The sequence below is a fragment of the Zeus faber genome, assembly GCF_960531495.2.
Source record: "Zeus faber genome assembly, chromosome: 20".
Lineage (NCBI taxonomy): Eukaryota > Metazoa > Chordata > Actinopteri > Zeiformes > Zeidae > Zeus > Zeus faber.
This window is the reverse complement of record NC_137207.1, coordinates 20,008,227-20,061,086: the sequence shown is the minus strand read 5'-3', so window position 1 is coordinate 20,061,086 and position 52,860 is coordinate 20,008,227. Positions and strand designations below refer to the sequence as shown.

Genomic DNA, 52,860 nt, shown 5'->3' with positions numbered 1-52,860 from the left:
AAAATTTTATCATCGCATTAACAGGAATTTTATCATCGCTATATCCGCCGCTGCGACTTCTCACCCGGCTCTCAGTGCCTCACACACACACACACACGTGGGCGCACACACACACACACACACACACACACACACACACTTCTACTGATACGCCCCGGCGCGGCCCGCCCGCCCCAAACACTGGATACTGATAGGGCAAGAGAGCGGCCCTCCAGATCCTGAAAGACTGAAAACCACGGAGGAGCGTTGCATTGATTCGGGGGTAAAATGTTATCACGTTATAACAGACGTTTCGCCCGGGACTCCCCAGGGACAGCGGCCGACGTCACGTCATCAAGTGACAGCTGGAACATGGAATGGAGGAGGATTAGCAACGCCGACAGGAAAATCGCCGAGCATACTGCAAGGAATGGACGGAATGGAAGTTGACATTTATTTGGACTCACACAGTCGACCAAACGTTAGTCGGCGCCAAGAGTCTCCGTCGAAGGTTTTCATTGGTCGATTGGTCACAGGAAAAAAAAAAAAAAAAAAAAAAAAAAACTGCATTCAGGAACGATGCCTTGTCAAATTAACCTTAAAACCCATATGGCCGCTGGACCCGTGGATGAAACGCTGGAGGCAGTGGTGTAATTACGGCCGGTGTAACCGGTGCTGCTGCACCAGGGCCCCGAGGCCACTCGGGGCCCGTCCCATCGGCGCGCCGCTGTGTGTCCCCTTGTCCCGTTCCCCCAAATAAAACTAGAACAGTGTTTTTATTTTTAATTTATTTTGTTAGCTATTTTATTTGACTCCTTACTGAATAAAACAAAAGAATCACCGTGCGTCACGGACACACGGACACTATTGTGTATATTAAAAGAGGCATTTGTCACAGTAAACCACATTCTTCAATCGCAAAATCGTCTTTTAAATGTCCTGGCGGAGCGGGCGGGGCGGGCCGCTGGTGCGCCCGGGCCCCGGTGGGCGAACCAGGACAGGGGAGGCCCAGCAGGCGAGTCCGCAGCCCCGGGAATCGATGATGTCGGGGCGGAGGGTAAATTCAATTTATATTTGAAAGGCTGATTGGTTATGAGGTTTGGTATTTATCTGCAATGTAGCACAGTGTTAGCAGTGTGAGTTAACGCAGTGTTTCTCAGCCCTGGAACTCAAACCATTTTCTGACGCCCCAAAAACAATATTTAATAGAAATAATGAAATTAATATCATAAACCTGTGACGATTAGTCGACTAATTGCTTGAACTGACGATTAATAGTCGACTGGGACTATCTTTAGTCGGGGGCAGCCCCGCTTGACGGACATATAAAAATCAAGTCATCAGAGTAGCGGCTATCATGGATGACAAAACAAGGAAGGCAGTAAACGCAATGGGAGGACAACGGTGATAGAATTATGAGCGTAAAAATAAAACCGACACCAGAAAACATGGACATGCTCCAGCAGCAGCTGACGGAGAAGGGGATATAAAATAAAACCTTGCACAAACAGCTCCCAGAAACAAGTGAAAGCGGAAAGACCTTCGGTGGAAAATGTCACAGTAATGGGAGAAAGACGGAGAACAAAAAGAGGAAAAAAAGATGGCGGGACCTTTCGGTTGGGAAAGTGGCGAAATGCTAATCTCCTTTTTTTTAAAGAGCAAAAATCGATCTTCTCTAACACGCGGCTCGGACAAAAGGCGAAATGCACGGCGCACGGCGCACGGCGAGCACCAAGCGGAAGTGTAGAAAAAAAAAAAAAGTAATAATTATAATAATCGAATAGACTTTGTAGGAGTCGGTGAAAGACGCGGGAATTGAGCGAGGGATGCAGGAGCAAGGCCTGGAGCAGACCACAACCCAGTCTGAAGTGCACATTGAAAAGAGGTACAAAGAGGGACGTGTCTGAGGGGAACGGGGAGTGGGGAAGACAACCAGAGACGAGGCCGAGGACCGTGAGGCCAAACCCTCAGCCTTGGGATGGAAGGGGTGGCCGATTGACACCAGCGGCCCTTTAAAATGTATTTCTAATTAATTATTTTTAATGAATCCCAAAAAATAGTCTGCGTAACCCCGGCGGGGTCACCGTTTGGTCCGCTCTGGGAGGATGTCCCGAGACATGCAACAGCCGGCGCGGGCAGAGGGCGCGGCCCGTGGGCGCGGCCGAGGCGAACCTTATAATCAGCCGTGGCGCTTTTTTTTTTTTTTGGTTTGTTTGTTTGTTTGTTTGAGAGTGAATGGGCAGCGCGGTTTCGTCGGGAACAGCTGTGCTGCATAGCGGCCGAGACGACATATTTAAACACGTCCGGGGTGTTTTTTCCCGCCGGCCGGGGGAGGAGCGGGAGGCCCGACCCCGCCCGACCCCACCCGACGTGGCACGTGGGCTCACTGGAAGGTGTTTTTTATTTAATTAACCTCATTTTATTTTGGTATTTGGGTTTGGGATCGTTTGGGGGGCCGCGAAGACATTCCGTCGATACTGTATCTATTCAGACTGCCAATCACTTCGCTCGGCCGACGCCCGGAGACTTGGAAACTGAGCCAGCCCCACAGGCTGAATCCGTATTTACTATGACTTTGACTCTTTTCGCACGATGTTTCACTGAATCACTCCTTAAAAAAAGAAATTTCCATTTTCATTTAAGTATGGTATTGTACTGTATTTTTGGCCGTTGTTTTTCCGATGGTGAAACGCGAGGAAGACGCCACAGAAAACCGAGACAAATTGATGAAGCCGGGTCCTCCTGGACGTCCAACATCCCGTGGATTTGCCCGAGGGACGCTCGGCCCTTTCCGCACGGGCGCGGATCCCCCGCGGCCTCGTTTTGGAAGGACACCAAAACGAGGATGTGTTTCGTTTTGTGTTTTGGGCGGCGACGACGATGACAGAAAAAAAAAAAAAAGGAAAATGGAGATGCGCTGCGCTGCGTGACCTACGACCCCCAGGAAACAGCATCGGCACAACAGGATTGATGTCCAACGCGTGGCGCCCGCCCACCTTCCGGGTCCTGGAAATTAGGTAGGCGTCCATTTGACCTTTTTTTTTTTTAAATTTTATTATTATTATTATTTTTTTTTTTTTAAGAAACAAATCAAATCTTTAGCATATCTGTGTTTTCTCAGTTAGAAAAGATAAAAGTGTAAGAAATTATCCACGTTGGTGTTTTAACCCTTTCTGACTGTCGATCAAAACGTTGCCGTGGAGAAACCAAAAAAAAGAAAAAACCCAAAACACCCAGAAAGGTGGGGAGGTTTATTGTGAATTTCAGAATTTTTACGATATTGTTTAGGTTTGTTTTATTATCTTTTTTTTACATCTTATTTTATCTAGGTTCTAGGTTATTTATTGGTTATCGTTCGGTTTATTGCATATTTGCCATTTTATTCTTTTATTCTCATTATTCATTGTTCATTTTAAGGTTTATTTTTAGGCTATTGTAATAGCGTTTAAATTTATTTTTTATTGTTCATTCTGTCCGTCTGTCTATATGTCTGTCTGTCTCTCTCCATGTGTGACCTTTCACCACCATCACATAAATACAGGTGCGTAGGGGCATGCAACACACACACACACACACACGCGTCATGTCATAGTCGAGATTTCAACATTATTTGAACGGAATGAGTTTTCCTTCTCTCATCTTTCTTCCTCTCCACCGAGGTCTTTCTTTTTCTTTCTTTGTTCTTTTCCTTCCTCCTCCTCCTCTCCTTCTTGTTTCTTTCTCTCCGTCCTTCTTTTACTGACACACTAAGATACAGAAAACAAGCTGCACATCACTCCTGTCAGATCACATGGTTTCTACCCTCTCTCTCTCTCTCTCTCTCTCTCTCTCCCATTATACAGAAACATAGAGGATAAACAAGCAAACACATCACTACTGTCACTCAAAATCACATTACATGGTCTTTGGGTTGTCATACACACACACACAAACACACACACACACACACACTAGACGTATGACGACAGCTTCATTTTTCTTCATTGTCGTGTCACCTCAAAACCAAATGACATTTTTCATGTGTAATAACATGAGAAATGGCGCCGCCGTGCAAGGTGACCGTGAGGCGCCACCTTCCCAAAAAGTGTCGTCGTGATGCTCCTCCACCGTCGTGGAGAAATTCACATTTCGCTCTGGGCTTCTCCTCCAGATGCTGTTTCAGCCTCTCGCCCCGATGAACACCAATCAGTCGCTCGCTGCATCGGGTGATTGAGACTTTTTTTTTTTTTTTTTTGTATTTCTATTTTTTTTTTTTTTCTAACAAAATGGAATGAATTTTACGATCAACCGTTCACATTCAAGGTTTGGTTCGAACATTGTGTGAGCGTGAGCGTTCTGCAACCTTCTGTGTGTAGCGAGCCTTTTAATGAAGGAGATAGAGGTAGTGTGTGTGTGTGTGTGTGTGTTTGGAAGGTGTGTGTGTTTGCATGCAGTTGTGTGTCTGTGGTTATGTGTGTGTATTTGTGTTTCTGTCTAGATTGTGTGTGTCTTTCTGTGTGTGCACGTGTGTGTGCATGCTTGCATGTGTGAATTTGTGTGTGTGTGTGTGTGTGTGTGTGTGCGTGTTGCACGCACGCACGCACGCATTAACCAGATCCTCCGTGGTCGCCGTGGGAACCAGTGCATGTGTGGCCTCTGGTTGTTTGGGCGCCGGCAGCAGAACAGGAGGGTTAATGGTCCTGTCAGGATGGAGAGAAGGAAGGAAGATAAGAGGAGGAGGATGAGGAGGATGAGGAGGAGCAGAGAGGAGCAGAGAGGAGGGGAAGAAATGGATGAAAGAGATGGGGGGGGGGGGGGGGGGGGGGGTTGTTGAGAGGTGGGAGGAAGGGAGGGAGAGGAAAAACAAAATAGCAAAAAAGACTTTATGGATCGCCACTTTAATATATATCTTTTAAGGGTTTATTTATTCAGTAAGCAAGAGGATTCGGGTACAATAACTGATAAGGGCAACATTTGTTTTGCAATTTTCCCACCCACACAACACGACCAAAGCGTTGGAAAAAAATATAAAATAAAAATAATAATAATAATAAAATAAACCATAAATAAAACTAATTGTAATAAAAAAAATAAATTAATAAAATAATTTAAAAGATAATGGCTAAATGTGTCAATTAGAATGGAAAGGTGAACATCCGATATGAATAAATTAATGATGATTTAAATATGTCTTAACCCACATTTTGGCGTAAAAAAAAAGGTCAAACAGCGCAAAACAGCGCAAACATCCCGTGCTGTGAAAAGGTCTTTCTGTGCTAAACCTCGGCCCGTTGTCTCCGGGCAGTTTGTTAATATTCCCTGTGACATTTAAAAGATCACGCTGGAGGAAGAAGGGGCTCCCTTCCTCTTCCTCCACCTGATGGGTCCAAACCAGTCTTTGGTACGTGAAGTAAACCTCGCCACTGATTTGAGCTCATCGGGTGAAGCAAGTTATAAATAAAAACCTTTCTTGAACCGTCGCTGCCTGGCGGTTTTATTTGAAGGCTCAGTGACTTATTTTCAGGATTTAAAGGAAATATCACGACACGCCCTCGTCGCCAGCATAGGCAGAAATTCACTCGGTGCAGATTCATTTCTCTTCTATAAATGCAGTGTGCTTATGACGCCGAATATATCTTGACAACAGACTGATCTGAGAGATGTACACATCGTTATCAGTTGGTACCATTTTTGTTACGTTTTTGTTTAAAAATAAATTCAATATAAATCTTTAGTAGGTAAAGTGGTAATCCATAAGATTATTTTTGAAAAAAAATATATATATATATCCCAAATGTATTGAGCTGGCATTTATGTTATGCACATGCTCCTCTAAATGCTCTTTTCCCTTGATTGTTGGTGGCGGGGTCCGCCTTTCCTGACAAGAATGCAATGTGATCGGTTGTAGTTTAGAAGGTCCAGAAATACAAATGAAGGGAATTAATATTATATATATATATATACACATATATGAACCTTATGTACATCTATGTTTACATATCTTATCACAGTACACACACACACACACACACACACACACACACACACACACACACACACACACACACAGGAGTAGCTTTAGTTTAAAAAATGCTTTATTAAATTTCCATTTCTCTCCATCACATCTCAAAGTGCAGCAGTTAGAAGAAGCGATCCTATTAGGGGGCGACCGTGACAGTGTAAATAAACAAAAATGCCCACGAAAAAAATGCCCACAAAAACGCTGAGGTCAGCACGTTACGTAAAACCAGGCTGAAAGTCGAACCAAAAGAACTATATGAAACAAAAAATAGAAACTTGAGGGAGTGGAACGCTGCGCCGACGCAAATTATCATAACCGCACAAGAATAAGGACGGAGGTGATCATATTATAATTATTGTTACTACCACAATACGAGGCAAAATGGCTGCTGGAACCATCACATCAATATTTTCATACCAAAAGGACTTGAACGGGACCGATGATCAGCGCTTCATTTTGAATTATGTAGAAAAACTCAAATAAAACCGACACAGACTCTCCGACTCGGGCGCCGATTCCAAACAGGCACTTGGTGGATTCATTTAATATTCGGAGAACTAAACAACAAAACGGACCCCAATTTCACTTCCCTTTTCAAAGTCAAAATGACATTTATTTTCCACATTTTCCAGCGTCCAATCAGGGTTGTTTGATGAAAATCCTTTTTAATACCAACGTGATAAACCTGAATAAATAAACAAACGCTATCGCCTCAAAGAACAGAAACAAACATCGTAGATCAGTAAATATAAGTAGCATGTACTTCCAATCTCACGGCTACAACTTGAAGCTACCAGTTTTATATTTGGTGCCACATTTAAAAAATATATTAATAATAAAACAGTCAATAGGAGTTGTGTTTGCATAGTTTACATTTCATAAAATATGAGATTCAGGAACATTCTAAATTCTTAAAAATGAGCCCAAGTTGGCCTCCCCAGTTTCTTGTGTTTTAACTGCAAAGCTCCTCCCACAAACAAAACGCAGGGGCGACGATAAACATCACAGACCATAATACACATTGACCCGCGCCGTTGCCCTGTTATTGATCCTAAAAATATTGATCAGGGCTCGTTATTGAGAAGATGCGACGGTGACCCAGCAAACAAGGTATTACTTATATTGTTATTTATTAAGAATACTTTCCATTCATCATGGTTCGAGGTGATAACGCCGATGGGATCCTTCAATTCATTTGTCTCAAATTCGTGTAATTTCTGTCGTTGTTTTATTGAGAATCTTTGTCATGTCGTTGAAATCCCTTTTGGCTCCATTTTGATTTGGGGAAACGTTAAACAATAATATAAAAATCACACGACACGAGATCGGGTGAATGTGCCGAAAAGGGAAACAAGAAAAACGTCTGTTTACCCACAATGCACGGCGGTTTCTCCAAACTCCAAAGATGTCATTATGAAAACCCCACGTGTCTAATTAAAAAAATATATAAAAATCTTTTAGAGCTGACCTCATCGGCTAATTTTAAGGTTGTGGATTTTTGGACATGATCTCAATTGGTTGTATTGTGTTTTCCTTTCTAAATAAATATGTCAAATTCTCACAGTGGATGATTTATCCGTCTAAAGTTGTGTTCATTAAGGGACCAAAAATAAAAATATGAGAGAGCGAGAGAGAGAAAGAGAGAGAGAGCGAGAGAGAGAGAGAGAGAGAGACAGAGAGTTACAACACGTGGTCCATCGCCACGGTGACGTCCTCCCCGTCCCCGGCGCCGATGGTCATCGGCTGGGAGAAGGAGGCGGCTCTCATGGTGCAGGCGTGGTCCGCCGCCAGGCAGAAGTACACCCACACGCTGAGGGTGAGGGAGGGGGAGGGCGAGGGGGAGGGCGTGTCAGCGGGGAGTTGGGTGGAGACGGACAGCGGCTTGGAAAGGTCCAGGATGCTGCCGGTGATCACCTGGCCGCCCAGCAGCCACTCATTACCTGGGATGAAAAAAAGACATCCAATTTAAATAAATACTTTTAAAAATAATCATGATTTGGCTGCTACAATTTATATATATATATATATATATATATATATATTTAAAAATAGGTTTGGCGGCATTTTCTGTCTGTTTTTTTACTTGTCTCATACCATCTGGCTTCGACTGTGAAGGCATTAAAGGGAAATTCCACTCTGGCGTCGACTTCTACTTCAAAAATATAAATGAACAAAATATTTAACCAATGAATACATGCATTAATTGAAAACTATAAAAAATATATATATATATATATATATATATATATATATATATATATATATATATATATATATATATATATATATATATATATATATATAAAATCAGGGTTTGGTGGCATTAGAGGAAAATCCCACCGTGGGAAAAGTTACTGAGCCGAATGGGACCGATCCGTGCACGATGCAAACACCCGAACGCCGCCGCGGCCCGCTCCACCTTTCCGCTCCACCGCAGCCCAGTCAGCTGAGTTTAGTGGACCGGCCCATGGTATAGTTCTGTCCGGTGGAGATGAAGGGCGGTGGGAAATGCAACTCCACTGTTTTGAGGGACTGAACTAGTTCAATGACACGGATGTGATGCTGCTTTGCAGTGGAATGCCCCTTTACAACCAGCACCCTGGGAGGAAAGGCGGGTTCTACCGACCTACTTTGAAAAACCCAAAGCGAGCAAATAAAAAAAACAAAACACATCGGAACCTCAGAAAAGGCTTGTCGACTTTACAGCACGTATTACTGAGAGTCATTTTTTATTTTTTTTAATTTTTATTTATTTTTTTAATCGCAATATTGAGAATATTTCAAAAAAATATAGTGACCGTACACCATCTCTTTTTCTATTATTCTGATATATTTGAGATATATTCCTGTATTTGTATAGATTTCAGAGGACATATTCAGTCAAAACTAAATTAATTTTTTTGGTGTTTGATTGGATAGCGGAGGATAATGGTCGAAAAATTTCCAAAGAAAAAAGTACCCTTTTCAAATCGATTCAGAAGTTGGAACGATGGAATGAAATCGTTTTTGGAGAGTCTAATTAGGGAACTAAGTAGTGTAGTCATGAAATTGGCATTTATTATTTACATGTGATCTGTTGAGACACTTTGATCGTACAAAAGAAAAGATTCAGACGTTATGATCGGATCCGAGCGAACACATTTTTGGTGAATGAGGTGATGATGATGATGCTGATGATGATGATGATGCTGATGATGCATCCAACATCCAACTTGACGTTTGAGAGTTATTCACAATTTGGCCGAGAAAAAGAAAAAGTAAAAGAACACAGGATGAAGCCGAGCTGGAACCTTAGCGAGTGAATGCAGAGAGTATGTGACTGAATGGCCCCCGAGAAGCTTTTAAAGGTTCAGCGGCAAAACGCACTCATGAATGAGGACTTTTTCTACCGCCGGTGCTGGAAATAGAAGCTCTTCGTGGGAACCAACCAAATACAGTTAGTCACGCCGAGCTGCGATCCAGTGCATGGTATATGAGAGGACAGCATCACTACTTAAAGGACGGGTTCCCACGCCGCTTCCAAACAAACAAATGTATAAAAAAAAACAAAAACAAGAAATCTCCTTTTTGAAAATGGGAAACTCACATTAGTCACACGTGTATTTATTTAAATTTTTTTACATGTTTTCACTGACAGTAAATCACATTTCATCCAGAACTACTTTTGGCATTTTCTGAAGTGCATCCAGAGCAAAATGTTAGCTACAGACGGTTTCCGGTAGGAAGCGATGCAAATTCCTGTTTATAGTCTCTTATTTCCTGTCTCTAGTCTCTTACTTCCTGTCTCTAGCCTCTTACTTCCTGTCTCTAGTCTCTTACTTCTTGTTTCTAGTCTCTTACTTCCCGTTTCTAGTCTCTTACTTTCTGTCTCTAGCCTCTTACTTCCCGTTTCTAATCTCTTACTTTCTGTCTTTAGCCTCTAGCTTCTTGTTTCTAGTCTCTTACTTTCTGTCTCTAGCCTCTCACTTCCCGTTTCTAGTCTCTTACTTCCTGTCTCTAGCCTCTTACTTCTTGTTTCTAGTCTCTCATGTTAGCACGGATGTAGCCAAAAGAGCTGATTTGTGGAAGTGCAAAAGAATCAATGAAACCACTGAAAACTGACCATTTGTTTGTATAATATATAAAGACTGTCTGGCTATAATGTGATTTTCCTGTATTCAAAAAGGAGATTTAACGTTAAAATGTATGCCCCATTGAACTGCATTCAAACAGGGTGAGAAGCTGCAGCCAGTTCTCAATATTAAAGCTCACCTCCCCTTTCATCCAATCGAATTGGAATAACAACAGCACCCGCTGAAGGAACTCTGGTCTTACCTTCTGCCGACAGCGCCCAGAAGCTGGGGGCCTCCTCCGTCAACTTGGCTCCGTCGGGGAGCGTCAGCGTCAGTACCAGCGTGACGGTCCGGCCCGGAGACACCGTCAGTGGCGGCAGCTCCGTCCTCCGAGCCGATTTGGGAAGTTTGGGGACTTTAACGGGACCGGAAGACTGTGGAGGGGCCGAGTCCGTGGCGTCCGTGGAAATGGGAAACTGAGCCGCAGGTAAGAGAGGAAAGTTGTGGATGTTATTGATGAAAGAAAACATTCTGCAAATTCCTCACCCAAAATGATAAATATACACATCTGAAAAGGAGCAGGAAGAACTATATACAGGATATATGAAAGTATCCGCATTTTAATGCCATTTGGACTGAAATTTCACTGAAAACTGAATATTTAATATATTGGGCAAAATTACATTTTGTTTTTTATATAAATAAATTTTTTTTTTTTTTTAAATAAAAATAACGGCTACATTTTTTGTGCCACACTGCAATCTACAGTACTAATATTAGTCTTCTAGGCGACACGGCAACCGCAGTATGCACAGACAGAGTTGAGGCCTCGTTGGAACCGGGACGTTTCAGATGCCTTGTTGTTCGGGTATGATCAATATCGATGTACGTTTGGAGCAGAGATTTGTGAAAAACTCTGACTGCGCCACCTGATTATTTTGGGGAGTCGGGCGCTTTGTGACATCATCATGCGATGTGATATAGGTCCAAGCGTCGTCTTTGGAAGTCATTCGCATCCAGCGCCTTGTGGACTACATAGAGTTCGCTATGCGTAGACAAATAACCCGAGCCGATGCTGTGTTTAATGGAAACTTGGAAAACTGTGACTCGTGCTGCATTTCACAAAACCCCCGGAAACTATAATCTTATAGACAATTAATTTGGTTATATATCAAATATGTTCAACTGGTCTAACATTTGAGATTGAAGAATTAGGAAATTTGGAATTGGTATCGATGTAAATTTTTTTTTGCCATTTACTTTGAATGAAACAAAAAAATCCGCGTGCGGTGTCCCTATTGAGTGCCCTTGCCTTACGAAAGTCGGAGCAATCTTTCAAACTGCACCTTGTGGATCTCATACGAGCGAAGATTCAGCAAAAGTTTGCGAGGGTGAAATCGGACATGGACTAAACACAACACGGAACGCAGAACTGGTGCTGAAACACCGCTGGCTGACGTCACTTCAGAGTTCCAGTTCGGTGCGAATGCAACCAGAAAGAAAAGCCCTCGGCGGTATGTCGTTCTCGGGAGACCTCCCCAGTTCCCAGCTCCCCTCAGGGAGTCCCCAGAACTATTTGGTCAAAAAACGCCTAGTAGTATTAGTATTATTACTATTCCTAGTAGTAGTATCACTATATTAAACACACACAGGTCTGACCAGGGACACGGTGCAGGTCTCCAGGTCCAGGACTTTGACCTGGTGGTTGTTGGTGTCAGCCACGTAGAGCATGGTCCCCCCTGGGCCGACGCAGAGTCCTCCTGGCTCGTTGAAGCGGGACCCGGCGAGCCCAGGACCCAGAGCGTCCCCGGACTCCCCGCTCCCCGCGAGGGTCCTGCACTGCCGGGTCCGAGGGTCCACGACCTTGATCTGGGGAGGGCAACACACACGCACGCGCGCACACACACACAGGAAAACTTGCACGTAAATGAGAAAGGGTGAACCCGGTCCTGTTTGTAACACGGTTTCAGCGCAGGAGTCAGGCGCCGCAGATCAGTCTTTTGCAGCCTCACCTTGTGGTTGTAGGAGTCGGCCACGTACAGCAGGTTCCGCTGTGAGGCCCAGGCCACGCCCAGCGGGTGCTGCAGCTTGGCCTCCACCCCCTTCCCGTCCACATCCCCAAACGCAAACAGATTCTGGGTCAAAGTAAGACAAGAAAATAATAATAATAATAAAATCGATGAACGAAAGACTGCTTCCCTTATGCCGAGCGTACGCCAGAGGACTTTTGCTCGGATTGCCGTGTCCCCAACAATTTTTTTTCCGAGATCATAAGAGAACCATCGGGAAATCTCTGGTCTTCGCCTCCCGGTCCAGACTCGCGGTCTCATGAGAATATCAGTTTGGAGTCTTAACTCTCGGCTCCTACAGTGGCGGAAACCCTGATCCCCGTAAGACCACAGGCCCGCTGAGCCCAACAGTGTGTGCACTACTGGGATTGATTCACAAGTCTTCAAATGTGTGGCGCTGTCGTTTGAAAGCCCTCCGGTGTAAATCCGCGGTGCCTCGGGGGGCGTCTGGACCCGCATCGCCAGTGCTCCCGGCCGCGAGGCACACGTTGCCGGGCATTGCAAACGTCGGAATCCTCGCCCGGGATCCTTGCACCGGTTCTTGGGTTTTCCGACGGCTCCGTTCCCTCGTGTCTACAGAACCGTCCCTTGAGCCGCCACCATTTTTACCTCGTTGGACGATACCGTCGCTGACGGACGAACGGGGGAGGTGGAATTAGCCATCATCAATCACATGTCGGCGCAGAGTTTGCTTTGGAGGGGGCGAGAGGTTTCGGATGATCTCTGGGATCTAATCGGTAGGGGAGGCCCAGGCTCACGGGAGGAGCCGCGACGCTGGCGGGGTTTTGCCAAAACGTTCCCGGGGAAGACAGAAGATTCCCGAACCGCCACCAACCCGCTGGGAAGCCTGCGTCGCACAGTTCCTTGTACAGGGAAGGGCGGGGGTTTTCACACTGTTTTCGGCGAAGATCTTCGTGGCGGCAGCTTGAAGTTCACACGAATACAAAAGGTGCTCTTGGCTGGAGGGTGAGCCGGCCCCGCCGCCGAGCGAAATCCCCGATTAAATCTTTCCCATGCAAATTGCCGAACATTTTTTCACATGCCCATTAGTTACATAATGATGACTTAAGTAAAAGCATAACAACATTACAATTTCATTAATGTGTGGGATTTCTGAAAGCCTAATAGCATCCAGCATGATGACGCTGTAAGAGCAACAAGAAATAAATCTCGACATGGAACCGGTTCATTATTCTGCTGAAGCCCCAGAAGAGCGCTATCAAAAAAAACAAAAAACAAAACAAAAAAAAACCGCTAAATGTGAATCATTCTTGAGAATTAGGATGACCCAGCAAATAGGGGTCCGCTTTCATGGAAGATTAATAAGCCTCGGCATTATTAAATTGGTAATATTGGGGGAGCGGAATCTGGCCAAATAATGTTGATGCCACCCCTCTGAGGAGCTGTATCAATGTAATCAAGCCCATCCGACCAAAACAAACTCATTACGGGCACAACAACCGTCCAGCCGAGCGCAAACAAACAAAAAAACAAACAAAGAAAAAACAAAGGGTTTAACTTGCGTAACATGCCACCAATAAAATAAAAATAAGTTGTTTTTAGTCATTTAATTCCTCTACTCCAGTGGAGTGGAGCTGCACAATCCGAGTCTGGCGAATGCGAAGAGGTGATGCTCAACTTTTTTTTTTTTTTTAGGAGACTTGACTGTGTGAGAGCGTAGACTGGTCAGGGCACGACTCACCGAGTAACGAAGGACGTATTTTGCCGGATGTATCATGCAGAACCTTTATAATGACCCAATGATTTATCGCGACCACTTAAGACATTAAATTATAATGTGGCTATTAAGGCCGTTGCTTTTTGAAAGGATATTTAAATAGATTTTTAGATTTATTTATTTATTTTAAATAGCGCAAGCTTTCCAAATCTGAGCACAGACATTTGCATTGGACCGGGACGGGGGGACGTGTCTCGAAAACCAAACATAAAAACTGAACGTCACAACAAGCAACAAACCAGGGCGCCCGTGTTGTCGCGGCAGCGGCGGCGGAATGGCCCCACGCCTCGCCGGCGGTAAATTAGTCAGAAACTCACCCAGAACTAGACACGCCGCAGTGAAAGGCCTTTTAATAACAATGATTAGCCTCGGGCTGCACTTTCGGAAAACAAAATAACCGGAATGAAATGATCTGAAGGCCTCCGTTTCTCGAGGAATTTTGACTTCAATCTTTGTTTGAAATTGGTTTTCCTTGTTTTTTTTGGGGTTTTTTTCTTGTTGTTGTTGTAATTCTCTAAGTGGTTTGCACGCTTGTGCGGGTGTTTTGTGAAGTTATTATTTGCCGTTTCCTGTCAGTCCTGGCAGTGTTGGATTCAATTTTTTTTCCTCGCATTCATACTTTGACGTGTGCGTTTAGATGATGCCTAATATATATTTTTGAACGTTCCCTTGTGAAAACTCCTGCGGGGGACCAAAAGGGCCCTTGATTTTGTTGATTCCAAAACGGCCTCACGTCTCCTGAGAACAAGCGGGCAGGCGACCTGAATATTTCTAAATGCCCGTTGGGTCATTTTGGGTCATTGACCTCTAAATTCGGCTTTCAAAGTCAGTTTACCAATCGCACCCCTGTTCAAACAGTGTGAAATGAAGCAAAGTGAGTCTAGCTAACCCGCCCTGGCCTGCGGGCGGATATCCCTCAAAGAGAACCAAACGCAATGCGTGCAAACGGAGATTTCCAGCTGCCCTTTAACCTGCCTCCAGGCGAGGTGCAGGGAATTCGGTCTCAGTCAAGTGGCATCTCTTTCAACCGCCGAAACAAAGATATTTGGAAGTTAAACCACTGTCCAAAACAGCAGCCAAGATGATTGGATGATTGACGGGCGGTGTTGGAGACCCCCCACTAGGGGTCACCTCATTGAACTACATGGAAACGTGAGGCGGGGATATGGATGGCAAAACTCTTCACTTTGACAGGAAGCCTCAAATGTTCCTCACTCCCCACCGTGAGCGGGCCACGTCTCCTTTATGACGATCGGTTATTTCTACTGGAGTTCCCTGCGTCACTCCCTTCTCTCCAGAGTTTGCCTCCTCCTGATCCATTGATTTATTCTTTTGTTTGCTTCATCACTCGAGGTGGGGGGGAGGGGGGGGGTGTTTTTTGGTTCTTTTTTTTTTTTCGTGAATGTTCATCCATATCGACACTTTACTGACCGCAAACAGCTACGCTGCCTTAGCAAATTCATAGCAGCTGCTTTTCACTTCTTGCAATGTGCCCCCCCCCCACAACGGAAACAACAAAAAGGCTGAAAGGCTGTTTCTTGAAAAGTTCCAGTTCAATAAAATATCAAATACGGGATTTTTTCCCCCCCAATGAGATTACCACTTTAAAATGATATGACGGTATCTCAGTCTGGAGATAGGACAGAGTTTTTGAAAAGAGCGGTGGAACCCACCAGCGGGTCTCTCTCCCCGCCGACCAGCATCTTGACGGCTCCGTCCTTCAGCGCCACGGTTCGGACGGTGCTGCTCTCGCTGTCGGCCACGTACAGGCAGCTCCAGGGCTCCTGGGGGGCCACGGCAAGGCCCGACGGCTGGGCGAAACCCGCCTTGTGCGGGTAGGAGTTGTTCCGGTTCTCCTCGCTGCCGCTGCCGGCCCACCGCACGCACGTGCCCGCCTTGGACTCACTGTTAGAGGGAAGATGATTATGATGATGACAACGACGACCACGACGACAACAATGATGGAGAGCTGAGTTGGAGGTGGAATGTAGCTCTTGGTACAATAAGGAGTTTTTAAATGATTGTGATTCTTTTACACAAATTAGTGTAATCCATTACACAACGGAGGCTAGGCTCTATATTAATGCTAAAATAACATTTACCACTTTTTACAACATTTTTTTTTTTTAAATCAATATTTGTATTGATTTGATAGTCGTATTTTTTTATTATTGCTTGTTTTATTTTATGCCTGTAACTTTTTACATGTTTTATATTTTTAAATAGAGTTTCATATTCCCTTATATCAATCAACATGATATATTTTTATTCCCATTCAATCCTCTAATATTTAAGGCTGTGGCACACACACACAAAAAAAAGAAAAATCTAATTAACCATATCTGCATATGGTGACAAGTTTACTGACGGTATTTCGGGATCGAACAGCAATAAAAATATCCCTCATATTGAGTGATTCCACTACAAGCCAGAACTAAAACCTCCTTATGATCGCATTTCACAAAACATAGTGAGGACGAGTTTTTAATTTTTGTCATTAAAAAAAAAAAAAAACATGATCGCAAAAAGTTCTTTAAAGGGGAGGTCCGCCATCTTTAAACGCAGTCCAAAGGGGAAAACGTTTAAGTGTTCAGGCAGGTTGCTGCTATGACAGGAACCAACGTTGTAACAAGGCCTGGGTTGAAAAATATCGAAACAGCGAACCTGTCCTTTAATAATTATAAAGGGAATGCATTATTATTATTATTAGAATAATTGATTGTTCTTGTCCCTCACCTCCCTTTGGGCAGCGCTCCATCTGCCAGGAACAACGCCCAGATCTGGTGTGTCCCCGCCATGGCGACCCACAGCACGTTGCCCTCGGCACCGCCTGGACGCCAAAATAGGAAGTGCGCGCGCACACACACACACACACACACACACACACACACACACACACACACACACACACACACACACACACACACACACACACACACACACACACACACACACACACACACACACACACACACACACACACACACACTATCCCTCAGAAGTGATAAAGTGAAGCCTTTACTTTCTGGTTACTTTCCTTGTGTAAATAGAATCTTGAGGGAAAAAAAGACACTTACATGGGGAAAAAAATAACCCCCCCCCCCAAAAAAAAACGATCAATTATGTATTATATAAAAAATAAAAAATAAAATAAACTAGCACAATTAATTCTGCATTTTAATAAAATACATTTTAAGAAAACAAATAGGCAAGCGGTTATTCCGCTATTTCACCGACTGCGGATAACAATTCTGAAGCTTTAGCAGAAATCTATACACAGCACAGACCCAATCCATTACTTTTACCCAACCGTATAGACTTTGAGTTACTTCTGAGTCATTAGAACACAATAATTGACGGTATAATCCATCATTTTCCACCATTACAGGCATTGAGCATGCACCCGTGTTTCACAAAAGCAGGAAAAACAAGAAAATCAAGTTGCTTTTTTTGGAAGACCTGACGTGTTTTCTGTATCGGGGGATGTTGTGCTAATCGATTCAGTCTGCGTTTCCGACACAAATCCCATAGGGGAAGCGTAAATTAGGCTTTTTCATAGGGAATTACCAATAATTTCCCGGTGAAAAAGCCCCATTTGTTTCTGTCCTCCAACCTGTCCTGCACTCTCTGCCTTTGGCGCCTTTGGAGAAGGAAAAGGAACGTTCCTCACCCACGCTCCGGTGCGGCCGGTGGGCAAGCCAAGCCCGATGTCCCCACACTGCACCCCTAACTCTAAAAGACACGTCAAGGGTTTGAGTGGCATTTTTAAGAAGAAAAACAATAACATTTTAGAATATTAAGACCTGTCTCCGTAGAGACTGGACAATGTTTCTCGTCTCTGCAGCCAAGCTCTTAATAAATATTTGTAAAAATCCACTTTATTTTGATTCAGCTCCACCCCTACTTTACGGCAACTTCACTGCCTCCATTCCCACTCGCTTACATTCGCAGCCGTACCGGCATTTTCTGGGAAATGATACTAGGTCGAGAGTGGGAAAATTTACGCAACGACTTTTACCGAAAAACACAGAAAAACCCTTTCCCACGTGACGCCAATATGGAACATTGCCATTAGATTAAGGGGCTTTCAGTGCAAGTGGGAAAGGAACTTTACAGACCAGCACAAATCTTAAAAAAAGAATAATAATAGAATAAAAATGTATACCAACTGTCCGTGAAGAAACTGCAGATAATAGAAATGTAAGTATTTCAGAAATAATTCTGCCGTGTGTTTCCTTCTAAAAAAATAAAGTATGCTGTAGATAGACTGTAGGCTGCGGCGTGCGTTCCGCTGTGTTTCTCCAAAACAAAACATACCAATAGAGGGTATTTACTGTGGATGTTATTTTACTTTCCGACATTTACAGTGTCCATATCTCCCACAAGCTTGAAGCACTGCAACAAAAGTTGGAATACATTTTCAAATGAGGCCTTTCTAAGATCTAATATGAGTGAAGATTCAGGGCCTGGAATGCCGACTTCTCGCCTCAAATTTGCTCCGAAACACATTTTGCTGGACTGATGAAGTGAAATCAGTGTCGGTTTAAAAAGTATAAGGCCCGCGTGATTTGGCCGTATTAATTATTCACACGGCTTCATCAATATACAAGAGTTTGCATGTACTTTTAGTGGCAGGATTATACATCAAGCTAGTATGATGTGTGATCCATACCAAAGAGGTTCAGGCCAAGAAGCATTTATATAAAATAAAAATAAACCTCAAAATGTATGTGGGCGTGTGTGTCCGTGTGTGAGTTCATTCAGCCAGTGTTGCACGATACTATTCATATTGTGGAATAAGGGGTCATTTATCGGTGTTAAGTGTAAGAGTGATGCTTTGATTTTATTTGACTTTTTTGTTTTTAAATAGGATTAATTTTATTGTTTTGTTTATTCATTATTGGTTGTTTTTTTTCAATGCTATATTTTATTGTTTTATTCATTTATTATGTTTTTATTTGTATTGTTTTATTCATGAATTGAATCATGTTTGCCTTAACTGTATGATCGTGTGAGCTGTGGGATGTTGGTGTTGAGGTTATGATGGCCTCTCTCCACAGTGGGAATCAGTGCTTCAAAGCAAAAGCGCAGCATTGGAAATGTAGTAAAAATAAAAAGTAACAAGTGTTCCTCACCCTATTGTTAACATTTTTCAAAACCAGACAATAGAAACAATAATTTTAAAAAATCACGGTCGTCAGTAAAATGGCCAGTAATGTTAAATGTGTGTGCAGACTAGTAAAAATTCATCGATATCAGCCTCAAAAATAAAAATACTAAAAATGAATACTTTTACACATTTTTAACTCTGTATGAGCAGGCTCAGGCTGGCCGCCGAGTGAACCAGCAGAAAGCAGAACAACAGATCTCTGTTGTAAATAAAACTCTTGCATAACATCCTGTGATGAACGCTCCAAAATTTTTGGAGAGGACAGGGTTGTGAAAGTTCCACCAGTCTGATATACAAGATAAGGGACTATGATGGGTAAAAAAGGGAAAAGGCCCCGGGATGGAACGATAGAAGGGAAGTAGGAGGAGGGAGGCAGTGTGATGTTGGAGAGCAGGAAAGTTACTTCCTGATAAGAGTGGTCGTGTTTCCTGTCGCCCTTCAAACGTGTGAAGAACACTTTGCTGAAGTTGAGATAAGGCTGGAAAAAAAAGCCTCCGTCATTAAGCTCCTCCAGCTTTAAACTTCATTAGCCACTTTAAATTTATAAGATCCTCTTAAACGGGTAATCGCACAGCGGCGTGACAATTTGGCGACTAATATCGATCGCAATCCCAGTCACGCATGGACACGACGCGTGGGAAACGCTGAAGTCTGTACTAGATCCATCAGAGGAGGAGGGATGACATCTAACAGTATTAGTTGTATTTTCTATATTATAAGCATTAAGTTAAAGCAGCAATGTGTAACTTCTGGTATTTGGCGTCCCCAAACGCAGATATAATGTACATCTATGTTACAGAGCCCTGTGCATGGACCTCGCCGCTTCAGTGAGCACTCAGTGAGTCCACGGCTCCCCCGCCCAGTCTCTCTCCCCCGGAGCCTCTCTCCCCCGGAGCCTCTCTCCGCGGGGATCGGCCCCCTGCTGCCGGTGGAGGTACCAGATGTGCTCGGCCTGGCAGATCGGCGCAATGAAAGTGAGCGCCGGCTGATGTGCGGGTGCCGGACGCACCACTGGTCCGTCTCATTCGCCGGGGAGGTGGAGCGGCTACGTTTTGTATGGGCATTATTACCAAATATTTGGTAAGGAAATTACGTAGTGCCGTGAAGCGTAATGCACTTTTCCCTGCAGCCACGGAAGACCCCACCCCAACCCCCAGAGAAGCTGGAATCCCACGGAGAAAGACCCACGCCCAGAGGAGCATAAACCAGTCCCAGAAAGTGCAAGGAGACCCTGCAGCCCTGAGACGCACACAAACAACCCACCCCCACGTGCAGGCACAAGATGCAGGCTCAGAACCCGGTCGACGGACGCCAGGGTACGGACCACAGGCCCAGAGCCGACAGACCGACACCCCGCCCCGCAGGCAAGCAAACCCTAGGCCTATTGCGTGGTGTATGTACTGAATTTGAGTTCTGGCACTGGAGGTGAAGCACAACCAGATTAACGCAGGGGTGCAGACCCGACCAAATAGATTAATGGATAGATGGGTGGATGAATGAATGAATGGAATCAATGGATGAATAGAAGAATAGATTAACAGATGGATGGATGAATGGGAGGGTGAACAGAGGACGGGATGGATGGATAGATGGATGAATTGACACCGACCTGCACTACCGAGGCACACATCCCAGGGAGAGCTGATTGGCTGGCTCAGTCCAGAGGCTCCGCCTTCTTTGTCGGTGCCTTGAGTTCCTACTCCAGCCAGAGTGCTGACCGTTCCTTCCAGCAGGTCAATCTGAGACACACAGAAAAAAAAATCCTTTATCATCAAAAGAATCCAGAAAGGAATCCTTAATTATCACAATAAACATTTAAAATTGTATAAGATAGATGGATAGACATAGACAGATAGATAGATAGATAGATAGACAGATCGATAGATAGATAGACAGAGGGTCATATTTTCTGTAAAATGGAGCGTCACGTTGACTATGCGACTCCACTGCAGTAGGATTAAACTCTCACAAAAATTTTATTGACTTGTCATTTCTGATGTGTGTGTGTGTGTGTGTGTGTGTGTGTGTGTGTGTGTGTGTGTGTGTGTGTGTGTGTGTGTGTGTGTGTGTGCGCGCGATGGACGTCTACCTTTCGGATCAGGTGGTTCTCGGTGTCGGCCACGTAGACCGTGTCCCCGCTGATGGCCACGCCCTGCGGGGAGCAGAAGGACGCCTCGGCCAGGCGGCCGTCTTGTCTCCCGCTGCCGGGCCCTGTCACAGTTAGTGTGACACATAAGTTAAACTACAGTGTACTCCCATCTTAAACATTCTCCCATTATTCTGTAGAATAATTGGTTTTCAGTTCTTGTCAATATGATATAGAGTTCACCCCTACTGCACATACATTTGGGGTCATTTTAGATCAGAAAAGAGTAAAACGGTGAACAATTTAGGCACATTTTAGAAAGATGTGGAACTTAGAGAAAATCTGACAGTTGAACAAATTCATATATTTTAAAATGTACACAAAAAAATTTACTAGTCTTTTTTTTTTTTTTTACATTAAAAGGCATAATACCGAGGCAACACGCAGCCCGACGCAAGGCGTTGTTTAATTTATTTAAAGTATTTGAAGTAATTCTGCAATGTGAGTTGGTGTGTGTTTAACGTTGTATTGTTGAAAGCCGCAGATCAATTTCCTCAAAAACGCCAAAACTTAAGACTTGTTTAAAAATAAATCCAAATAAATCTTCCTCAACTGTTAACTTAAAAACTGATCTACACGGAACCAAACCTAAAATACACTCCCAGCACACAGCCCCTGTCTGATATCCATCCCGGCTAAAAGTGTTGATGATGGTGGGACGGGGGAGGCCCAATTTGTCTTCTTTATCGTGTTGATTGTCAATGGTAATGGTGCTTGGAACTCAATGCTAACTTTGTCTTGATCAACAAAGACCGAACAGATTTAAAGACAAGGGGTGCTTACCTCCCACGACGTGCAGCAGCTGCCCGGTTGCGGACAGCACCAGGATGCGGTGATGCCCCGTGTCCGCTACCACCAGCCTCTTGCTGCGGTCGTCCCACGCCACCTTCCCCGGGAAGGAGAGCACGGAGGGGGGCAGGGAGTCCCGGTACAGCCTGATTCCCACCGCATGGTCCCTCAGCAGGCCCCGCTCCCGGTAATAGCGCAGGGTGGTGTCCGCAAAGAGCTCCAGCTTGTGGCGCTGGCCCTCGCCCACCAGCGAGAACAGCAGGTTCCCGCGGGGCCCGAGGAGGACCAGCGTGGGCCAGCAGGCCACCTCCAGGTCGCTCCAGAGCCGCGCCTCGCCATCGTTTACCACCGGGTGGCCTATGTCGTAGCGGAGCACCGCGCTGCGCACGTTGTCCAGCACCTTGGAGCGGCAGAGGATGAACACAAAGCGACCGGAACAAAGTAGGTGAATATTTAGGATTGGTCTGACACTACGGCTACGTTTCCGCCACACACCTTAACACTCAATTCGTTGTTTTTTTTTGCTTGAATCTGAGCTTTTGGCCTCGATTGCAGACATTCATGTTTGTAATGGCAGGGATACACCATAAGACTTTTGACAGACAGCATCACAAGAGTTTCCAGAATTACACACACTACAGGATTTATCTGTACCTTTTTTTACTGGTAAGACATCAGATATTTTAAAACAAACCTCATATTTACTATATTATATTAAGTCCAAGACTAGCGTGGTACTGATCACATCTAACCTCAACAGGAGCATGATCTATCTTAATGACCCTAAAGATTATCTTGTGATATCTTATGATTATCTTGAGGTCTTAATTTCTCTGGGACTTGCGACAAACTAAAAACCCTCAAAACGCTGGAAACAACTAAAATTGCAAGCAAATCTATCAGCGGTGCAGGGGCATTAATGTCAAGGATTATTTGTCATGGAGGTCGGATCACAGTTCCCCAGCTGTGGAGGACGAGGGTCAGAAGACGAAAAGCGCCGGAGGTAGCGGCCGCAGCTGAATTAGCAGCTTTGACTGGCAGGAGGCGTGTGGGTGAAGGCAAAAAAACACAAACAAAAAAAACAAAAAAAAAACAGTAAAAAATAAAGAAAATAAACCCACACATTAACACAAATCTGGCAGTTGTCCACATGTTGAATTTCACATCTACGACGTGTGACAGAGTATCCCGAACCCCATTGAAAAAGATCAGACTTTTCTGATCACGCAGCCAAAGAAAGATAGAGGGATGCATTTGGGTTTCTTCCATCTGTGGTGTGAAGGAAGCCTTACTGTACGCTCTTCCATTACTTTAATATGCTGCCAGGGTCCTCTGTGAGCCATTTGGCTGAAACGTAAACATGTTGTGAGCATATGAAATTTTTACAAGTAGATTAGCAAGTTGTGCGAGTCTTCCAAAAGCTCAACTTATTTTCTCTTGCACCTAATAGGGGAAAGCAGTTCATGTCGTGGAGCTTGGACGAAAATGCTGCGCTCTGGAATTGCAATATTGATGGGCGTTAAATGAATAAATGCATATTAATATGACTATCAACGCTCAACCAGCTGGGTTTCCATTAAGCCACTCTGGAAGGTGGGGAGAGAATAAGAATAAGGTGGATTTAGGAAGCGAGACGGTTTTCTCTCCGTCTTGGGACGACGGTCTCTATTTGTTGACACGAGGCCAGTCAATTGACCCTTACAGCAAGACATCTTCCAGCTTTTTTTTTTTTTTTTTTTTCCCTCCTCTTTAACCAGATACATTCCATTCCAGAAGGAATACATTCCATATCTGGATAATTGTATTTATTTGTTGACTAATGCAAACTCCTTCGGCATTGTGATTGCAAATGTAATGTCTGAAATTCAGTGGTTTTACAGTTTTGGGCTAATGGGGGGGGGGGGGGGGGGGGGGGGGGGAAGAAAGAAAGATACTTACTTTTTCATTAGGGAACTTGGCAGAGTGCACACCCACAATAACAAGTCCATCTGACGGACAGATGAGTGGAACAAGGGAAGAGAAAAAACGAACCGATTAGAAGACTGCAAACGAGCAATTGATTTGATAAATCAAGTTATTTGTTGATACATTTTTTATTCATTTGAATAATCTATGCAGGTCATTCTGACCACAAAATTACATTAAAGGGGGTGATAAGTAGGGATGCTCTGATACATTTTTTGTTTCCAGGCTGAGTAGAAGTAGTTGCAGATGAAGAGAAGCAACACAAACACTGATAATACTGACCATAATGAAGATTTGCAAAGACCGCGTGCTTATTTTTTTTTCCCAGTCAAAAGATGCACTGTTTTGCTCAAACAAAATCAAATATAAAACAAAGCTGTGATAGAGCTTGAGAAATAGCACTCGAAACGGGAAGGCAATGCAACTACCTCACGTTACGTTACACTTGTATGATGTAATTCTCGAAAAAATGTGTTTGATGTTTAATGTCTGAAGCAGCTCTCAAAGGCAGCCTTTCATTTCATAACAAACAAGACAGGCATTTGTAAGCAGCACACGTTGGAGATCAATTCAGCCTATTCAATTACTAACAGTTAATTTGACTAATTTTCTGGAATGGCAATTAGTTCATTAGGCCTTTGATGAGGTAATCATTGGATTAGACTAATTGTTTGATACCAAGCTGGTTGACATGCTGACACAGAAAACGTTGCATGTATGCAGGGGCTAGGAATACACAGTAAACCCAGCCAAACCTACCAGCCCCGATACCCACTGAAATATATCTAGGACAGAGCACCCATCTGCTCCAAACTCAGCAGTTTTCCACACACGGACGCACCAACCTCATCGACTGGCGCTATACAGCCCTGTAAGAACGCCCCTAAACTTCCAGATCGCATCCAGTGACCACTGAAACCATGAATCTGTATTCCAGACTAAAGGACGTTTCCATTGATAAAGAAAGGGAAGTTGTCTAAAGAAAGCTCTACCCCCTTGTCTTTGGCATATTGCTTTACTAGTGGAGCAAGTGTGGAGGGAGGGAAGGTAAACAAAAATGAAACACTAAACACCAAGCTTAAATACAGACCGAATAATGCCAACGTAGTAGAAAAAAGGAATGGCCAACAAACGGCCTGGGTGAGAAGGATCCAATGGTCGTTGCTGGTTCAGCTTCAAACCGCCTGATACCAAGAATAAGTCATATTTCAAATGGGCCATATCATATGTAAGGCTTGGTCCTCTGTGAACCTCTTGCAGCTAATTCCCTCGTATCGACTCAAAATTAGGAGTGATGTGTGTGTGAGAGAGACTCAGAGCTCTAGGAATAACCTTTGCTCCTGCATGTTAATGCAACCTAATAAATGACCTTGAGGAAAGTTTAAAATGGTAGATGTACTCGCTTGTTGTGGAAACACAAGAGCCATAATGGGGATGACGAGGGATTCATCGCCAGGACGTGGGACAAAAGGAGGAGGAGATGAGATTTTGGGCTGGGAGCTTAGAGGACAATACCGCTGTGATTCTGGCCCCTCACCGTTGTTTCCTCTATTTGGCAAACTTTGTGTTCTTAGGTGTACACAGTGTATGCTTCAGCGCGTCTAAACTGACATGACTAATGCTGAACAGGTGTGGAAAAACACTCAGTGAGGCTTGACATTTGGTAGGTCAAAATAATTAACTTGTGTGAAAAACTGGTCGGCGGTTCCTTTTGCAAAAAGTGCTGCATTACTGTCGTACAAGTCATTCAAATGTGTACACTTATAGAAGAGGCTTATAGCACATCCAATCAGAGCCTGAAAGGTGACATTCTGGCCGATTGGAAGCTATCAAGGAGAGTTCCCTGGCACTGAAACGTAAAAATGACACATGGACACTGCTCACTTGTGTTTCCTTCCACACCAAAAAAAAAATATGCAGGCCTTGGAAAAAAAAAATAAAAAAAATAAAAAAATACTTCCAAATGCCCTTGACCTCAGATTCTGAGGCCCTTGACTGGCCTAAGAATCTGGAGTTGGTCCCCGAGTGTCGGGCCTTGGCTTCCCACCGTCCCTAGAATAGTCAATTTGACAATTGTCAAATTTGAGAAATTGTCAAAAAAGTGACAATTTGTCATTGTACAAGTAGGCTACAACTAAATGAATCCTCTGCATCTGAGCCCTCCTATCCCTAAGAGCAGTGGTCAGCCGCAGTACGGCACCCAGGGACCAATTCCAGTTCTTTCACCAGTGCGTTGGTCGGGGGCACCGACAGGAATATTAAACCTAACATACTTGTCTTTTGATGGTGGGAGGAAACCGGAGTAGCCGGAGGAAACCCGCACTTACGTGGGGAGAAAATGCGGACTCCACACAGAAAGGACCTGGGATGGCCTGGATTCGAACCCAGGACCTTCTCGCTGTGAGGTAACAGTGCTAACCACTGAGGGGTTAAATGCTGAAGAGAAGTTTTGTGTAACTGTACTCTGCAAATAAAGAGATTCTTCTTCTTCCTGAAATGCCTTCGGGTATTGTTCCTTCTTCAGCAGCACCCAAAGATGCACATCACAGATCTTAGTCAGCCCCTGAAGAGTACAGTTATTTGGAGACCCAAAAGTGATAATGCGTGACCCTCAATTAGGCCAATGTGCGTTTGAAAGCTTACGTAACAATATCCCAAACTGCCACATGCTTCTGATTCACATGCCTCCTTGAACAGACCGTTTCATGCAACTCATTTTTGGTGCACTTTTGCAATCGGAGTTGCATAACGGATAATGTCCCATCCTAATACTTCTTGGTACCAAATCAATGCTATGTATGTTACAGTTTTCCTCAATTAAATATCTGGCCAGGGGGCCAGATATTTAATGCTTCACGCTTTTTTCCCCCCTTTGTAGATCACAATTAAATTGCAGTTTGGCAAACACGGACATGTACTGGAGCTTCTTGAAGCACCCCAATTTAACACTCAGAACTGCCAGTAAATAGACAGTGACCCGCACGGATCTAATATTGGCAGGCATATCACAGCTGAGAAATCGACATGCCTGTTTGTGAAAATACTCAGGACAGAGCATAATTCAAACCCGCTCTCCCCAAAGTGTCTCAAGGATCCGATTCTACCAACGGTCCCGAAGCGGCGGCACGTCGTCGCGCATAGCAATTATCTGGCCTTTTATGCCCAATTCAGACCATCAGTCAAACTGCTTAAAACCTTTCATTTGTGGCTAATTACACTGCGAGGCCCATTGTCTCACCCAGACGTAAGGGACGAGGAAGATGTGATAGCCGCACTGCACACATGAAACTCTGCACTTTACTCTTTATTCCGGAATCATGAATGTGAAATAATATTAATGAAGGCTAAATTGTGATATTCATAAGACATTAATAACTGACTGCCCCTTCCACCCTGACAGAGGTGGAGACAAACGATTAGGCAGAAACAGATTGGGAAATTAAAGCGTTTCTGGGCTCGGCGCTGAAATCGCTTGACTTGCGTTTGTGCATATTTTTTTCGTGTGCCGTTCATCTGTTGCATCCCTCGCCGGTTTGCTCTCTCTTTTATAATTCCCAAGTTTTGACAGACAACTGCACGTCTGTGATCAATGGGCGCAAAGCCTCCGGGTGATTTAGTAAGATTCCCTGACAGTTTGACGAGCAGAACGAACGTCTTAAGGAATGCTAGGGAAGTATTACGTCCATCCATATCAATCTAAAGCCGTTTTATTCCTTAACCATCACAGCCATGTCTCCTTTTGCTTCCTAATCGGTCTGTGCATTGGTAAATTTTTCCATAGAGGAACAGACATTTCAGGCAATACGTTTTGTGTGGAATTTGGTGCCACCCTTCGTCTGTACGCATGACTTATAATTGGCAGCCCCGGGCCTACATGAGCTGTGGCAAAAAAAATTTACATGATTTTTGGGATGAACGAGTACGGAACACCCGAATTTGGAGAGGAAGAGTTGCTGAATATGAAATCCAAGGCAAATAAACAAATGGTGGAAAAATTATCAAGAATATCTTTGAAAAAGTTTGTGCATAACGATTAGAAAGAAGTGCAATGCAAATGTATAAGGATCTTTAAAGGCCTGATACTTTTCTAAATTCAGTTTTTTTACAGTGAGACAAGCATAGAACCTTCAGAGGTGCAAAAAGATTGCAGTCTCCCTGAGGCCTGACCCCCACACACACTGCTGTTTACATCATCCTCACCACTTCTTTTATTCCCAACGGGGTGGGTAATAGCCATACTGAATTGCTGGTTGGGTTTGGATCCTAATGACCCAAGTGGGTGTGGGGTCACGTTCTGCCGAGTTTCAGTGTGTGGGACTTTAAATTGCACTTAATAATGTCTTCATCTGTTTTGGGGTTTTTTTTTTGGTTTTTTTTTTTTTTAAATCTTCTTTGTCTTTCATGGCTCATGTGAAGCACTTTTGATTTCCCTTGTGTATGAAATGTGCTACATAAATAGTTGTCTTGCCCTACCAAAAAAAACCAAAAAAAAAAACGAAACAAATAACAAGATCCTGTCATAAATGGAACCCACGGACTTACGCCACATAATCTCAGATCAGTCAAGCAAAGTGAGAACAAAAACCAAATTGTCGTCCCGATCTGCAGCCGTTTCTGCCAGCCACGGCTCAGGCCAACCAGTGCGTTACCAGCACAGATTGTGAGAACAATGGGGGTTGAGATGTGTGTGTGGAGGGGTGGCTGAACATGGCTCCCACACCTCATTGGGCACCACAGCAAACAGAATGTACCGATGGCTGTGCCAAAGATAAGGGTGGCATGATAACGTGCAGGGAATGATACTGTGTGTATGTGTGTGTGTGTGTGTGTGTGTGTGTGTGTTCGACCTGCTGCCTGGCAACAGAAAACAGAGCCAGGTCGTTTCCACAGTTGATCCCTTTCAAAAGGTTCGTAACCTTGCGTGTCAGCACAATGTGCTTTATATGGAAGGGCTAAAATAAGCCGCCAAGAGTTGGGGTTTGGGACGGTTGCCGTTATGGAGCCTCCACTCAATGGGAATGTACATGTATTTTTAGGGACGGTCACTTTACGAGTTGAGATAATATGCAATATGGGCTCGAAAGGAGGACAAGTGGGCTCGTGGGCCTGTGTTCAAATGATGCTGCATCAGATGCACGCACGCACGCACGCACACACGCACGACAAAAGCAAGCCAATGATATCAGTGGGGCTACATTGGAGCTGTGCAATACCATTTTAATATATAAACCTCATTTCCCAATTGTATCAATCAGAAATTGACATTTATTCAATAATAACCAGTGGACAACTTCAGCAACTTGAAAATGTTACCTAACAAAATAAAAAGGTTTAGCCTTATTTCTACCCGTATAACAGCATGTCCTTCAACATGTCCTACAACAACTCTTTTATCAAGTATCACAGTGGCAGAATAGTGAGGGGAGGGGCCATGGTGTTTCCAAAATAAATCTGACAAATCAGGGAGGCAGGCCTAGAATCTTGGGAGGAGCTGTGACACTGTGAAACACGGTGGTGTCGCAATAAGATTGTCTGGCACTAATACATTGGGTCACATCGGATTTGGTTGCAGTTGTGAGCTACAGATTTGTTTTGATGTAGTTGCGCCCCCTCATATTCAAGCATCAATGTGGACGATCAATTTTCCTTCATGCGACCTGGCCATCTGTCACTCGTTCTAGCTGCCTGTGTACACTATAATGTATGTGTACAGCTATGTGGTTGCATGCAGTGATGGGTCATGTGGGTCGCACAGTTCAAAGGTCACGTAGTCAACAGTCAAGTTACAGTTAGCCTGCAGTGCATATGCAAGCTGCATACAATCAATTCCGTTTACAAGCTAAAATAAGGGATGTAGAAGAAGATAAAGAATTTGAAATTAATCCCGATTGAGTTCACTAGTTTGTTCAACGGAGTTTTGTTCTTTTACACTGTTTAATGGCGAGAAATTCAACAACATTCGAGAGGAAACTGGATGTTCAAGTTTTAACTTGGTTGGATTGATCTCTGCATTTCCATATAGCATAATCGTTGATAGGTTATGTGTGTGCAGTGCTGCTGGTCAGGGCCGCCGTGCCAATCTGTAGACCTAAAGCATTCATTATCAGTTTGTTAAGTTATTTGTTTTGTTCATCATCCAACAGACTCATTTCAAAATGAGAATTAAAAGCTACAGGAACAAATACTGGGCTACTCTCTGTAGGTGTTGCTCAGCTTGTTGTGCTTTGGATACACACCGAAGGACGTAAAACAAGTAATTTGCCGCCTTTGCAAATGCAGCCGCAGAGCGGAGGTTTGGTTAGAACAATTGCTTTATTAGGCGTCTTAAAAGGATAGCAAAATAAAAAAATAAAAGGATCAAATTGTGTAAATATCCCGGAGAAAGACTCTCCTGGTCTGCGTCTCTGCTCCTCCTAGGAGGAGGAGGAGCCGGCAGCTGCGGCTCCCATGTGACGGTACCCCCGACCCCCCCGGGTAATAGGTGCGTTTGAGTGCGCTCTGCACCGCCGCGTTGCTCCTCCAATATCTGAACCGAAATGAGCTGAACCAAAGGGAAAGAGATAAAGCCCTGTTTGAGAATGACGAGGTGGAACGGGGATGAAAGGGGATTTACGGTGATCTATTTCTGCTTTTTGAGGATTTCCCCAGACGGGGAGAAAAGCAGTGGCTGCGGTTAAAGCGCTGACGATGAATGCCAGTTCCTATGCGCTCACACTTTGAACTGTGGTTCACAGGTCATTCAATTAGCAAAATAAAAGGACAAAAACCGCCCCAAAAAAATTGCTAAAGCAACAACCGCCGATGGACTCAACTAATCGCCATATTCGTCCAATCGCCCGAGCCTGGCGCTGACTCCCTGAAAGCAAGATCAGAACGTTGGGAATTTCTTAGCTGTGAAATAAAGTGAACGCAGCATATTGTTGCATGTTGACCACATACCTGTGACGGAGTGCTTTTTCTCCAACCGGTGCAAGTCGGGCAAGATGTGCATGCAGTTGATGCAGCAGTAAGTAAAGAAGTCCAGCAGAACCACTTTCCCTGCCAGCTCCTTGTTGAAAGACAGAGGCCCCTCTGTGTTCAACCATTCCAGGCCTGGGGCAAATCACAAAGTAGGAGAAAGAAGAATGTTATTGCATCTTAATGAATTATGTTCAGCCACAGTAGAGACAGACGCTTCCGAATGACCCCGGCCTCAAACAGTGATAAACATAAAAGTAGATATGTAGACAGCCGTGACTCGGACTGTTCTCTGCCGAATAGGTGTGGCCCATTTTACACTTACGTTAAACGACAACTGAGCAGGTTTCCGCATGTCAACATTCTCTAGGGCAGTGATTCTCACCCATTTTCAGGGACCCTTAATTTCGTCCGCATCAGGCCAAGGACCCCATTTGATCAGATTTTTTGTCTCCGGGAGCCTCAGTTTGAAACACGTTGTGTTGTCAGATATGAAGATATGACTACTATTAACGCTATCCTGTGAATAGGTGAAATAGCTGTGAACAAATAAAAGATCTCCAGACCGGTTCTCCGGGGCTAGGATATCGCCTTGAAAAGGTGAAACGCTATTTGAGGGAATAGGCGAAGTAATGAACAAAGAGCAATGCAATATAACTTGAATGCATTCCACGTATTCAATCTTTTTTACTAAATGCATTCTATGTCCATTTATAATGTGTTACTGTGCACTTTGTCTCCTTTTGAGGTTTTAGTGAAAGCACTTTGAGATGACTTGTTGTTGAACTGTGCTATATAAATAAACTTGCCCTTCCCTTTCCCTTTCCAGGTGTTAGGGAGATAACAGCGAAAACTATGATCGACATAGTCATTATTCTACATCCCCCGACGGTGCTGATGCCGTGTCAATGAAACAAGGGGATGAAGTTTAACTCTTCATAATTTTTGGCTGGGGGACCCCCTGGAACCTCTCGAGGGGCCCCTGAGGGTCCACGCACCCCACTCGAAGAGAACCCCGGGTCGGTCGCGCCCGAAGCAGGGCCGCGTTGGGAGTTCAACGGGATGTCGCTTCGCGATACACGGTGTTTGGCGCAACTGCTGGGCGACGGTCGCCGTCGGCGCCACTAACCCGTCTGGAAATCGGCTATCTTCAGCTCGTCCCGCTCGTCCACTTTCTCCAGATATTCGCGCACGTGTCTTTCCTGCTCCCGCGGCGTCGCGGCTTCCTCCAGGGCCTCGTCCAGCCGGCACTGGCCGGGGAACAGGGCGGAGAGGCTGCAGCGGGACGCCATGCCGACAACAACAAGGCGGTTGGGTAAAGCGGTCACGGGGTTTCATATGCGCTGTTTCGACGAAACGAAATAAATAAATAAAGTAAATTGAGCCCATTGATTCGTCACCTGTGTCGCATATACGCTGATTTAAACACGATGACATATAATTAAATACATGACATGGTTGTCAGGGGGAACTTAAGGACAATTCATTTTATTTGAAACGACCGAGTTGTAAAATGTGGCGAAAGTGTCGTCACAGTCCATCCGCTGGTTTTACCCTGTTCATTGTGGCCGTGGCGGTAAGCGGCTGTTACGACCGTGTAGCTCCTCAACGACCACCAGAAAACACGTCGAATTCTTTTAACGTTTTTTTTTTTAAAACGCCCAAAAATAAACCACGATGCGTCTTAACAACGTTAGCTCCTGACGGAGTGTTTAAATATACAGACGAATGTCGGACAGACGACTGTATGTGTTGTTTTGTGGCTCGGAAGAGGCAGCGGCATCACAACAACAACAACAACAACAACAACAACAACAACAACAACACACCTTCAACCCCAAATGTCACAGAAGGACCACGAGGATGACATATGGGAATATAAACCTCTGAGAAAGAAAAAGAAGAACCAGAAGCAGGACCAGGACCAGGACCAGGACCAGGGAGCCCGGTCCCGCAAGGAAACTACGGCCAGGAGGCCATGCCCCTCTACCAGTATAACAGGGAAGAGACGGGCCTCTCTCCCACTCAGGGACGGGGCTTCCACCCAGGCGCCTGTCAAGGGTCCCGGTCAGAATAAGGAAGGGAAGGCACCACCGGAGTCGGCATCAACCCTGTCCTCCCAGACTAACAATGACAACAATGATAATGCCGCGGAGGGCTCCTCTGGCGATGGGGACTTGTTCTGTCCAATGTGTCAGATGCCATTCTCCATCCTGGTGGTACAGTCCCAAAGCTGGCATGTCGCTGAGTGTCTGGATGCCCCAAGGGATGCCAGCACAGGTACACACACAAGCACATTCCCTCTTTGACCAACTGATCTATATACTGTAAACTGTTGTTTTTATCATGAGCCTGTACTTCGGTTTCATACAGTTAAGTGCCATCCGATTTGGGATATGCAATGTTGTTGTAATATCATGCTATGAGAGTAGATATCGTCTGGGATTTTGGCCCAATGTTTCCTAAAAGCTAAAAATGTTAATTTCTTAAGTATCTCCAATTTGCCAAACCTGCCTTCTCAAGTCCATTTCCAACATACCCAAAAGGCATATAGCAGTCCATATAAAAATGGTTTAAATAAATTATAAGACAATCTGAAAGCAATAAGAGATGCCTTGGTGAAGTCTAATAACCTTTATTCTTTATTTATTATATTCCCTTAAGTGTATTCTATTTATGTAGTCTGGTTTTATTGTACAGTGGCTTGTTGTATTTTTCTTTTAATGTACTTTTATAATTGAATACTATTGTTACCGCATTTTCTCCCCTTTATTCAGAATGCCCTGATGGCCTTCAGTGCTCCTCGACGATCCCCAACCATTACAGGAGATACGGTCACACGCTGCTGGCCCACAGTCGGGCGACCAGTGACACGATACTCTTCCATCTCTCCCAGGGGGTAGAGACTTGTGGGGAGACGAGCTGCAGTCCAGCCTCGCCAGTTAAAAGCCATGATGTCAGCTCCATTTTCGAGAGCTCACAGGACAGCGCCCTCAACCTCTCGTCCCAGTCCGATCTCAGCGCCTCCCCCGTCGGTAATCTCAGCGGATTAACTCCTACGAAATTGAAAAGCGTCTTTCTGCGCCTACGCTCCCCCGGCCCTGAGGATCTGAAGAAGAAAAAAGGCTGGTCGTCCTCCACTCGGGGACGGAAGTCTGCTGCCTCTTCGCAGGAAAGCAACTCAGGGCTGTCATCAACTTCTCAGAATACAGGCAAGGAAGGCCAAGCCTGTGAAAAAGGGGCCGTGAACGGTGAGCTATCGCCTCACCGTGACGATGTGATCTCCTACTCCGCTCTTTCCGAGTTCCCCGCAGAGACCAGCGATGGCGAACCCGGAAAATCCCCCTTTCCACCGAGCACGTTCGAGCTCGAGGAGGAAGACTCCCTGATGCTGTTCAGCGATGAAGACGAGCTCCTCTGTGACTTCATCGATCACCTTGAAACTGAAACTCAAACGGACGGTGTTCCAGAGAGAGAACCGGCCTCAGCTCCTCCCAACAACCTCCAGCTGGAGCCGGTTTGCTCATTGGCACCCAACGATCTGCCGGCTGCAGCTGAAAACTCCTCCAGGTCTATAACTGACAAGCAACCACATGGACACCCAACCAGTGTACAGTCACCGCAGAGGGCCGTTTTAGAACGTCTCCGACAAACCCTCTCAAACAATTTCCATTCCAGAACTCTGAACAACAACAACAACAACACCACCAACAACAACAGTGTTCCACCAGAACCAACTCCAGCACTTTCAGCCCCGTCCTCCACCTTCTCCTCTTCCCTGCAAACCTCCCAGACGATGGCACCTCGTAGGAGCCAGTGCAAGGGAGGTCAAACATCCTCCCTGAAGCAGATGGACATCGGGTTGTTTTTTGGGCTCAAGCCCCTCAAGGACGAGCGGCAGCAGCAGGTGCAGGTGCAGGTGGAGACTGGGAGCGGATCGCAGGACCATAACACCACTCGGGGTGAAGCTGCACCCAACGGGGGGTCGCAAATGGGGAGAAGAAGGAGAGAGAGGGGCGAAAGGGGCGAGAGGCGGATGAAGAGCAGGGTCGCCACAGACACGCAGACGGACCAGGGGGTTGTTGATGATGGAGGACTGGCGAGTCCTCCGGTGGTAGTTGGGAGAGGCGGAAGGAAAACGGGAAGGAGAAGGTGGAACAGGTGGAGCACGGGTGGAGAACAGGAGGGGCCGAGGACCTGCCCGTTCTACAAGAAAATTCCAGGTGAGTGGGAAGAATTTGTAAAAACTTAAACAGAATTGCAAATACCTGTATGTAATTGAAATCTTTACATATTTAGGCACTGTAATCTTTTTAATATATTTATTTTTCAAATATATTCTGTTGATGGAAAAAATAAAAAATACGGTAATAGAAATTCAATGTTCAGTGTCTTTTCCCTGTTATTTTTTGCCATAAAACCAAAAATGTATATCTCTGCTTATTTTTGATTCATTTAACCATAGATTTTCTTTACTTTTTTCAGGCACCAGGTTTGCCGTAGACGCATTCTCTTACGGAGAGGTAGAGGGCATCTCCGCCTACTTCCTCACTCACTTCCATTCAGACCACTATGGCGGCTTGAAGAAGAAATCCACCTTTCACATCTACTGTAACAGAGTAAGTCGACTCTTCATCGGGCAGTCGCTTCATTTTCTCAGAAGCTTGTCGTCTTTGTTCTTTTTTGTGACTATACAGTTTATTGACCCCAACTTCCTACGCTGCTTTATGAAGTTCACCGCAGTTACATAACACTGTATTCTGTTCAATATGATCTGTCCAGGTCCTTCCATCTTTTACAAGCTATACACTCTTACGAGAAATGCGCTCCATCACTAGATTGCCGAAATAACACAGAATTTAAATTGCAATGCGAGCGTAAAGAGTATCTTCAGTCCCAGAGAAAAGTTGTGCAAATGTCAAAATATGCAATCGAATGGCCCGGAGGTTCACTGCTACCGCTCTGAAAAGCAGAATTTATTTCCATCCAATAAAATAATCCTGCATTGTGTTCCTGTTAAGTGTCATCCTCCTCCTCCAGAATGTAAAGAAATAAAAATGACTCATCCATTTGTTATCACGATACACTGCGCTGGCTCTAATGAACCCATCTAATGAACTTTGCTGCATTTTCCAGCTATGAATTCTAATTTGCCCACGGCTTTATCTTGCAGGGTTGCCTTCAGTTCATTTCTATCACTCAGTTTAAAATGCATTTGGAATTGAACAGATTAATAAACAGCCGTTTTTTTTTTTTGTTTTTTTTTTCCCTAATTGCTTGATTCAAGAGGGCAACAAACTCTTCAAGAAGCACTTTCATTTGAGCATTTACTGAGAAGCTGTCCTGTTTTTAAAAATATTTTATTTGGGATTCTGTTTACATAAATTCAAAGTGTGTGTCACAAACTAAAACTACTGTGAAATTTAGTTCGATCTGGAGGGGGGGATTAGCCAAAGTTTCTTTCAATCTGAAAAAGATCTCTCTCAATCCCATATGACTCAAACAATATTCATATATGAACATACCTTTAGTGTTATTATATTATAGCCACTAATGTATGTCCATATATTACAGTATATTTTGACGTACACCTATTGGTCATGATAGATAATTTAAAAAACAATGTATTTTTATATATGAATCTTTTGAACAATATGAGCCATATGTGAACCTACATTATGGTCACTTTTCATCAATATTTCATACCAAAGATGTGTCAAAGTAACACATACTTGAACTACATATTTTGTATGATATGCCATATACAAACAGAACATGCGGGGTAACAAACTTGTTTAAAAATTGTATCAATGCAATGACAGGTATACTTGCATTTTATGTTCATATACAGTATGTCCAGTAGGATTCGAATGGATGTGTTCTTCGATTTTTGCTTTCCTATCAGGGATTAGCTAGAAATTGCACTCTGATTCTGAGTGTTTCTATTTGCGGAGGGATGTGTGGCAACAGTGAGAGGCAGAAAGTCCTCTCTGCTTGTTGAAAGTGGTGGGATGGTGTCCAAGTAGCAGCGGAAGGACACTGACATGGGCACTCTACACACCGCTTTATTTTGGGACAAAGAACTCGACTTGAGCCCACACTGTGCACGACCCGGGCCACGGGCTCTCCTTTGCAGAGATCGGTCCAATTTAGAGAAATTAAGCTTTTTTTTTTTTTTTTTAAGCGAGCACACGTGAGGACACTGTGGGTACGGTGAGTGGACAGTGTGAGTACAGTGGCTTCTTTTATCTGCTGGAACATTGGATGTTCAGATACCGGTATCAAGCATCTAGACAAACTAGGAAGCTGCCTCTAGGTTTCGTGGTCACATGGGGGCAACAAGCGCAGGGGTGAAAAATATTAACTTTAAATATTCTTTTTGAGTAAAGACGTTCTCAACCTTGTCGTCCTGGCCCAAAAACAAGGTTGAGAAGCCCCGGCTGAGTGCAATGTCAGTTATGTGTTTGATTCCAACAGAGCCTGCCCTGGTTCCATTGAGTTTCCCTTCTCATGTTTTTAATTATTTTAACATGAGAAGGGAATCATCTTCACCTTTTTTATATCTGATTTTTTAATATAATTAATAATAAAGCAGAAAAAATGTCAAATAAAAAAACATGCCAATAAGGCTCTTCAAAATCTCTGTAAATACAGACCAATCAGAATTAAATTCATTCACAAAACAAATGCCCAACAAGAAAGCAATGTTGGGCAATATATTTAAATATCTAGCGACCATAATATTTAAGGTGAATTTTGACCACATAGTATTTCAGCACCTTTACAGAAATAGTCATGAAAAACATCCATCAAAATCTGTTGCCATGGAGTCGTTAATTTAGGACCTCAACTGACACCGCGAATACAATCACTTCATGGAAAAGTAGGGAATGTTTTTGTCGTCAAATGGGTCATAGCGGGGGAGTGACCGGTCTCAGCGGGTCTGCGCTAAAAACCCAATCGAGGACTCCCCGTAGGTTCTACTTATTGGATGGTTCACAGGATATGAACCTGGGGACCGGCTGGGTCGCAGCTAAGAAAAGTTGTAGAAGGGATGAATCAAGAGGGAATGTTTTTCGAGTCTTTCCGGGATTTTTAAACTGAATGTTTAAAGGCAGATTCTACTCTAGGTCTCAGGTATTAATACAGAAGTTCCTTGCCTGCAGAATAACCACAATCTGATTCACATCTCCACCTTCCAGCGAGTTCTTGGCAGCAGCTTGCAGTAAAACTCTGCCATGAGTTGGGAACTCGCCTTGTAAACAAGTGTGAATGCTGCTTTGTGGTGGAATCCCCCTTTCTTTTATTTTTTTTCCTACTTTTTTATTTTTTACCTGTGCTGTCAGCATGCTGAGCATACAATAGAGTATTTGTATGCCATTGCATCTAGGACAGTTAGTCTGCAAGTGGAGTTCAAGTTCTCAACCTGCAATGCAACTCTTTATTCATTCTTAAATCATCAAGAACTGCTGCAATAACTCTGTCCTGTGGATGACCTGGAGGATGACAAGAGCACAGTTTTTGGTTACAGAGAGCCACCACCAACCCCCCTCTTTGAATAACTATTTATCATGTTTGGGTCTATAAACAACTGATCACTAATCCAAAAGGGGAGAATCCCCACGGGTGAGACAAATATAAAACCAAACAACATTTACACATAAACATTGGATGACATGTATTGAAAAACAGTGAATTGGGTCCAGGAAAAGTGTGTGTGTGTGTGTGTGTGTGTGTGTGTGTGTGAGACCGGTGAGTGTACATGACTTATCCCAGTTGGTACTGGTGTAGAAGGTCGGTATTATGTCGCGGCGCCTCCAAGCATCGGAAGGGGCCCCGAAGCCCCCCCCTATTCCGCAGCCCAGTAGACACCCTACGGCTGCGGGAAAGCCCCTAGTACCCTGCCCTGCGGCCACAGAAGACCCCTGGACCCCCAGAGAAGCCAGGGCGCCGTGGAGCAACCCCCACGCCCAGCCCCGAGGAACAACCCGCACCCCAGGGGCGCACACATACAACCAACCCCACGGCGACAGACCGACACCCCGCCCGCCCTACGGGCGAGCCAGCAGGACCCCCCATGCCCACCCACGCCCCGCACAAAGGGGGAGGCCCGCCCCACCACAGTCGACCAGACGCCCCACCTGATGTGAGTGCCAAGTGCTCATACAGGTAGCATCGTGTGCCCAGCACGGGGCACCTCGATGTTACCCCCCCCCCCCCCCCCCCCCGATGCCAGCAGGTATACAGGCCCTCCGCCCGCCCCAGCACCTGGGGTGCCCGCCGCAGAGAAGCCGCGCCCCAGACCACAACCCACACCCACAATGGCAAGCAGTCCCCCCCAGAGGCCCCGGAAAGCACCCGGCGGCGCTCTCCACAGCCCCGCCAGGTCGCAGCACACCTTAAGCCACCAGGCGCAAAGCCACCAGGACTCTGGCCCAGCCGGCAGGGGGCCCACCCGGCCACCCAGGAAAGCCCCAGTGCCCAATGTGTGCTGGTGGCTATTGCAGTTAAAATTGCGTGGTTGGGGGTGCGAGTCCTTCAGACAAGTCGAGCCTGAAACACTCGCACCCCTCCAGCCCCATAGGCCCTGGTCTGGTAGAGTTGTTCGGGGTGGGATTGGTGTGCGAGTGTATGTGTTCTAAGATAATGAGTGGGATTAAAAATATTGGACGGACGAGAAGCACGCTGGGGCAGGAGCGTGACAAGCAAGATGGCAGCTGCCCACCGCATCCCCACCCACATACTTAGCTTGCACCCCACCCACACCACGCTTTTTTTTTTTTTTTTTTTTTTTCTCTCTCCTCCTTTTAACCAGATTTATTTTATCTTTACCTCTCAATACATCCTGCATCGGAAGCTGCCGCTCAATTCAGTCGAACAACTGGAACAAATTATACTGTATATTCTTGAGCCATTATTACTCTTATTTTATCTTAATTTGTTGGGCTGTATGTTCCTTATTCTTTTTGTATATGGTGAAAGTAATGTTTTATCTTCACGCTGTACTTCATGTTCCCCACTGAGCTGCTGCAATGCCTGAATTTTAATAAATACCATCTAATCTGGATATCTTATTGTTGCTTTTCTATCTATTTATGTACTTTTACTATTGACGCATAGTTTTTTTTGGGGTGTTTTTTTCAAACATTCTCTATTCAAGTGGGGCAACATTTTGTCTTGTTTTTCTCACTATTCTGATTTATTTCTTAAATGCTCTTAACCGGCTGCATTTCATTTATAACTTTCACACGTTGCCTTTCATCTGTGTTATCTTTTCAAATCTGTGACGCCTCTTGTAGCCACCGGTTTATTTTGTCTTTTTTTTTTTTTTTTCTCCAGATTACAGGAAACCTAGTGAAGAACAAGCTGAAGGTGGACGAGCAGTACGTCCATGTTCTGCCAATGAACACCCAGGTCACTGTGGAGGGCGTGAGGGTGACTCTGCTGGAGGCCAATCAGTGAGTAACCTCCTCGTCAGGCTTTTTGTTTCCACAGCTGTCTTCTTCCCCCCAGAGAAATCAGGAATTCTTGATTTGTGGACTCATAAGTAAATGGAGGGGGATTGAAAGAAACGTTTGCTAGGATACTTATCAAACCAATTTTTTTTTTTCCCAAATGTCAATATGAATTATTCTTATTATTCCTTTTCTCCATTGCTCAGCTGTCCCGGAGCGGCCATGTTGCTGTTGGTCCTTCCGGGCGGACAGACGGTCCTCCACACGGGGGACTTCAGAGCCGATCCGTCCATGGAGCGATACCCCGAGCTGCTGGGCTGCAGGGTGCAGACCCTCTACTTGGACACCACGTCAGTCTCGCTTCTCTCTCTCTCGCTTTCTCATATCAGTGAATCGTCCCTTTATTGTGCCAAAATAAAATATAGCACGATTTTCTAACCAACATTACAATATTTTTTCTAGTCATTAAATCAAAGTGCTATTAAATGACAGTATATGCAAATGCAGCTGTTTTTAATTAATTTTCCATCGTGAAACGCATACAGTATGTGGTAGACACAATGTCTGGAATAAATCTCATCATCCTACTAATGGTATAAAAAATAAAACTGCTGTAGGCTCTAAAATGATTTTTATATTGTCTTTGACTGAATCGTGGGATCATAACTTGTTTCCACAATTTTATTAATTCAGAAGTGAATATGAACATTATGGCCTGTGTTTTTTATTTTTATAATTTAACCTTAAAATGTATGGGCGACTTGACATAATGCATATTTTGGATAATTATGCATAATGTTGGATTATTAAGCTGTTACTTATCGAAGAAATTTATTTTTAGTAAAAGTAATTGAGAAACAATGAGTTCTCATCATCAAAGTCACACTTAATTAAGGAGTTCCTGTTGTTTTTTTCTTTTTTTTACAAAATAAATAATTAATAAACAAACTGGGTAATTTTTGGCACATCATATGCATTCTAGGATAAAGAAAAATACATTTCTTAATATTAAGTAGAAATACCATCACGACAATACCTGGTTCCACCTGCTCTGGTGCAGTAGAAGTTTTGCAGAGGAGCTGCTCCCCCCTGTGTCCAGAGCAGTAAACTGCAATAATGCCGCATTTAATTCCGCTGTTCTGCTCCTTCCAGCTACTGCAGTCCAGAGTACACGTTCCCGCGGCAGCAGGAGGTGATCAACTTCGCAGCCAACGTGGCCTTCGAGTTGGTTACGCTCCAGCCTCGCACCCTCATCGTGTGCGGATCCTACTCTGTGGGGAAGGAGAAGGTTTTTCTAGGTGAGCCTTGAGGCTTTTTTTTTTTTTTTTTTTTTTTTTTTTTTTTTGTAAGCCCTGGTTTCAAACCCAAAATCTGAAGTCGTTAGGTACCACTACTAACAATAAAAATAAACTTTATTAGTTTCATACCTTTCATACACGACATGCAGCTCAAAGTGCTTTGCAATAAATAAGGCAATGAAATAGTAACAGTAAAAGCAAGCACACAAGCAAAATGTACTTGCGTAGAAGAAGAGTGTTGGATTGTGCTGTCGTTACAACAACGGGCTTGTTTAATACAGCGGTGGCGATTTAAACCTTAAATCTCTATAGCTCACGCGCGATGACCTTATTTAATTACCATGGTCTTCCTTGGGTTGGGTTGTTTTCCTGGGTACGGGGATATGAATGAAGACTTCCATATTACAGTATGGCCGACGTAATGATCATTACAATGTGATGATGGTGAGACTGTATTGAACCAATAGCTTAATTTAGTCTCCATCTTTAGCCCACGATCCACATTTCCACTCAAAAAGAAGCTGCTGTTTCCACTTATAACTTTAGAATGTGACACTCCATCGTCCTCTTCTGCTCTGAAGTCCTTACTTGTCTGATTCTACTATGAATGGTGCTACTATTGAAAGTTTGCTGTATTCCTCCAAATGTGGGCCTGCATCATTCTGATGAATAATTTGGATTATATACTGGGTATATTTAGTCCTTTCCGTCTTTTATCTCATTATCCTCGACGAAACAGAGGCTCAATTCTTTAATCTTACACCCTCTGGTTTTTGTGTATGTTTTGCTTTTGAGTGTGCTATATCCTGACTGAAAAGCTCATTTTTCCCCGTCTCATTTGATACTCTTTCTAACGTTCTTTTGTTATCCAAGGCAGCAATAATATGCGTAGTGGATTAAGTCATTAGTCGGCTTTCCAATGCTACAAATGCTATTTGAAGTAACCTGGTTAGATAAGTAACCCAAAACATAATTCACCGTAGTGAACAGGCTTATTTTTAGGAGTGTAAGACACAAATTGAATATGCATGTTTTTGTTGTTGTTGTTACGACACCTAATGAGTGGGCTGTTTTGTAATCTCCAATCACCATGTGACCTTTTCTGCCGTTGATGGGGCTATTCTTCCTCTAAGCTCCATTTGATTCTAAGAGTGACGGTGTGAAGAATTGGTGGTGTGTGTGTGTGTGTGTGTGTGTGTGTGTGTGTGTGTGTTTTCTTTTGTTATATATATATTTTTTAAAGCTACAGAACGTATATAATCCTTGTCGGGAAACCGCTCCACGTCTGTCCTCCGTTCCAGTTCAGCTCGTGTTCCGAAATCACTCTTTGCTCCACAAGGGCGACCTGATGAAACACTGGGTTAAAAATACCAAAAAAAAAAAAAAAAAGTAGCTCACTTTGATTAGAGACCTGATTCTCAATTTTATATGCAATCGGCAACGAACCTCATTTGAGAAATTGTTATTGTTAGGTATGATTTGGTCTAACTGCCATACCGGTCTATACTCTAAACTAGGGTCGTAACAGTCATTAGAAATGTCGCTAATGTCTTGAAAATGAAAGAACAGTGACGTTTAACTGCTTATAATTTCGCTGGAGTCCCCTCTGGATGTTCTTGGAGGACCCCCGGTGGGTCCCCAGACCCCATGTTGAGAACCACTGGACTAAAGTAAACAGTCTCTAAAAAAAAAACCAAAACGCTAAAACTTTATCATAAGCAAATTTTTCACATTCCATCTTAATGTGGCAGTGATTGCGTTATTTCAATATTTAATAATGATTTAGGTGATATTTCTGCTCATGAAATTGAATCAGAGTCCTCGTCGTGTGACGGTTAATACTATTTTTTTATTTTTTATATCATAGTATTTTTCGGTTCTAAATCCTCTCTCTGGGTCCTTCCTTCCACCCGTAGCTCTGGCCGAGATCCTGGGCTCCAAAGTGTGTCTGTCGCTGGACAAATACAACACCATGTGCTGCCTGGAGTCGGAGCCCATCAGGGCACTCATCACCACCGACTGGAAGGCGGCGCAGGTCCACGTCCTGCCCATGATGCAGCTCAACGTCAAAGTAGGAGCTTCTAGGAGACGCGTGGCTTCAGAAAATACTATCTACACATTTGGAGGTGTTTACTTAAAGTGGAAATCCATCCGGTCGTCAGGTGTCGGGTGGACTACGCTGCAAGTCCCCGAATTCCATTCGAAAACGGCAATGTGTTTTTTGTCCAGGTTTACCCTCGTCTTGGCTTTCTTTTCTCCAAACGTTGCCTTCCACTGATCGATTGATTTGTTTTCTTGGTCACTTGAGGTGGTGGGGATAATTTATGGTTCTTTCCGGTGAATGTTCAACCGTATCGACAGTTCTAATGATCACAACTAGCTACGCTGCTTAATTTATATCACCACTGCTGCATTTCACTTCTTTGGCGTTGCCCGATCTTTGTATTCCTGTTGGGAGTGGCGGACCCTGCCACCAACAATGGAAACAACAGTGTAGAGCACATGCATAACAAATACATTGAATGGCTGCTTCATAAAGTGTCTAAAAATGCCAAATATAGTATTTTTATTTATTTTATTTTTTTATATATAATTTGTCACAGATTACCACTTCAAACAAGGCACGTTAAATACGGAAATAACAGCTTAAGAACTTTTATATCAAACATATTGATCCTGGCTCACTCAAGACATAAATGATTGGAGGGGTTTTGTCAGTGTGGACCTCATCAAATTTTAGTGACGATTGGTTGAATGAACTGTTAAGTAGATGGTGGATAAAATCTATTTATAAAGTTGGTTTTTTTTCTCCCTTTGGAAAATCATTTTTTAAGCATTATTATTAAAACCTCCTGTGTCACCCAGATAAGGAGAGCATTTGACTTCAAATGAAGGAGAGACTGTTCTTTAAGATTTTTTTCTCTCCATTTTTTTTTGGGTTTGAAATAACAGCCCTGTACGATTCTGCCCATGCTCCATCCATATTCAAACAGCAAGGGTGGGAGTTTCAGTAATTAGTGAAATGCTAATGATGATGACCAATTACAAGCAAAGCATCTCCCCTTGCAAGGACAAAACTCTGAGGGGGGGGGGGGCGAGTCTTAATACACCAGATAAAGCTGACATGATGCAAAATCCATTAATTAACATTTACTGAACGGCTGACATAGGAGAAAAGATGGCTAATTTTGAAGTTAGTGTTTTTAATTCCGCTGACCTTGGACAAAAGGTGCTTCAGCAGTTTCATTGAGCAGACTCTGTTAATGGGAGTCACCTTGATTTGAAATATACATCGATCAGCCACAACATTAAAACCACCTCTAATAACCACTAATATTGTGACGCTGCCCCTCGTCCTACCCAAACAGCTGTGACGCGTGGAGGCATGGACTCCACAAGACCTCTGAAGGTGTCCTGTGGCACCAAGACGTCAGCAGCAGATCCTTTAAGTCCTGGAAGTCGTGAGGTGGGGCCCCCATGGATCAGGCTTGTTGCTCCAGCACATCCCACAGATGTTCCATCAGATCGGACCCTCACCCCGCCCATCCGCATGATGTAGAAGAAAACATGATTCATCAGACCGGGCCACCTTCTTCCATTGGTCCATGGTCCAGTTCTGATGCTCACGTGTCCATTGTAGGTGCTTTGGGTGGTGGACAGGGGTCAGCATGGACACTCTGAGCGCTCCCATACGCAGCAAGCTGCCATGCACTGTGTTCTGACACCTTTCTATCACAGCAATGTTCACTTTTTCACCACTTTGTGCTACAGTAGTTCTTCTGTGGGATCGAACCAGACGGGCTAGACTTCACTCCCCAGGTGCATCAATGATCCTTGGTTGCCCATGACCCTGTCGCTGGTTCACCGGTTGTACTTCCTTGGAGCACTTTTGGTAGTATTCATTATTCCAGGACAAATTTAGTTTTCAGCAATATTCATATATTACAGAATGTTTTCAGATGCTCCTACTCGGCAAAACATCTCGGCGGCTTTTCTCCAGTGTAAAATAGTCTGGACTGTGCAAAGGATTCATCCAAAGTCTTTAATTACTCGCAGCCTTGCAAGAAGTTTGCTAAGCCCCCAAAAAATGAATAGAGGTATAATAACATGCGAACTTCAAATAACACAAGAAGTTTAAATTGATCTTTGTGTTTTTGCTGGGAAAGGCAGACCCTGCCACCAGCAATGGGAACTGCATGCTGCTTAAAGCACTGTAATGTGGTTTAAAGTCCTGTCCGATCCGTCTCGAAATCTCAATTCTCTGCACTCAAGACATCTCTGTTTAAGCATTATAAATGTGTGAACTAGCCAGCTCAGTTGTTTAATAAATTCATTATTAATATTTATTTTTATTTTTTTATTATATTTTGTTTTCCTTGGGTCTCCAGAAGCTGCAGGACCACCTGAGCAAGTTTTCGGGTCAGTATGATCGGCTGGTGGCCTTCAAACCCACTGGATGGACCTTCAGTCAGCAGGTGGAGTCGGTGGAGGACATCAAACCCCAAACCAGAGGCAACATCACTATCTATGGTACGTTCCAACGAGGGGTGTCACAGTGTGGTGTTTTAATGGTACTGTTGTGCTTTGAAAAAGTATCACTGTTAAAGGGTTTTTTTTTTTTTTTTTTTTTTTTTTAAGATTATAAGCGGTTGCTTTTACATAGATACTAGATAGAGGGATACTTTATTGTGCAATACAATGGAGGGGAAAAAACAGGGAAGCAAAATAATAATATTCTGTTTGTGCAAATAAAACATGACTACAATGTGTGAGGAGAGTAGGTGCATTCTATGGCTGCTAGAATTATAAGATCAAATATTAATAAACAAATAAAAAGCAAAGAAAGTAGAATAATTAAAAGAATGAAATGAATCAAACAGGGTAAGAATAACTAATACAAGTAGATTATCAAAATTGCATCTAATAATGGAGGTTAATATTATATGCATTTTCAGATTTGGGGTCATCACTTGAGACCATGGAGGATGACCATCGTTCCTCAGCAAATTATTTTCTTATTTCAATGTCGTGAGGTCCAAAATGCACAAAATAAAAAATCTTGATTCTGTATTATACTTTTTTTTTTTTTTTTTTTTTTGGCAATTTGGACTTTAAGAAACGTGGAAAATAATACCAGCATATAAAACGCCATTTTGGACGCAGGGCCTTAATTTTCCTTTCAATTCAGAGACAGAGGATTAAAATAAATGGCCACAGAAAACTGCACAGTTGACGCCCTTCAGAGAGGAGATGCAGGTGATTAGAACTGGATGAGTGGTCACAGTGAGCGTGCACCCCCTGTCCTGCAGAGTAATAACACCAGCAGCAGCAGCTGGCTGGGAAGGTGTGTGCGTGTGAGTGTTTTTCTCAGCGAAGCGGGAACAGGGCAGGCATATATATATATATATATATATATATATATATATATATATATATATATATATATATATATATATATATATATATATATATATATAAATAAATAAATTTGAAGACTGTGATTTGCCTCAAAGCTCAACTTAGTTGCTTTATAACCCTCCCCCCAAAAAATCTAAAGGATGAAGCAGACATCTGGTTTGACAGTCTTTTACTCCCACACATCCACCCTAAAGTATTTCCTCAATCTTCAGTCCTTTCATCCCTCACTCCCCAAACTGAAGGAAAAGCGTCTGCTGATCTTTCGTTTTTTTGGGGTGGGTTTTTTCGGGACCGGTCGAGTCGAAGTCCGCCGTGACTGACGTTTCCACTTGGCCTGTCGGCTCGCATGAATTGCTCTTTATTTTTGCAGATATCCGGCTCCTTGACAGGTTTTTCAAAACCACTCCTCTGTATTCATGGGACTGGGCGGCTGCAAACCCGGGAAATTAGGCAAATGAACCGCCGAAGATAATTATAGGCTGTTCTCGCTTGGAGCCCGTGTGACTCGAATCCCCTCCGGTCCCGCTCCCTCCCTCATGAATCAGGAATGGAGATGATCAGGAGGGATGGTTGGAGGGAGGGATGGATGGGTGGGTGGAGGGATGGATGGATAATGGATGAATGTGTCTTTTGACACCTCAATCTTAAATGTTCATTCTTTTTTTCTTATTATTTTTATTATTATTATTTCCTCATCCTAAATCGAGAAATGGGTTAAAGTTGAACTGTTTGCATGCGGATTCATTAGCCTATTTTTTTTCTTTTTATATAATTTAACATTTCAATATTCCCCTCAAAGTGACGTCTGTTTCCGGTCACTTGTCGCATTTCTAGCTGTTGTTTGTATTTGCTCTTTATTCATCATCCTGTCACGTGTTGACGGAACGAAAAAACACTTAGAACTTGGTGGAGTCGTTGTGCAGCCGCTCTGGAAGGGGGAGAGAGTCTCACCCTGCGTCTAAAACGCCGCGGCCCTGTCCGGCCCCCCAGACACGTGTCTGCTCCGAGGAAGCCCACGGAATTTTTTTTGCTGACGGGTCACGCTGGCTCATTTGCATACATGTATCCCATCACAACGTGGCTCAGTCAAGATGACCGCGTATTGACACCGGGTGTAAATGCAAACGCAGGTGATGGGACGTCATTATCGCGATGAGGTTTCTAGACACAGATCACATCTAAATGCCAGGTGCAGGAGGGCTCTCACTGGCGTCTTAGCCTCACAATGCATTGTGGGATACGCTTCTCCCGCGTAGCGTGCCATGTTTGCGTCCTGCTATGTTTCACCGTGGTGTCATCCCGATACTTTTCACATGCTATTTGATGTGTACACTACCTGCTTTTTCGGTTGACTTAACACTTATTTGGCAGACTGATCCCTTTTTTTGTCCCGCTCTCTCTCGCTCTCTCTCAAATTACTTTAAAACGATGCGCGTCCACATTTGGAGGAGGGACTTGGGCGCAGCGACGTGACCATCCTCTGGGCAGGGGGACTCTGGGTAATCTCCCTCGGAGGGAGGGGACCCGGAGGGGGGGGGTGTGGTTGAACTCCTACAGCCCAACAAAGGAGAGGAGCATCTCATCTGGGCAGAGGCCCTTCCTGTGTGTGTGTGTGTGTATATTGGCACCTTTGCCGCTCTGTCTGTGTAGTAATATGTGGAGGTGTGTTCTGGTGCAGGCAGAGGCGAAACCGTGCTGGTTGGCGAGTATTTAATGTCTTTTTAAACAACAAGGTGGCTAATGTTAAAATGTTAAATCATGGGCTCACAGGCCAATATGACAATAGTCCGTGCGCTTTAGTGAGGTCCCGCCCTGTCGCCTCCGGCGACTTGCGTGTCGGGATCGCTCGCCCTGGTCAAACGTGTCTCGCAGGCACGCCGATCCTCACTGCGGGGACAACAACGCCTTTATTATTTCCTGGGTTTGGCATCGGCCAAATCAGCGGAGTCCCTCTGTTGACTCGCCCCATGGGATGGGAGTCTGCACCGCCTGTCTGGGGGGCTTGACCACGCCCCTGGTCCGCCATATAATACAAATTGACTAAATGCAGCGCGTCTTGCCGTTTCAAAATATAAAAAAAATTCAACTGCTTCATCCTTCAAATGCAGTATTGATCGTAGTTTTTGTTTTTTAAATTAGCTCGTTATTTTCCCTTTTGGCTTTCAGAAATCAACCTTGTACAATAGTAACCTTGTACTTAATTCTATTAGACTCATAAATAATATAATTTCCTATTTAGTAATCTGCTTCCCTTGGAAAAAAACGAAACCAAGATGTGTTTAATACATGCTCTTCCACTTTTAACGAGTCTAGCTGGATCTGATGTTTTTTCACGTCCCTTCTTAAAAGGCAGACTGCAGTATTCTTTCTTGACATTGCACTATCCAGTACACAGACGCTCGTAATCTGCCGTCTCCAAGGCTCCCAGGAAAAAAAGGGTATTTTTCCGAAAACACGACTCTAGCATGTCTCCAACATCGTTGGCGGCCATCATTTCTGCTCAATGTGAATCGACTTTCATCAGAGAACAGCACTGAGGCCCACTGGTCCCTCATCCAACATAAATGCTCCCTGGCCCGTGCAAGACGATGATGCCTGGGCCTGGTGGTGTGGTCAGCTACCCTTGTAGCTCATCTAGCACGTAGACCACGCTGATGTCAACGGTTTCGAATGGTCTGACGTGACACTTGGGTGCCTCTCACCGCCCTTAAATGTGCCTGGAGTTGAGTGGCATCATCATCCGGTTCCGCAGGGCACTGTTCACAATGAAGCGCTCATAAGTGTGGGATGCGGCCAAAGGACGTCCACTTCTATGCCTTTCTGTGACTCTTCCAGTCTCTGTATCTCTGTTGCAAGCTGCTGATGACACTGTGACACTAAGCTCAGTGGCCACTTCCCTCTGAGAACATCCTGTTTGAAGCCTCGCAATGGCGAGGTCCTGTTGATCATTTGTTAGGTGGTGTCTTGGTCTCATGATGTCAAAATGTGAACAGCATGATGAAGAGGACTGTTTAAATACCAATTCTAATTGAACCAGGAAATGTATTGGTGGAGTCATGGATCAAACACCTGAATTTTGCCGTTCAGCTCCTTGTTAGAGAACAGCAAGTTCTGCAAAAAGTACTGAAAATTTGAAAAGTTGGACATGTGCATTCAAAAGTTTAGAGAAGGTCAAATTAAGTTCACCTGTAAAGGTTATAGTGCATTTTAGGTTCATCCTGAAATTTCACCCAAAAGCCAAATATCCCTAACTTTTTGTGAGTAGCTTATATATATATATATATATATATATTTTTTTTTTAAATTTGAACTTTCTGATCTTGTAATTGTATTTAAATGTTGACAGGGATCCCCTACAGCGAGCACAGCAGCTTTCTGGAGATGAAGCGCTTCGTGCAGTGGCTGCAGCCGCTCAAGGTGGTCCCCACCGTCAACACGGGCAGCTGGTCGGGGCGGAAGGCCATGGAGAAGTGTTTCAGCGAGTGGCTCGCGGAAAGCAGAGCCACGCCCAAGCCTTGATATCAACTCCAATGGAGCCGTTATGCTTATAGCCGCAGGAAGGTGAACGTACCCTTTGTACAGTGTTTTTTTTTTTGTTGTTGTTTTTTTTTTTAAACCAGATTGAGTGCAGCCCGGACCTCCTTTTTGTAGATCTCAGAAGTAAAAAAAAAAAAAAAAAAAACTGAAACTTGATTGTGTCTTTTGAATTTCCCAGGGTAATGAGTATGATCTTGCAACATCACAAGAGATACGAACATTTCTTCCGTCTTCCTGCGAACGCTGAATTATAATATCCACACTACCTGTGAATGCTTTGGCTTTAATTATGCCATCAACAATATGTGCGTGTCATGAATTGGAAGTAGTGTTCATGGACCTTTTTCTGCTTTCACAATGACTACCTCTATTTAATGATTTTTTTTTTTTTTTTTTTATGCAAAATTGCTGTCTGTGTTGCCTGATAATGGTCCGGTTCTCCCATTCTCAATGAAACTATTTATTACAATCTTAATAAATGTTTTTTACATGCTTTTACCAATTTTCCCCCTTTTTTTTTTTTCTTTTTTTTTTCCTCCCCACCAACAACGGGTTCCCCTATTTTATTTTTTTTATGATGTTATGAAGACGGCTATAGAGATTGCTTAAATAATTCAGCTTTTAAGATGCTGCAGGTGTATTTCAAAGGAGCTGGGCTCGTTGATGAGGTGGACAAGAAGATAATTTCCTCAAATACAGGAGTATCCCTTTTTTAAAAGGTTTTGCCTGACACTCAAACAGGGGAAGGGAAACTGTCAAAACAAGCCGTTTATGGTTCTCCTCGGTCCGTTAGAACCGCGGCACACATCCGTCACTCCAAGGAAGCTGAAGGTGACGGGACGACCGGCCGGACTTTCCACCTCCAATCCAACTTTCCTTTTGTTTCCCGGTGGCTAGAAAATGCCTCCGTGTTCTGAAAGCCGAACGTCCCAGGTTCAGAACGTCCTCCCGAGGCCTTGGCGTCAACTATTTGGGTTCCCTGCAGTAATACAGTAAGTGGAATAATATATAGATTTGTGGAGCGGGATTTGAATGTCCTCAACTCAGTGAGACTTTTCGAACATGTGGCTTTGCTTGAATAATATATTGAAGAAGAATAATAATATGACAATGTGTATCCGTAAGTTATTGAATCTCCTGTTATCTGGATCTGCTAATATTACATTTTAAGACATAGGGGAACCTTCTAAGAGCCCCCCATCTAGGAGACTGAACCTCTTTATTGCCACGGACACTGGCCCCGGCGTTCAGAGGTCCCAGAACTGATGCATTGGTATTGAAATTCATCTTGATGGCGATGATCACTGAACGTTCACTGAAAATCTCACACCATTCAATAACAAAATAATCATTTAATATCCCAATACGACGTTTATAAAATGGCAGCAGCACAGTCTAAAAAGGGTTATTTGCAGCAAAAAAAACGAAAAAAAACTTTTGCGTTCTTCGAATTTTAAATACCTTTTAATATCTGCATCATAGATGATCAACTGAATAAGCTGAACTAGAAGAAATTAGTTGCAACAAATTTCTTTTATTGGCCTTTAATCTGCCTTTTTATTGTAGATTAAAATTGTGAAGTAAAACTAAGTTTTAATATGTATGTAGTCTCTGTAACATGTCTCCATGACATGTCATTTGGTTTCGGAGATTTCTGTAATTGAACATGTGGCCAGGAGAGAGAGCAGTGGAGTCCTGTGTCACACATCCACATTGACTCTGATTCTATATCCACTGCTTGGTGTCTATATATAAGATAAGTGGAATTCAGGTGTGGTAGCAGCTCAGTGGAGAACAATGAAGTACAGAGGGAGAGGGTAGACATAAAGACATGAGTAATAAACAGTGCAACAAGTAAAATGAAATAAGTACTAAAGAATTAATAATAATAATGAATGGCTCAATTGCATATACAGTACAGTGTAGTTATACCTTGTTTATCAAACCCCGCAGTGAAGTCAAGACTCATCAAAACTAAATTTACAGCATATAAAGTCATTTTTCATCAATGTATTGAAGTCTAGTTGATTGGCAATGGCAGTTTCTGACTTTTTTGCTGATTACAACATTTTGTTTTTGATACACTTGAAATACTGAGCTTATAAAGAATAAGAAAGATACCCAGATGCTAAGCAGGAAGACAAATTAAAATTCCAGTACAGGTTTCACAGCACACCGGATTGACTTTCTACAGATCTTAATTCTACATAAAGTCTCATCTAGTCTTTCCCTAATAGTATCTCTTTGGCCTGACACATCTGAGCGCTGACACGTTTCTTTATGGGC

The 52,860-nt window shown here is 43.8% G+C and overlaps 2 protein-coding genes across 2 annotated transcripts; one reads left to right on the top strand and one right to left on the bottom strand.

The window, feature by feature from the left end:
• Window positions 1–6,054: 6,054 nt before the first annotated feature.
• On the bottom strand, window positions 6,055–32,158 carry nhlrc2 (NHL repeat containing 2; the record flags this gene model as incomplete). Its single annotated transcript, XM_080021760.1, has 12 exons — window positions 6,055–7,920; window positions 10,295–10,508; window positions 11,692–11,901; window positions 12,045–12,167; window positions 15,513–15,744; window positions 16,576–16,669; window positions 20,619–20,748; window positions 21,099–21,220; window positions 21,939–22,344; window positions 23,883–23,932; window positions 30,849–31,001; window positions 31,996–32,158. 12 exons carry the CDS (start codon window positions 32,156–32,158, stop codon window positions 7,661–7,663), a joined length of 2,157 nt encoding a protein of 718 aa, XP_079877886.1. The 3' UTR covers window positions 6,055–7,660.
• Window positions 32,159–32,707: 549 nt separating this feature from the next.
• Window positions 32,708–50,556, top strand: dclre1a (DNA cross-link repair 1A (PSO2 homolog, S. cerevisiae); the record flags this gene model as incomplete). Its single annotated transcript, XM_080021275.1, has 11 exons — window positions 32,708–32,775; window positions 32,896–33,146; window positions 33,644–34,436; window positions 34,545–35,089; window positions 35,352–35,485; window positions 40,206–40,324; window positions 40,528–40,671; window positions 41,474–41,619; window positions 43,536–43,690; window positions 46,008–46,149; window positions 50,384–50,556. The coding sequence occupies 11 exons, from the start codon at window positions 32,708–32,710 to the stop codon at window positions 50,554–50,556; spliced, it is 2,670 nt and encodes an 889-aa protein (XP_079877401.1).
• Window positions 50,557–52,860: the final 2,304 nt, after the last annotated feature.